This window comes from Pagrus major, chromosome 5 (assembly GCF_040436345.1).
Source record: "Pagrus major chromosome 5, Pma_NU_1.0".
NCBI classification, from domain to species: Eukaryota; Metazoa; Chordata; class Actinopteri; order Spariformes; family Sparidae; genus Pagrus; species Pagrus major.
Window position 1 is genome coordinate 16,433,183 of NC_133219.1, and position 60,948 is coordinate 16,494,130.

A 60,948-nucleotide genomic window follows, 5' to 3' on the forward strand; every position below is an offset into this window, starting at 1 on the left:
AACAGCGGAAAGAGGCCGACGAGCTGCTGAATGAGGGAAATCAATACAAAGGAGGCCAGTAGATTGCGATGGAGGGCTGAAGAAGAAAGGCAGGCGAGAAACAAAAGGGGCCAAACATTGTTTAGACCCGGTTTGTTTGAGGCCTTCTGTCCTGCTGTAGCTCAGAGTCACAATAGCTGCAGGGACACACTTGTGGACCTGAGGAGGAGGAGGGGGGCTCAAAGGAAACTTCTTCACTCCATGACACCCCCCCACCACCACACACACACACACACACACGCATATACCCTGAACACCCCTCACCCTCTTAAAACCCCCCGTCTTTCTCTGCTGTGACCCCGTTGAGCCACCCTTTGCCTTCATCAGGCCACTTTCCCAGCCCCTCCTGGCTGGTCAGCTTTAGGAGGCTTCACCAGTGGCTTCAATAACTTCTTCTGCAGGGGTCAGAGGTCAGCAGTGGGGCTGGACACCTGGGTCTTTAGAGGAGACCACGAAAGGGACCCCCAACCTCCCCCCTATGCTCTATGGCCAGGCGTAGCGGGGCTAACAGTGACCTGGTGGGGGGTCTTCCCACATGTGCTAACTCTGCAGTAACACAAAACAAGCCCGCTGACTTCACTGAGATGCTGAGGAGGCTAATTAAGAAGAGCTACATTAATATAACATAGACACTTGTACTCTCTTCAAGCTCTGGTCAATATAATTTAACCATGCTGTCATCGTGGGTTCATGGAGGGCAATGTCCACACTTTGGTCTAGAATAAAATATCTCAAAAGCTATAGGATGGATTGCTATGAAATTCATGTTCCCCACTGAATTAATCCTACTGACTTTGATTTTTCCTCTAGTGCCACCATAAAGTTGACATTGACAGGGAAATATTCTAAACATCTACCTGATGGATTGGCAGTGAATTTTGCTGTAATTTAATTGTGTTCAATGCCAGTTACCAAAACACTAAATTAAGATGATAAACCTGAGCTAATAAACGGATGCTGCGCTGACATTAGCATTTACCTCAAAGGACTGCTGCCTTACTTAGCTGCAGTATGGCTATAGACTTCTCGTCTTGTCATATTAAAAGTCCAGAGTTTAAGATTTAGTGGCATCTAGCGGTGAGGCTGCAGATACAACACGAACACAGCTCGTCTCACCAAGCGTATTGAAGAAACTACAGTGGCAGCTAAAATGTGAAACTCTCTCTTTAGAGCCAGTCAGTACATTTACATGATGTTAGAAAAAGTCAGACTATTGTGTTAGCCAGACCTTAGTCGGACCTGAACTGGCCTTGGGGTTCTGCGTATGCACCACAGACCCCACACCGGGCATTGACCCGGAAGTCATCCATGGCATAAATCCGTGGTAGGAAGCCGGGAAAAACAAAAGAAGACAACGACGAAGGTATTAATACAATATATATTATGTAATGTACAGCGGCGAGAAGTCATCCATGTTGTCACCGTTCGCTGTGCAGCCCGTTTGCCACTTTTTAACTTGTTTGGTATGTGACGTAACAGGTCAACTGGATGAAGTCCAGTAGCAACTAGCTAAAAGGGTGCATATCGCCACCTACCATGGTCAAGTCGGACATACTTCTGTCAATAAATCCATTCTCCCCTGGTGCTTGTATACTGGGACAATGACAGTAGTCCAATTGAATGGCCTAATCGAGCTATGACCGTAGCTCGACTTAAGTGTGGATGGAGACGTATTCAGTGTTGTCCGTTCTGGGCTAATGTATAAACTTGTCAGACTCTGTGGAAGAGGACTTGCTTCCTCTCCAGATAGCCTATTCTCACTCCCAACACATCAAATACAACAGCCTGGTCAATTAGCCATAGGCTTGATTTCAGCTGCTAGAGTTTGACCCTGTAGTTTCCCCTGCAGCGTCTCTTCTTGAAGCAAGAAAAGTCCAAGTCAGGGGGTGGTTGGATTGGTTTTTCCAAAGACTGCGTTTTGCGCTTTTGACCAAGAAACAAGAGTGTTATGAAATGTGAGTAAGTTAACAAACGTAAATGACATAACATGTTATGCAAGTGATGTATTAACGGAACTTCCATTACAAAAGATACCCTTACTTATTTCAACCTAAAATATTATATTTTCCTAAACCTAACCAAGTAGTTTTATGCTTAAATCTTACCAAGTGGTTTTTGTGCTGTAACCTAACCAAACGGTGACTTTTTGACAACATCAATAACAACGTAACATGTAATATGTGAACTGCTTGCCAACAAGCTTTATTTTGAAAGTCTAACAAGTCTGCATATTACATATTATTACTACCTTGACTGCGAAGCCTTTCACGTGCAAATCTTCTGCTAGATGAGTAGGTAGAGGTCATAGTTTGAAGCTTAAGGCCACTGACCAAGCTGCTTTATTTGATGAGTTGGGAGTGAGATCATGTTGCTGTAGATGTAGAAGACTCTTTCCAAAGTAACAAATACTGAATCAAATGACTGGCCTAAAGTCTCACCAACTTTGCAGCCCAGCTAAGCTTTTTATCTTCTCTTAGTTCACACTCATTCACTTCAGTCTCATGCATGTTTCCAGCAGAAGCAGACAGCTGTTTTCAACAACAAAGGAATTACCCCCACTGTAGACTACCTAGCCAGCATCAAATGGGAGACAAAGCAAGAGAAAGAAAGTGAGCTTTAAACACGGGCTGTGACCTGGTAGTGATGAGCTCACCCTGCTATCCTGTCTTTGAACGGCCACTCATTTGTATTCATCTGTTGAAGCGATTCACACAATCATGGCTGACCTGTCTTTGGTGTTACTGGTTTTCCTGGTTCCATATGGCACTGGGATCCCGAGACCAGTTCCTGACCACAGTTACTATCGTTACCTTGACAACCTGTTGCACCACCAACCTGCTACAGAGGCATGTGGTGTTAGTGGTGGTTGACATACAAGACAAGACAAGCGACTCTTGTCCTGTGTCTGAGTTGAAGTGTAGCCTTACTGCAGACATCAACGGCTCCCAAACGGAGATCCAAGCACCATAGGGGCCCCATGAATGTAGAGTAATTTCACCACCGTCTTTTCAATGTCTCCACTGTCAGCGAAAGGATTTTGGTGGGCTGATATCAAAGACCAATATGTATATATGATGTATCGGTCTAATCCCAACATCCAACAGTTTATCTCATATTGGCATATTTGCTTAAAGGTAACAAACAATTGAATTTAAAACAGAAAAATCCAGTGTTACAAACGTTCATAACACTTGGGTGTGAAAATTGGCCCGTCACTTTTTCAAAAAGTCTAGTTCAGCAAATTCAAACTAACATGTGACTCAGTCGAATCAATTTGAACGCAACTGATGTAGCAAAAGCCACATACAGAATCAAGCTATCTTTTCACCAGATACCTTTTACCAGTCTTTTTACAAGCTTCAGGCGAAGGTCCAGATGGTGACGAGGTTGTACAGTTGACGTTGCTCCTTTCAGCTAGCAGCTGAGTCCTCAGATTCATTGTGTTTGCAGTGTAACGCAGCTGGTGTTTTTAAGTGACAGTCTAATTGGTGTTGGTATTTTTCTACAGTGTAGATCCAAAAATACTTGCGCACTCTGCTTCTCATACGCTTTGGTGTCGTGACTATCTGATCAGCACGGCTTTGCTCGCCATCACCCTCCTCCATTTTGATCCATTAGCTTGGTTAAGTGTCTTAACTGGTCCAGTTGATTTTGAGAGCTCCCGTTCTGGATCACAAGGCAAACCACTTCAAAAACAAGTCGTTTAAGTTTAAATATCTTTTCATTTCTTCCCATGTTGGAATTGTTTATTTCTTTTCATTTTTATTTAAATTTTGAATTAAGGGACCTCCAGGGCAGCAAGGGCCAAACAAAAGATGCTATTCAGTTGTATTATGGGAAATGTAGGATCCATCATTTCGGCTTCACCCAAATAAAAGTCAGGATGTTTCAACTTTTGCTGCTAACAATTTTTTTAACCATTCTCTCACCCAAATTCCCTCAACTTTATAGAAGTGCAACACTATTTGCCAAAGTGCCCCAGTAATAGTGGCCTTTACTACTACACTGTGATCTCATAGTGTATTTATGTTACTTTTAAGGCATATTGTGCTTGTTCTTTTTTATTTGTTTTTAGGCTATCTCTTGTCCTATAATCGTCAATTTTTGTAAGGTTGAAATTTGGTGCAGTTGTCCTTTAATTGTATTTTTATTGCGTACCGTTGCATTATATTTAAATCAGACTGGTCAGTTCACTCATATTGCCCCTGTGGTATAGAATAATGACCTTTCTGTGCTTCATTTTATGATTATGCCCATTGGTCTTAAGGTATCCCTCATGATGTCCCTATAATATTTCTGTAGGGACTGAATAGTAGTTTATAGTGACCTTAATGTATTTTATCTCTTGGTGTATTACTGTAATGTCCCAGTAGGGACCTGTAGTTGTCTTTCATTATCACTACAGCTCCTTTTTTCATGAGGCTTCTTTCTTTTTTCCCCCTCCTGCATCACAGAAAAGACTGAAGCCGTCCTGGTTTCCCATGGCAGAGCCGTGTGTTACAGTGAATCCAGGCCCGTTGGGGATCCTTTTCTCATTCGTCTCTTTCCGATGAGCAAGCATTAATAACGCGTCCTTCTCCCCTTTCATAGCCATAATCTCCAGTGATCTCGGGCCTCCCGCACTAAATTATTCTTACAGGGCCATGAAAAGGCAGCAGCGGGGCCCTTTAAGAGGCAAATGAGCATCCAACGTGCAAAGATGTTCCCAGCAACGGAAATGTTAACTCACCGTACAGAGCAGAGCAGGGCAGAGGGACAGCACTGACATGTCTGATGAGAGGGGAAGGAAGGGTCCACCATCGCCCTGAAGGCAAAGCCTGCTGGGTAATTTCTCCTTTAACCCCTTGTCTAACTGTTTACATTTGGCTTTAAGCTGATAGTTTTGTACAGAACGGCTCACGAGGAGTGCAACAGTAAAGATTCACATGCTGGATTATCACCCTGGAATCCATGATGTAGGTCTTAGAAGCCAGTACAGATACCAGTCATTTCACGATTTTGTTTCTTACTGTTTCATGCCTAAAATGACAAATTCTTCCATGGTGAGCAGCTTTTTCTGGATTTGAACCATATGTGTTTCGACACCAGCTTCTAGATATATTATATCTACATTTTCACATAGCACAGCATCTCAGGATCATTTCCGTCCACCGCCGATGCAGTAAGTAGTAGTTAATGTAGCGCTGCTCCTTTTATTCAACTGTGACCACCTGCTTTCCCAAACCTTAAACATGCTGTATAGTTGCCATGCACAGATAGTGTAAAAAGAAGAGAAAAATAGGGTTGTTTTTCCCAATTTCAGCCAAATATGACAAATATTTATTACCTCTATAAGAAGGTCTGGGCGACAAACCTCTAAAAAACAGTCAGACAACATGTGAAAATTGACATTTCCACTGGAAATATGGTAAGTTTAAGGACAATGTAAGAGGTAAATGGGACAGAATAAGGAGGTCACATCACAACTTTCTTTGAAGCATACTGAGACCTTTAATTCATTTGAATTACATTGCTATAAGCTTTGGATTGCACTTCGCTGAACTTCATGTGAGATGTAACAACACTGGCCTGTGGTTGAATGTAACTAAGTACATTTACTCAAGTAACTCACAAATTTGAGGTACTTGTATTTACATGAGTCTTTTCCTTTTGTGCCATTCTCGACTTCTTCTCAGCTATCTCAGAAGGACAGACTGTACGTTTTACTTCACTTATCTGACAGCTTTAGGATGCAGGTTCAGGTCAGCTCTCAGTCCTCCCTCATGACACTGAACAGATGGTGAAACTTTCCTCTCAGCAGAGGGTGACAGTTTGTAGCCCTAGAAGTGTTTGAACTGTGGAGTCCCCCTCCACATTTTCTGGAAACATTCTCAATTTTTTTTCTTCGATTTATGCTGAAAACAAGTCAAAGAACAAAAGAGTGACTCTCTGTATAGAAATCCATTTTAATGTAAAAAAAGAAGAATAGCACAAGCAGGCTGAGCTAATATATAACGCCATGTTTCAGAGACACAGCGTTTCATCTTGACTGTCACAACCTGTAAACATCACCTGGTCTCATCTGCATCATCTGCTTCGACATCTTTGTAATCAGTATTGACTTCAGGAGGGAAATCAATAAAGTATATTGGCTTTGACCCTGGATTCACCTCATCCCTGTGCGCCTTCACCACATTTGTGTTTGTGTCTGATAGAAAAGTCCAGAGAAGCTGAACCTGTGATCAAGTATTTTAATATTATCCATGTTGGGTCATTTTGAATGATTCACGTTAAGGTCATTTAACAGCTTCTCCGGGGCGGGAAGTTTCAGATGAGTCAGTGCAGTTTCATCTCTGTGCGTCCAGTGCAGAGATGCACAGGTCCAGGGTGTGTTTAGCCTAGCTTAGCATAAAGACTGTGAGCAGGGGGAAACTGCTAGCCTAGCTTCATTAAAAGAGAAAGAAAAATAAACATTCCCACGTCTTCAAAGCTTTTCAGCTTCTTGTTTTCCTGTTCTGAACTGAAGTTTGATTGATGACGTTTTTTGTTATTTTCGTTGCTGTCTTTTTAAAAACTTGTTAGGCAATAAACGCTGATCTCTCCATTTTAGTTACAAAATAATATATTTTTGTTTTACTCGATTTTGTTCATTTATAATTCCTTTACATTTTTATTGAAACATTTGTCAAATACTTAGGTTATAGATATTTAAGAGGTGTAATCATGTAAATCATTGTAAAAAAAAATTAATGTAAGTGTAAGGAAATAAGGTATTCAAGGATAATAATCAATCTTTCTTAAAATATGTTTTATTCGTATTTATACTGTATGTGTTTATGCATTTAATTTAACTTAAAACATTATTCATAAAAAGTATGAGTTATTTTTTGAGGGGTTATTCGTTTTATTTAGTTGACACACAGTTTCACCTTAAAGTCCAGCACTTCTGGATCCTTCGATCATATCACATGATCTTAATAACCTCATGGATGAAGATCATGAAAACTAATTGTACAATTTCTTTTTTTCCCAGATCAGATTACATAATCAATGAATCAATGTTTTTATTCAAAATTTCAAATAAAAACATAAAGGTGCTCTATGTAGTTTGGGGGAAGTAATTTTAATCAGAAGAGAAAGATCTTTTTCATGACTGAATAAACTGAATAAACAAACTGACCTTAAAGGACAACACAATTTCATACTGTTTTACTTTGTTTATATGTGGCGGACCCTGCCACCTTTCTAGCTTCAAACAGTGTTCTGGGGACCTTATTTTCCTCTGAGAACAGCTTGTTTATTCAGTTAAGGAAAATATAAATATGATTTTGTATTATTACCTCATTAATAATGTAAATATTAAAAATCTGAATTTGAATTTCGTCTCAAAAACTACACAGTGCCCCTTTAATATTTCTATTTATTTTTTTCATTTTAATTAATAGCACCAAACGAAATACAGTTTTATTTTGTTTTTTATAGATTGAAATTACTTTAAGAAAAATACTTGAGGTCAAATATTAAGAAAATGTTTGATTTTATTTCCTCGTGAGAAGACACTTTTTTTTTTTTTTTTTAAGTAGATTTCGTTTGCCTGAGTTCGTGCGTCTTTTTGTTTATTGTTGTGATTGTTTTCCCACCATCACATCATCAGTGAGGGAAACCTCTGAGAGCTCCAACTGTCTCTTTACACCAGCAGCGAGGAGGGAAACGTCATCTGTGTGTGTGTGTGTGTGTGTGTGTGTGTGTGTGTGTGTGTGTGTGTGTGTGTGTGTGTGTGTGTGTGTGTGTTGGGGGGTTAACAGTGTTTTGATTGTAATTGGAAAATGAAGAAAAAGCAAAAGAGAGAGAGAGAGAGAGAGAGGAAAAATAAGACCGTTGTGTCTTTAAGAGGTTTGCTGGTCCTTCATTCGCAGCTGCTCTCTCTCTCTCTCTCTCTCTCTCTCTCTCTCTCTCTCTCTCTCAGTGCAGATCCATTACTTCTTCTTCTTCTTCTTCTCCTTCTTCTTCTTCTCCTCCTCCTCCTCCGGGCACAATGGGCATTTATCATCAACCCTCGCGGTGTGTGTGAACGTGTGTGTTTATTCAAATCTCAGTACCAAGAGCGGACCGGCCCCACTCCCGAGCTCTCTCTCGGTGACACGGACGCACCGGGGCTTATTGTTGGAGGAGCCCCAGAAAAAGCCCCCTCAAATCGGCCGGTGAGGGGAGGGAGGAGGAAGGTCGGAGGAGAACGGGAGCGACAGAGGAAACAGGAGCCGGCGGTGGTTGTGGATGTGGCGGCGGCGGCGGCGGCGGCGTGACCATCCTCGCACCCCCGTCCTCCCTGCGACCATCCGGGGGGAGCATCCAGCCTGCCTGGCCGCCTCCATCCCTCCATCCCTCCATCCATCCACCAGCCTCTCCTCGCCGCCGCTGGAGGAGCCCCCTTACACCGCTCCACATTTCTCTCCTGGAACTACACGCGGAGGAGCAGGTGCATCACGCAACCTGCAACACATTTCCCCTCATTTTCCTCTCTTGTTGCAGGTTTGCGCGAGGAAAAGGTGATAAACGGTAGTTGCATCTGTTTTCTTTTCTTTCTTTCTTTCTTTTTTTTTGGAGCTTTTCCTTTTTCTTTTTTCTTTTTTAGGGGGAAACTACAAGAGGGAGGGAGGGAGGGAGGAAGGAAGGATGGAGGAGAGAGATGCGTCTTAACAGGTGCAGATATGGCGGACAGGAGTTTTGGGCAAAAACTGCTCTCTTCTTCTTCTTCTTCCTCTTTCTTCTTCTTCTTTCTTCTCCCTCCACTCCACCTAAAGTTATTCTCTCTGTTCGTGTGATATTTATGAATGGAAGTTATTTTTTCCCCCCGGCTGCTGTTTTTTGGGGGGATTATTTCATATAAATTGGAGAGCTGCTGCTAATTAGCGGCTGTAATTGGATAACATGGCTGATGTGGCCTGTGATGTGATGTGCGGTGTGTTTGAGTGTGAACGCGCTGCTGGTGACTCCACTTTGGATTTTGAATCGTGATGGAGGAGAAGATTCTCTTCTTCTTTTTTTTGTCTTCCTCTGAATGTGACACTTTGCTGCTTCTCCCTCTCCTTCATGTCCGCTTTAAAGCTGATTTGATTTGTATTTTTGAGCTCTAGCTGCTGATTGTCCAAACGCAATTCTTGTGAAATTTCAATTCCAAACCCGAGAATTGTGCCTGGACATCTGTTGCTGGACGCTCCTGCACTTCTGATCCTCTTTTACCGGATAAAACCTGACTTTTGTTTTTTTTAAATCCTCTGCATGTTGCTCATCCGATCCATTATTTTCAGCACATGATCATCTTCTCCATGGCTCTTTGGGTGTTCAGCTCATGCATGTTTTGGGCTCTCTGTTGCCACCTTTAATTTGACTCCGATTTCCTTTTTTTTAATGAACTTTAAGCGCTTATTTTGGCTCCTTTAACTGATGAACTGAAGCAGAAAAAAGCCCCAAACACTCACTTTTTTTTTTCTTTCCAGATTTGGTTTCATTGCAGGCCTGCAGCAGAAGGAGGCCAAGCAAAAAATAAAGAGTGATGATTAAGTATTTTACAAGCTGGGACATTTTTTCTAAGTTGTTGGAGTGAAACTAATATTTCCCAGGCAGGCCCAGCTCCACAGCTTCTCTCTTTATTCGCACTTTTCCTGCTGAAAACCTCGCAGGGAAGGTTTATTGTCGCTCCACTGGTGAGCTTTTGTTGCCGCCTTTTGTTGGCGTTTTGGGGATTATAATTTGCATAATTCTTCAGGAATGTATCATTTTAATTTTGTTTAACAAACCGTGACCTTTTCCAAGCCCTTTATCCTTTTGATAAAGGATGCCATTACAAGCCAATAAAGACGGAATTCGTTTGTACTGATTCTGCTGTTGATGAATAATAAAGAATTAATGATCATTGAAGGCATCAGATTTTATTTGTATTGTTCCATGTTTTTATTTTCTTCTTCTTCTTCTCGTCATCTTTCCTGATTTATTTGATCTCATCTGCATCCAGGTTTCCAAAAACAAATTTATTTTATTTAAATTTTAAAAGTAGAGCTTGTAAAGATTTTTTTTTCCAAAGACGTTTTTTTTTCTTTTTTTTTTTTACTTCCAACAGGCCTCATGTTCAGTTTTTCTTTGGATGTAGTTTCAGTCATGTGACCTCTTTCATCCTGACATCATTCATCAGGTATCAAAAGATGGATAAAAACATCCTACCTTTAAAAACAGACGTTTTTAAGGGTAGGATGACAGAAAAATTGAGTTTCAGTCCCCAAACAATAACTGGACTGATTAAAAAAAGAAAAGAAAAAAACATTTTAACTTTACACTCTGGTTAATGTAAAAACATCTTGAGAAAGTTTAAAAACTTCAATAATGTGTCAGATTGAATTTCTCTTTTTCCAGACTTAAATGTATAAATTAGAGAAACTATTCTCCAAAGAGATTCAATGTGTTTCAGTGTCTGAGCTGTGACATGACAGGGATGTGAAAAGCTGTCAGCAGCAGGGTAAACCAAACCCTCAGTTTGACTTTGGCCTCCATGGGTTTTGGGACAGGGGTCTGTTTGATTTTCACACCACAGCATCACCCCGGCTCGGATGCGTCGGGTCTCCTCAGACTAATTTGCTGCTGTAATCCTCTCTCAGCGTGTTGCCCGAGGAGCTGGGCAGCTCTAGGACGAAGCTCGGCCTCAGAACAGTGGATTAAAAACTCGGGGAGGTGTGTGTGCCGAGTCCAAACACCACCACCCAAGTTGGAGGGAGAAAAACACACAGGTCGTCTGTTGACCGAGTGCCACTGAACGCCCCATCATGACTGGATCAGAGGGTTAAAACAGGGGAGACTGGTGTCTGAATGACTTGGGTTCATGAGTAGAGCTGGTATTGTTTGAAAAACTTAAACATTAGATAGATACTTTGTGTCAGGCTGCTTTGACACATATTAATATATTTTCTGCATTTCTGCAAGTTCTTAAATCTTAAATTTTGTCTAGACACAAGAAGCTAAGCAGGAACTTTGCTTCAGTATAATACAGTCTAAAACTGGCAAAGTTTTGACTGAAGTCCTTTTGATAACTGATCGACAATTAGTTCTGAAGACGTTGGTGTCAAAGTGTAACATCAGAAAGCATTTAAAGATTTCTGAAACAAAATATATTTGTAAAGTCTTAATTTAAGGACCAAATATTAAACTGTAAAAACACAAAAAAATAAAAAGAAGAAGCTTTTATCTCTTCTTAAAGGGCACTGTGTAGTTTTGGAGAAGACATTTTTTATAATTACAATATGAATGAGGTAATAATACAAACTGCACAAACAAGATGTTCTCAGAGGAAAATAAGGTCCCAGAACACTGTTTGAAGCTAGAATGGTGGCAGGGTCCGCCACATATAAACAAAGTAAAACAGTATGAAATTGTGTTGAACTTTAATTTTAAAAATGTTGTTGATTCAGTTTGTTTTGGCATTAAAGGAAATCAGTCAGTGAAGATCTTTCTTTCTGATTAAAATGTTTTCTCCAAAACGACATAGTGCCCCTTTAAAGTGGTATTTTGACTTAAAAACAAATTTATATCTTACTTGCCATCCTTTATTATTGCCACCAGCTTGACCAAAGAGAGTGTCTTTTTTGGGTGATTAATAATCATCCAGTCACTTAAAAAATGGCAACATAACTATAATTTTGTGCAGCAGAGATACATTAGTTTTTCCCTCTTAAATCTTGCACCTGCACAGATTTATCTTGTGACTCCTTGCGGGGGTCCTGACCCAAGGTTGGGAACCACTCTCTTATTGCATCAGTTTTAAAAAAGTGATATTTGTAAAGCTAAAACTCAGGTTTTACAAAGGAGAATTTGTGTGAATATTATGAACAGAATTGGGTGATTAAAGATTCAGCAAGGGAACAAATTTCATTATTCCAGCAGCTTGGAGCAGGATTCAAATATCGAACCACACCCTCTGTTTATTTCCCATCGATTAGTAGAAAAACAGTCTGAATTCCTTGTTATTTTACACCAAACGAAATCATAAAACCTCCGCTGCAGGAGTGTTGATGTAGCTGAAGCTCTGCTCCAGCGGGGAGGGGTTACTTCAGGCGCCTCGACGAGGGATTGATCAGTATCGACGGTGATATTGATGACAAAGATATCTTGAGGAAACAATTAGGAGAGCAGTGTAATGATTAGAGAGATCATTACAGCCATTTAACCTCGCTGGCATCTGCTGATGAGGTATAGACTGATCACTGGGCTTTTTTCAGTCAGTTAAAAGTCTTCAAACGTGTGAATCCTAGTTGTTTTGTGTACAATATAACCTCTCCCCCTGCTTGTTCTGTCTCCATGTTGTCAAATTTCCTCTGAATCTCAGGAAATCACCTCCTTTGAGGCAAGATTTCTTTTTTTAAGACTTTACAAAGCCTCTGCAGCATGACAAATGCTCAAAATGAATCTGTGTGTATATTCAGGGTTAAATCTGGCAACAAAGAAAATGTATCTTTGAACAATTTGGTTGCCCAAAAACATTTCCCGTTTCAAGGAGACATCTTTAGCCAAAAATCCCAGATTCACGTCTGTCAGAGGTCTATGTGTCAGTTGAACGGGGGGGTCAGTGATCACAGTGAAGATAAATGTGATTGCGGGCGTTGACGCAGCGTTAAAGCGCTTGAAAAAGCTTCCTCTTCCGGTTTCGGCCTCCATGTTGGACGCCGTCGAGCAGCTCTCTCGTCCTGCTGTGTTCTGCTCCGGGTCACTCACTTCCTCCTTCATGTCCTCCCCCGTTCCTCCTCCTCCTCTTCTTCCTCCCACCCAACACCAACACCACCACCTCCACAGTCACATGACCCAGGCTGTGTCATCACTGGGACACACACACACACACACACACACTCCAACCGCCGCAGAGTAAAAGGCAGGGAGGATGGAGGAGATGAAGGGAGGGGACCGGATGTGGGCGGAGGAGGAGGAGGAGAGGAGGAGGAGGTGTGGGAGCATCACGGGGGTGACGTCACATCACGACCTTCTTCCCAGCATCCCTCCCTCCCTCCTTCCCATCACACACGCACGCACTCACACACACACCAGCAGCAGCAGCAGCATCCCACAGGCGTCTGAGAAACATGCAAGAATGTTGAAGGTCCATCGCTGGAAATGACCTCCTGTGACTCCGCGGAGACATGTGACGTCTTTTTTAGTGGCGATTTGTATGTATGTGTGTGTGTGTGTGCACGCACGTGCATGTGTATGTTTGCATACAGCGTTCATGTGCATCATCCTCAGTCTACAGTGGTCGGTTGTTCACAGGTACAATTAGAGGCGAATCGCCATCGAGCACTAGCTAGGCTGAAATGAGTTAATGTTTGGGGGGCTGGGGGGTGTGCGGGGGACTGCAGATGTCCATATGATGTAGCACTCCCCCCTTCTCTTACTCCCCAACTCCCTCACCCACCTCCACACACACACACATATACAAACACTTGCATCATCATCACCGACCCATCACCTCCTGCAAAATGTCAGTGCCGCTCTGCTCACCAGCACAGTTTGTTCTGCTGCGTTTTGCAGAACAGGCGGCCATGTTGGAATGGCACACGCAACGTTTAACTTTCATAGGTGACTCAAACGTGTGCGAGCGGGAGTTTGCATGCTTTTTGGCCGCCGTTTGCGCCTGGGACGTCTGCACTCGTCTCTGATCGAGCTGCCATCCCGTAACCCCAGCCCCCCGTCCCCCCTTTTAATGGTACCAAACAGCAACCAGTCCTCCCCCCCTCCACACTGCACCACTGTTCAGCCCCAGCTGCAGGACGCACAGCTGCGGTTCAGCAGGGGCGCTCTGACATCACCGCCTCCATCCAGCCAATCGTCTGCTTTATTTATTTTAAGCAACACTTACTGCCCGGCCAGAGGAGGACATGTTGGGTGTTTTGCTGGAAGTCGCCATGTCTCTGCTGTTGTCCATAATTCCTGTAACAAGTAGCAGAGTCGCAGAAAAACATCAACAAGTTTCTTTTCAGTGTGGAGAGAAAAATCCTCAAAAAACTGACTGCAAACAGAAATCTCTCCGTGGTATTCTTTGTTATGGTTGTGCAGGAACAAACTGGAGATATTTGGTCTCACCTGCTTGCAAACTGAGGTCAGTTCACTGCACCTTCTCAATGAACCAGTGCTGGCTTTTGTCTCAGGGTTTATCATAAAGTTGACCTCTTCCAGTGTAGCACTTGTTGATCTTTTTCTCACACATTCAAAATCACAAGAGTACAGTAACAATTAAGGACTTCATCACTCTCAAAAACCCGTTCTTGATTCAATTTACCTAAAACACCAAAGATCCAGTATGAACACATCATGTATGGTCATGTGTTGGCCAAGCATTACAGCCCAATTCGGAATCATTGCTGAGATCTGACTTTTTGTTTGGCTGTTCACATTTTTACCAGCCCCTACAGCATGGTCAGGTGTTTATACGTCCGTCTGTGGACACATTTAAGCATCTCATGGCATCACAACCATGAACGGTGCAGTGAGGACACTTCACAGATGTGTGGTTGAGATGAAAATGAAAGCTGAGTTTGAAGATGGGAGTGTTCCGACCCATGACGGCTGGTGTGATCCCGTTTTTAAATGTGACCAATGTGAGATTCCAGCATGAACTGACCCTCATGCACGAAACAACATTTACATGCCATGAAGCAAACACGGAGCCAACTGAAGTCAGCGTTTATGCTTCCACTTATGAGTTGATGCGCAGTGGAGGCAGCAAATTCGTTCGCAGATGACGAAGACAAGAATGAGGAGAAAGAGAGACACATTTCAGACTATTCATCCAAAATTTCAACACAAGACTGTTGCGGCAAGACACTCGTGCAGGTGACATAAAGGTTGCATGAATTCTGATAAGACAGTTCAGACTGAGGTCACATTGCAAAAAATCAGATGATTTTAGCATCACATAGAAAGTGTCAAACCGGAATTGAAAAGATCAGATACTACAAGATTTGTGCTGCTCAAACTGTCATGAAAATAGGAAATGGAAAAATCCTGCCTGCAGTCTGAATGCAGCCTGACTTTCCTCCATTTGTTGTTTCATTTGGTAGCCAGGAATCATGAAAGGAGACAGTTTGAACATGTTTATGTACAGTATAAACACAAATGGGTTCACTATGAAGTGTGAAGTGGAGAAATATTCAACATCTTCAAGTGCTGTGTATCTGTCATTCAGTCCATTGAGTGCCATACTTATCTTTGGTATTTCTTCCACAAAGACATTTGACCCACCAACCAATTTTCTTTCATTTAAATACCTTTTATTTTAGAGTTTTTCATAAGAGAAAAGTTACATGAATACATAAATTGCAAAACGTGGTCATTTGTTTTTTAAGAATTTACAGCAAATTGGAAATGCTCCGTTTTTTGTGTTTAGACTGAAGGCAAAGCACATTTTAGGGTTTAACGGGTGTAAAAACAATTCAATTCAAAGGCTCAAGTGCTCAGCTTGCCAGGTGAGTTGAAATTCAACTGTATGAGTTGGAAACTTAAGTGAAACTTGGCAATTATCCTAAATTACTGTACTTAGGTACTGTTATGTACAGATACAGAAAAATGGAAAAATTAGAAAAATTGCTACTTAAATTTGTTCAAAAATAATTCATCTAACTTTGACTTTTAAAACATCTAATAATATCATAAAATAAGTCCTGAAAAAAAAAAATTGCCATTAACTCTATCTACTTTTGAGGTTGAGGTTTGTTCGGTGGGATCTGAGAGTCGTGCAGAGCAGCTGCAGAGTTGCGGCTCCTCGTCTCTTTCAGCATTATTACCATAATTTGTGGTGGGAAAGGAATCGCTCATCAATCAGAAGTGTTGGGAAAGTGACCATGCCAAAGACCCGGGGCCGCTGTTTGAGCAGCGGGCTCACAGGGGTCAGCCCGGGTGCTCTGTGTGTGTGTGTGTGTGTTTTGTCATTAATCACTCCAGGTTTGAAGAGAGCGAAAGGCGTCACAGCCTTTATCCTTCCCCGCTCTTCATCCTCCTTGCTCACGGCCGGTGGCCTCCGCACCCCATCTGACCACCGCACAGAGGCCAAGGTCAACCTGACCCCCCTACCCTCTCATCTCCCATCAGCCCTCTCCAGGAGTCACTCCTCACCCCCCCAACACCACTCAGCCTCTCTCCTCGCCTCACATTCCCCCCGCCGCGTCCCCTTTGTTCACCTGTTGTCCTGGAGACTCGATTGCCACTGAGACCACCCCTCTACTGTGTACTATTGCTGTGTGTGTGTGTGTGTGTGTGTGTGTGTGTGTGTGTGGCAGAGGTCAGAACAGAAGCTAAAATAACAGATAATCCCACATAACACTGATCAGGCCATGACACCATGGAGGCTACTCAACAACAACATAAACAACAGACGTAAAGTCACAAAACAGAACACTTCACACTCATAACACAATATACTGTCGCATAACGTAACACACACGTAATTTAAGGTAAGTTTATACAAAATAGCGGAGCTTTTTGGAGTAGCAATCAAACATGGTCAAAGATTAAAGTCTCTCTTGCCCTATCAGTAAATCAGGGTATCGCTGTTGTCTTCGTTAAATGTCTGCGTAGGTTTTAGTGACATCTAGCGGCGAAGTTGCAGATTGCAACCAACTGAATAACCCTTGCCTCATCCTCTCCTATGGTGGACGAGTAACATGAACATATAACACGGTGAACTCTGAGGAAGACGACCTGCACCCTGTGTAGATATAAAAGACTCATTCTAAGGTGACAAAAACACAACATATTCATATTTCCAGGTTAGAAGTTGTACAAACATAGAGAATCTGATGATTATCATTTCACCGCTGGATTACATACAAAGTCAATGATTAAATGTGATTAGGCCTACGAAATATGGCTCATTTCAGTCACACAGAAGCGGATTGTAACACGTTACTTGTAGTAATATATTGCTGAAATATTATTAGTGACATGTTATATTACTCCGTTACCACTAAAAGAAATATATTGGTGTAACACGTTGCTTTTGTAATGCATAACCCCCAACACTGGTTATCAAATATGTTGTTTCACCTTGAAGTATGGCCCGATGTCCCTCCAGATTTTCATTATGTCATCTTTTCAGTTCCTGATCAATCGCAAGGTGGTGAAATGATGTGAATTTGTCAGATTCCCAATGTTTTTTCGGACTTCTCACCTGGAACACAACAACATAACGTTACCCCAGCAGCATGACAATAGAGGCAAATGGCCTCCATTTGAATACGGTCTATTATCTCAAGTGTTTTGAAATCAACAAGATGTAAAATTAATGGTGTATTCCATTTATCTCAGAAGTTGTAAATCAGAGCTGGAATGATGTCATACCTGAGTTGACCATGTTCCAGTACAAGTCGGAAAAGCAGTTCAGGTTAGCCTTTGTTAGCAATACCAGTTGATAACATAGCATTACCTGTTTCTTTATGCATACGAACACCGAAGCAACATGTCCACAGATAGAAGTTGGACAGTACTGTGTGGATGACTGATTTCATGAGACACAAAAAAAGACAAAAGTGCTAAAAAACAGTAAAATCCTAACCTTTACAGCTGTTGATGCACGGAGCAGCCATCTTAGATTTTGAAGTCGAGGAAGTCAGATATCTGACGCCTTAAGTCAGACACACCTCATATGTCTTTTTTGGCGGCTTGCTAACACTCAATGCCAACATGCTAACCATAAGCAGGTATAATGTTAACAGTGTTCACCATTTAGTTTTACTAATTAGCACTAAACACAAAGTACCGCAGAGGCTGATGGGTGTGTCATTGGACAAATTAACACTTTGACCTGATGATGGCGTTATATATAAAAAGTCAGGGGATTACAAAAGTTATTACAAGTCATCCTGAGGAGAACATGACAATCTGTCTTGTGGCAGTAGTTCTCCACACAGCCTTGGTGTTTTAGCTGCTTCACTTTATTTCAGATACTTATAAAGTCATAAAATCAAAAAGTATGCAATCACCATAAAACAGCAGTCACTCCCACAACACCATCTCCGAAAATTTAAGTGTATGAACTAACCTGCAAATGCATTTTGAAAGAAATATCATACAGTAAAGACAAACATCAACATAATAATAAACATTTTATAGTTGAGTGAATCTGCAAAGTTACAAAAAGAAAGTAACTGCAAAATGATCAGTGGCAACTTTGTCATTTTTCCTACAATTATCATGACTCTATCTACCTCTTAAACCACCTGCATTATTTTTCTTGTTGTATGTTTACCAGACCAGACCCTGACATCCCCGGACTCTCCGCTTGAGGCTCCATGTGGAGGGTTCGGACAGCCCTCAGTACTCACAGACTTCATGGTAATGCATCCGCAAAGTCTGTAAGCGTGCAAGAACCCGGAAGTCCCAACATTTGTATTCAGGTTCCCTGACTGTCCAACAGTTGTCCTCAGCTCTTCCCCTCACTTGAGCTGACTTCCTGCTTACGCACCTGCCCTTTATTTCTCTAATCAGCTTTCACCACTTCCCTCCAAGATTGTCTAGTGCAGGGCTGCCATGTTGGCTATCCATAAGGTTTGATTCGGCCCACCAGATGTTTATAGCGAAAATATTTTTAAAAAGATTATATAAATTGCTGTTTATGCCCTTTTAAAAAAAAAAAAAAAAAAGTGAGGTAATAATGCTCTTTGAATATGTAGGATCCATACTTCCTCATAGAGGGTTGGTTTTGTCAGCAGGTTTACACAAAAACTACGGAACAGATTGTTTTTTATGCCTAAACAAAGTAAATAAACAAACTCTTATTTTCCTCTGAGAAAAATATTTCTTATTATTTCTGAGTTTGTATCATTAATACTGTAAATACTTAAATTCTGACTTCAAATTTCTTCTCCCAAAGCTACATAGCGGCCCTTAAGCATTGTGAGATTTTCGACATTTTCATTCATTTCTCAGGGAATAATGCATGGATCTTGATGGAAAACGAAAAACGGGCATATTTAGGTTGGTATCGTTGGTATTGCCATTGTGAGCATGTTAACATGCTGATGTTAGCATTTAGCTCAAAGCAACGCTCTGGCTAAGTACAGCACGACTTCGGAAACAGACTTAAATTATCATAAAACACACAAAAACCATCAACATACTGCCGGAGCACCTGTTGTAATGGCTCCTCAATTTTGCATGCTATGGATTACATTGTTATGCTTCGTTATGCTATGCTAAGCGCCTCTGCGCACGCTAATTTGTTTAAAATATGACACATCCTCCTTCTGGGGTGCATACACAACTCCTGACTGTTGAGCTTTCACTCTGGTCATCGCTCCACCTCAGTCCTGCCTGTTCACTCCGTCCTGCCGGGGGGACGGCCTGCTGCAGGAATGTGAGGCGAGAACCGGGCCCGTCCCAACCGTCCCAAATGACTGCACACACAAAAAAGGATTTAACTCTTTGTCACAATTGTCCCCTCACACTCCGGCCTGCAAGCAAACACAGCACAAGACTCCCTAAACCAACCACCCCCCTCCCCTCGCCCCCCTCAACCCTGACCCACCCCCTCATTGTATACACCCCCCCTCCACTCCTGCCCCTACCTTTCTCCTGACCCCGGCCGCGTGCATAAAAGACCCATCAGAAGTATCGCTGGCCACATTTACAAGTGAAAGAGGCCCAATAATGGAGCGGTTAGGGAGAAGAATGAGGAGACAGAGGGGCACTCACAGATGTGGAGGTGGGTGGAGAGGGGGGGGAGAAGGAGCAGCGTCCCATTGTTGCTCCCCCTCCACCCCCGATGGAGGGGAGGAAGAAGGGAGGGCTGGGAAGGGGTGAGGAGGTAAAGCAGGAGGTGAAAGTGGCTTTTTACACCCGATTTGTGATGGGGGAGGAGACGGGAGGAAAGAGGGAGGAGAAGAAGAAGAAGAAGAAGAAGAAGAAGAAGAAAATAAAGTGGACAAAGTAGACAGTTGGACCAACTTCTTGTTCTGCTATCGTCCTTCAACTTCCCCTCTCTCTCCACATTTTCAACTATCCTCACTCGCCCTCTCCTATAGCAGAAAAGAGGGGCCGGTCCAGCTGTTCAGCAGGGAGCGTGTGAAAATAGGCTCAGAGGTCAGAAGAGGTGTGTTCATATATATATATGTATGTGTGTGTGTGTGTGTGTGTGTGTGTGTGTGGTGGTCATCGTGGCATTATTATGCATGTGTGTGTCTCATTGTCCAGGAGCATGGAGATGACGATACAGCAGCTGGGGTGAAGAGGCCTCTAAGCTGACCTTCGAACCCCTCCTCTTCCTCGCACCGCCTGTGTGGTGGTGGGTGGGTTTGAGGGAGCGTTAATGAAGTCATCACGGTGGGATCACAGCAAGATGTGGCATATATAGGAGGCGACGGGGTGCCGTCAGAGGATGAGGAGACGCTTCCAAAAATGTTGGTCGGTCGGTCTCATCCAGCAGGTAACAAGTCAACAGTTTGACGTCAACAAAGAAACGGAGTTGGTGAAGAAAACTGAGTCAAAGCAGCTGGTGAAGTTTATCAGTGAGTTTTAAAAGGTGTTTAAAGTTGCAAATGGTCTGTTGTGATTAAGCGACAAACTCTGATGAAGTTTTCCGGAAGGGTGAATTTCTCAGGTCCCTGAGGGGGTGTTTCAATTACATGGTTGGTGTCTTACACCTCGAAACCACCAGGACACCCCTGAGCCAGTGTTTTTGCCTCTCATAGCCTTTAAACTACAAACCCTGTATTCTCAAGATTTAAGTTGAAAAAACTAACAGCGCTTCCTTTTCCAAGACCCCAGTCAGCAGAAACACTGACTTAGGATAAACAAAGTAATGTATATAACACTACATTACATTCGATTAACACTGGTGTCATGCAAATCAGTGCAACATAATGTGATGTAATAAAGTCACATGCTGCAATGTTTCATCACAATGGAATCATATAGCAGTGAGGTTAACTCTCAACGTTGTATCTCTGCAGTTTGTGAGACATGTGAGATATAATCTATAGGATCACTGTACATGGATTTTCAATTGTTTTTGTTACTCACAGCACAACTATCCTTGTTACCTGCATTAGATTTCTTTGACTGAATGAACTTTACGTTAATGAACCGTGCTGGAGTCACAGGGAGTGGGACAGAGTGGATGGTGGGCAATCAAAGTCCAGGACAATCACACCACATCTGCGGTCCGCATCCAGTCAGGGGTTAGGTTTAGGCAAGAAAAGCACTTTGGATAAGGTGAGGAAAAGATATTTTCAGTTCAAGAAACAGTCACAAAATGTAATCCATAGGATTTACTTTGGTTAAGATCATGATTTCATCTTTAATCTTTAGGATCCGTGTACATGGACTCGAATTCTCCATCTGAAAGTTCACAAACTGTGGTGATACTGGGTTGTAACTACTATATAATGGGCACGCGGTTGAGCTCAGCACTGACTTCATACAGGGTGCCCTTGCGCTTCTAGCTTAGCAGCTACAGTGAAAAATTCAGCTTTAAAAAGCAAATAACATCTTTTCAAATCAATTTGGGGGGTTCTGGAGGAATACGCTGGTCGAGCTGTATGGAGATTTTTTATACATAGGGCCTATTTATTTATTTTTTGGTTGTTTTTTTTTACTTTTTAAAACAAGCGCCCACCCAGGCTACTTCAGTTGTTCAGGAGAATGATGCAACACTGTTTAACTGTGAAGCTCCAGAAATGTTTCATGGACTATGAAACTTCGCCCGACTTTCATCAGCGCGGGATGAGTAGATAATGACTGAATTGTCATTTTTGGGTGAACCTATCCTTTAATGGAATGTAAAACAGAGCTAAGTAGCATGACATTACTCATGGTTATGGTAAACTGCTGTTATGCAACATGATTTAATTTGGTATGACATAACATAATGTAACATTTGTTAAGCAGGTTGTACTCATTATTCCCATACATACATACATACACATCAGCAGCAACATACACCAACTCAACTCTGTCTTCTGTATTCACGAGTTGGCCGGCCATCTCTGTCCCCACCATGACCCTTACGCGGCTCTATAGGTTTTCTTTTATTTCCATATGGTATTAAAATTACTTTCTAGGCTGAGCTAAAAAAAACAACAACACTCACACGGGTAAGTTCTGGCTCGGCAGATTGAATCACAGCAAGTGACCAAATCTGTCCCTGTTCCTCATCACTGAGATCTTCCTGCCTGAGAGCATCTTCCTGCAACATTTTTAGCTTTAGGCTGCCAAGAAGTTGAGGGTTTGGACACAAAGGGTTTAGAAGATCCTTAAAGATATACTATGAATCTTGAACAAAACAACATTTTTTCTGTCACCAGTCCAAGATGCAACTCTTTTTTTGGCCTCTGTAGGAAGCATTTCAAGCTTCTGTTCAGCTCTTCATTTATATCCAGAATACTAAAGACCTCTGACACCTGTTCATTTCCGATAGAGAATCTATTAATTTCCGGCTGAAGCTGATAGTGGAGCTACGTCTCTGTCAGAGAGATCACATCTCCTCTGCTTCCTGTTCAGAGCTCAGAGTAGGTGACAAACAGCAGCTGCACTCATTCTCCATCAGTGACAGGTGGAGTTAAACACGTATCAATACTTCACCACTTTTCAGGCATTTTTCCTCATTGTTATCAATAACCGTATCCCACATTATCATCATGAACATAAACAACATACATGGCTATTGTTAGTACACACCCCTCTGCCATTCTTGTGCGACTAGCTCGCTAATAGCATTGGCAATATATCCGCCTGGCCTTGTGGAAGAAACTGGCCATGGGCAATGAGTGCGCATGCAAAGTGTAGGCAGGTAGAGAAAAAGGTAGCCTAGCGAGTCTTTTCATTCGGGCCAAATTAAACAATTTGATGGGCTTATTGAAGGCCTGCAACATTCACAGATACTGGATTACTTTTATTTGTAAGAGCATTTAATTTATTGATTGCTGTTGGGATGTTTAGCATTTTCTATTAATAGAAGAAGAAATGCCTCTTGAATAACTTACCAACCCTAGCTTTGACATCGTTGACAGGAGGCTTATACATCACCACAACATCCACACCAAATCCTGTCTTTCCCCCTTGTTTCTAGAGGTGTTCAATACAAACAAATGAATGAACAATGAATCTTTAAATGAAAATGCTGCAACACTGTTTTGCTGTAAAGCTCCAGAAATTTTTTGTGGACTATGAAACGTCACCCTTCTTTCCACCGGCTCGGGGGCAAGGAGATAAAGACTGGATTTACATTTTTGCTTAAAAGTATCCTTTAGGTTAGGGGCCAAAGAACTGTAGGACATCACAGTTTTATGCAATCCCACAATCTATGGTCAAGGCAAGTAATCTGTTGCAATTCCTAAAAACCAACTACCAAAAAGTAGTCGTCAATGTAAACAAAGCAGGTTTCAAAATATTTTGAAAAGGATTTACAAGTTAAAGCTACAAGTTTTAGCTGATGAAAAATGGAGAGACTGTTTTATAGAAAAGCATTTACAGAATCATGATTATGTATAGGATTAATTTAAAATGGTATGGTTTAAAAATGATGAACAAAATGCAGAAAAAGAGCAAACTATTGTGTTTTACAGTGCAAACAGACACATGTTTGAGTATTTGTATAGGACATTTCTCTTGACAAGTCTGAAAGAGAACAGAACAACAGTTTTGTTGCGTATTTTCTTTATTACACGGTCTTACCAGAAGTAGCATTTGGCTTTGGAGTAAGCTTCACTTACCAACATGCAGGCACTTCAGAGGCTGAAACTGACAATTTAGTGGTCACATAACAATGGAAGATGCCAGAATCTTCAAGGAAGACACAAACAACCCTAAGAATAATGGCAACTTTTGATAGTGATTGTTGTGGCTCTAAATGGAGATCATGTCAGTTTCTGATTTCCACTGATAATACACTCACTGACTGGCCTCTGAAGGTAGTGAGACCTACACGCCAAAAACAACTGATATTTGCATGGAGTCTGGTGGAAGTTTACAGGCTACCCTCTGTGCATACCAGAGGGAGGCAATCTAAAAACTGATAATAGTGACAATGCTGACTGAACGGTAAAGAATATCCTGCATGTTACAGATTTCTGATTATTATATGTCAATACTCAGTCTGCTGCTGTGTTAATCTGTCTTTGTTCCAATAAGAAAACCTCCATGTACTCCACATGTAAATTCAATAAGCTTGATTTTCATCGGATTTTAAATGTTTGACTTGCTGCCGCAGGACTTCATACAGCCTTCATTCAATACAACAAATAATTAATGGTTTACAATAAGTAATACATTGTAAACAATTCATTCTCGTGGCAATTATTCATTTTGGCAGATGCATACTGTCTTCTCACCATACACATTTTCCTTCACAAAGAGTGAGAAAAACTATTTCTCAAGAACACATCAGATCCATTTTATCCACTATAAAAAGGTAAAGTGCACTTTCAGTGTGTTTAAACAAACAGGCAAACATCTTACATCGAAGAAACAAAATCAAATATACATCTTTACAGAACTCACTCAAAGTTCAGATGGACTGAGCTGCAGGTGAACTCTGCTTCACCTCTTCCACTTGAGGTCAAAGGAAGTCTTTACTGCCACCTGATGGCAGAACTGATGAAGTATTTCAAAGCTATGACATCAACCCTGCTGGACAGCATCAAAGCAATAGTATTCAAGTATTTAAGTAAAATCCATCTTTTCGTTTTGTACCACTTTTTAAAAAAATAGACATGGCACTCTTCAGACAGGTCATTCATATCACTTGAATCTCAATACAGAATTGTGGAAGAAAACTACTTTAAGACAATGTACATTTACATTACATACTGTATTGTTGTCTGGCACAGCACATGTTGGATGATTTAGAAGAATTAAGTAAGAAAATGCATTTATCAAGGGAGCTGATATTTCATTTAAAATTTTGTTCTCATTTGTTTAAGGACAATCATGGCAGACTTCATTTTAATTTCTGTATATTTTCAAATTATATTGGTTAGGTTGGGTTTGAAACCAATGATGGCGCAAGCTAAAACATACGCACTAAATTTCTTGCTTAAAGCTCTGCTGCCTGTTGCACCAGCCATGTGTAAGTCCTGTCTTAAGTTAGAGTGTAAAGTCCACACTAAACCATACGTGGAAACTTGATAGTTTGATACTAAAACTGTTTAGTTTGGTTGCACCACAGAGACGTAAGGTATCCTAACTTCTACCTACAATACCGAAGTTTTCACTTCCTGTGGCCAATCAGTTAAAAGAGTAATGGCTATAAATAAATAATTCTGTTAACCATCGTTAATCAACAAACAACAAAAGGTACGTGAAATAGGACACAGCATTATGATAAGGTGATATCAGATCTATAGCCTCCAACCATAATCTACCGCTAGTTTAAAATAACAACAGTGACATCGAGTCAGCTACATCATATGGTAATATAGAATAATATATTAGGATGTAACTTATGTTGGAGCTATTTTACTTGGTGCAACCCTTAAAAATGTTAGCAGAGTGTATACTCCATCCTAATCTAGAAATTACATTCCAACTAGGCTGAGTTCGAATTTTCGCATAGCTGGTGCAACCCAGCGCTGGTACATTTCTCAACCTTACTTGCACTTGTGAAGTGAAATCCTTGGTTTTTTGTTTGTTTTACATGTTCACACCAGTTGGGTGAGTTCATGAGTTCACTTTTCAACCTTTAAACCCCTAAACAAAAATGTTTCTTGGCTCCTGAAAAGTTAAATAAAAGTTAGATAGAAGATGCAAGGCTAAATTTCAACTGTCTCTTTAGCTGCTGCAATGAGGAACTCTTTACATCTTTGTGCTGACATTAAATATGTTTTCCCTACAAAAAAAAACTCATTGAGATGTTTTAAATTCAACAAATCCTCCATAAGAACTTTGATCCCTTTTTGTATAACTCCCAAAGTGGAAGTCAGTGAGCTCCTTCCTCCTCCTGTGGGCCAACTAGGGAGCTATAAAAGTGAAAGGAGGGTGGTGTTGAGAAATAAATACTGGATAAATAGACTGAATCGATCGCCTCCACTGATGGCAACCAACTGCAGCTGAAATCTAAAACCGTACAGTACCAACTTCAGAGTTTATAAATTAAAAGGCAGAGTTGGGTTTGAGGTAGAGCGTAGCAAGACTCCGGGCATGGCGCTGAAAACTCAGCTCTGACAGCACAAAGCTGCTTTGGATTAGGGGAGTTGTGAGTTCAAGTCCTCTCAGAGAGGAGGCGTCTTCGACTCTGAATCCTTGCCTGCTCCAGAGATGCTGCTCTGACCTGTGATGGAGAAACTGATGGAAACAGACTCTGTTTCACTGACTCACCTTCAGAAGGAGTTTTCCATTTCAGTCCTTAAATATCAACCAGCAGCTGCCTTCTCACCTCACAGGAAGAGGTTGATTTTGGCGGGGACGGCCTTACAGCCAGTGGAGGAAAAGTAATGTCCCTTGACAGGAGTGTAGATCATGTCCGCCCCTACTGCCTCCACCACGTCACTGCGACCACAGCTGCCCCGCTGGCAGAGTTGTGAGTGGACACAGCGCTCCACGTGGCGACGGCTAAGAGGCAGGAAGGGAACGAAGCGGGTGATGTAGTTGTGCTGGATCACACTGGAGCGGAAGAAGCCGCCTGGAGAGAGAAAGTCCCTTCAGTTTCCTTCATTTGACAATAAGTAACAGTGCAAAGCAACAAAACCAACGCGCTTGTTTGATCAACTGAACAGACACATCTGTACCATAACTCTGGAGTCTCAGAGTATAGGCGCAGCACTCTGAGCTGTGGGCCCCACCGGTTCCTTTACCTAGCTGCAGAAAAAAAGCTGCTTTTGGGAACCAATTGTTTCAGCTCAACTTATGGTGAGACGAAGGTGTGGCCCACATAGTACTAAAAATCTTTAGCCCTGTGTGAACGCGAGCGACATGTGAACCCACTAGCGATAGCCTTAGAGCGCTGGCCTATACTCACAGAATCTGCAGTTGCAGTACATAGTGAAGGTTCCCGCCTACTCATTTTGAAACAGCAATGACCAATGGGGAAACTCCAACAGGGATGGACGATCCCAGCAAATATCTGTGGCTAATATGTAGTGTGCACTAATCTCTGAAAACTGTACAATTAAATTACAAAAGACACTTACTAGAGTTGCTGTTGTAGGCCGCTTCTGCGATGGCTTCCTGCAAGTCGGCCCACTTGATCTCGTCTCTGTCCCCTCCAGACTGCCGGTTCTCCAGTGCCATTTTGTTAATCACCTCCTCTCCTGTGGTGCTGCAGGAAAAACATACAAAACACATTTAGAGTGTAATTCCCTCTGTGTCTTGTGGAGGATATAATGATTGTCACTGTACACTGAGCAACATGCCCCCACCGATGCTGCCCCTATATCTCTCTGAACACCTTGTTTGTGTGTGTGTGGTTACCCGATGAAGACGTAGATGGCCTTGCGGTAGTTGGTGCCAAACACAACGTGGGAGGGACCCAGGAAGGGCTGCAATACATCAATAAGACCTGGAGGCATCTTCTCCATCTCATCAAAAAAGAAGACAGAGCGAGCGCACTCCGTCAGGTTCCCCTGCACCCAGCCCTTTAACTCCTCCTGCGAACCAACAGAGGGAAATTTAGTCCTGACAAAATCGCCAAAGGCTGCAAATAAATCCGACATTTCTAGTCTGCCCACTATAATTTTGTTTCTGCAAGTTAAAAAAATTAAACATTCAGTAAAACTGGACAAATCCTACTTTTTAGCATCCCATTTTATCTACCATCATATTTAATCTGTTATTCTTCTCTTATTTTAGATAAAGCATTTTGTCCCCAACCTGTAATTACTCATGATTACTACTAAAGTGATAACATTAAAATTAACATCACCTTACACAATAATCCATAACGTACCCTGTACTCCTTGACCCGGTCAGGATAAGGGAAGTGCAGCGTGGGAACAAATTGATGGACGTACGGGCTGCTCATCGCTGAGCCGTACAGATGATTTCCCAGCATGGAGCTGACCAGCGTCTTTCCTGTCCCAGAGGAGCCATGGAAGGACAGCACCAGGGGCCGCTCGGGGTTGTTATTCTGAAGGAACCTTGCCACCTCCTCTGAAACGATGTCCTGGGCCAGATGTTGTCCGTAGACATTTTTGTAGAGGTCCCACTCCAGGTCTGTTTGTCAAGAAATAAAGACACATGGGATGTTAATTAAGGGTCAACTGATATGACTTTTTCAGGGCCGATACCTATACTGATATTATTAGAAATCAAGGAGACTGAAAAGTGATATTTGGGACCGATGTTCATTTGCAGTAAAAATAAAAGTCTTTCAAAATTTCGAACAACCAGTGATGAAATAAACAAAGTACAATTTACTCAAGTACTGTTCTTAAGTACAATTTTGAGGTACTTCACTTGATAGGCTATTAATTGTGACATGTTACCAAACAGATGTTGTAGGCAGGGCATTTTCTGAGAGGATGTTGCATAAGAGCCAAAGTAACACATTTTTAAATTAGTTTATTCTATCAGCAATCTGACAGAAAAATCACTAATACTGATAATCAAAACTGCTGGGCCGATAATCGACCAGGGCTGATAATTGCTCTACCCCTAATGTTAATGTTACCACCCATCCACAACACCTACCAGGCAGTCAGCCTAATATATCACACAACATGTGCCCCTCCAATCAAATCAGCCCAGCATCTCAAAAAAACCTAACCCTAACCCTTCTGACCATTACCAAAAACGTTTATTTTATGCTTTTACATATAAGACCCAATATATCATTGTCAGTTGTTTTTTATCTGTCAAACCTTAAGAATGAAGAACAACTGTCTAATACCTTAGAGTAAACTGTAAATCTGGAAAAGTAGGTCAGTAACAGTAAGCTGAAACTAATTTTACACTGCATATTAAGAAAGGTCCTCACAGTTTAGAGCTTTCAACTTACAAAACAATGTTTTGTTCCAACTTCTTGTTTTGCCTTGGCTAACCGCAGAGACCACTTCTGTGTTTTGCTAGCTAGCATAGCAGCCAACTAGCAGAGCAGTTATTACAGTAACAACAGTATTATTTCTAAATATCACTTCTTAAGTACTGTGTAGACTTTAACGTCAGTAAACCAGCCCTGCACACGTACAAAACACATCAGTTATGTCAAAGTTACTGCTTAATCAAACTAGCTAGATATACGTATCTTATTCGCCTAGCTAGCTGGCTAACAACAAGTACACCAGTCAGTTAACGTTAGCTAGCTACGACAGACATTTATTATCTTACCTCTGATATTCGGCTTAAAATCGCAGTCACAGCTGTCTTTAAAGGTGCAGACAAGTCTCTGAATAACACCGCAGACCGGATTAGAAAGGTACAAAAACAGCACAGACAGGATTACCAACATTTTGGCTGCCTGCTGGCAGACAGAAAGAGCGAAAGAACCTTCTCCTGACCACAACCGGTCAGTTTGTAGTTTTTCTAGCTATAGGGATGCGTCCAGGAACATGTAACGAAGAGACTGAAAGGACTACATTTCCCATATGGAAATCTGAAATGGGGCGTAATGCTGTACACGTTGGAGTATCACAGTCCAAAAAGCACAGCTGTAGGCACCGCAGCTGGAAAATACTGTAGCTTCAAATATTGTTTTTTTTAATCGATGCAGCCCTGTATTTAAATTTGAAGAGATTTAATTACACTGGACTGTGTGGCAGGATGGAATAAAGATGTTGTAGAAGCATTGGAAAGAGCTGTTTTATTGGAAATTAATTGAACAGAAGGTTCAAGGTTCAAAGGTTTAATTGTCACATGCAATTATACAAATACAGCAGCAGTGAAATGAAATGACTGTGCAAAAAAAGTGTGCAACCAGAAAATAAAATTTAAATAAGAAAATAAAACTGAAAAAGAGAATAAAATAACAGACTTACATTTAAATAGAAAAAAATATATATACATGTTATAAACAAGAAATAGATATAAATAAGAGACAAAGACAAAAGTATTTACAGAAAAAGAAGAAGAAGACCATGTGCAGGGTGGTAGCAGGGTGTGTATGCATGTGTGTAAATGGTGTGTGCTGAGTGTGTGTTATGTTGGTTTATGAGATTTTTTGTCCGAATGGCCTGAGGGAAGGAGCTGCTCCTCGGACGCTCAGTCCTGGCCATGACACTGCATAGGTGCTTGCCAGAAGGCAGCTTCACAAACAGTTCATGGTTGGGGTGGTGAATGTCCGTCATGATCCTGGTCACTCTGGAGAAAAGTCACTTAAAACATTTTTATTTGTAAGGAATTGCATATAAATTAAGTCCAGTAGAGTAGTACATCATAGAAAATGTCATTTTTACCACAAAGGGTGGTGTCAATGTGGAAATTAAGGAGCCATGGTGCACGTGGGCTATTATACCTAAGTTAACTCATTCCATTACTTTGTTATACGTGTCTGTTGCTATTCTGCGAGGATGCCCAGAGCCCCATCTTGTCTTGTCAGAGCTTACCTTGTCTTTAAGGAAATGGTTGAGTCTTAGCTGAGACAAACAAGGGGAAAACACAGATGTGTGCAGATGTGTTCAGTCCACTTAACACCTATTCAGCTTATGCACAGCTCATGGCTTCTTGCCAGTTGGTGAGTGTGTTTTAACTTTGAGTAACAAACCAAAGTTTTTCTTCTATAAAAACTGTCACATGTTTGGCATCTGTCTGTTTCCATAAATTGCAGTATATATATATATTCAATCTTTATTTAATATTCACAGAGTGCTAGTCCACAGGAACACGCTAAAGTAATCCTCACTGATATTTCTGTGAAAGATATACGTTGATTTCTTTGGCATTAAAATATCTAAAAAACGACTAGACCTTTGTTCTGTTGTTTAGTTGTGTACTTACATTAACCCAATGTTTCCAACAACATTCAATCCCAGATGAATCCGTAATTTTAATCAAGGTAACGGTGGGTTTCATTTGATCTCTAGCTCAGGCCTGGATGCTCGCAGAGCCTCATTTATGCCACTTCACAACATACTTCCAATGTCCAAATAATGTCTCTCTTTAATACTATGCATGGTAAAATAAACACATCTTTCACAAGCTGCATACAAATATAGACTTTAGCCTTCAACACTCTCATTTATCGTGTTACAACACTCCAGATAAGCTTGGTTTGACACATTATTGTCCATTATGTAAGGTATTAGTGAAAGAAGCCCAAGCGGAGATTGTTTTGTGCTATGGCTGTTCCATTGGTCTGTAGTGTGTGTGTGTGTGTGTGTGTGTGGTTAAATGTTTAATTGAAGCACTTTGAGAAGTTGGTAGTACACCAGCGCTATATAAACACAATCCATTGCCATCTCAGACCTCTTTAAATAAGTGTTGGACAGCTGTATGGGTCAGGCATCAGGCGTGTTTCTGACAGATATACAGTATGAACAGTTTTATCCAATAAACTGGCTTGACAGTGAGGTAAACATGTTTATTTTGTTTTCACATTTCAGATAAATATTAGGCATTAATACTGTGTAAGGTAATAGAAATGCTCTGTACCTGTGGGCTGCACTCGTGTGGTTGGGGTCAGCTCGCTTTCAGTTCACTCACGACTTGACATAGTGATAATCACATATACAGTATGAGAAAAAGGACGTTTTAACAGAAAGTGAAGTGACCCCAGCACTGATTACAGCACCTGTAATCTCATTAAATATTCACTTCAAATGATAAAATCCTAATGATTAACACATGGTGATAAACATAATACAAAATATGGAAATGTGGATAGAATGTTATTTTGTTATTGGTTGTACAATATGACATACACTTCATACAGTTCTAGATTTAGGGAAGGTCCAGCCTTCAGGCAGATATAAACACATTTCTATACAACAGACTGAGGCACAGCCTCGTCTCAGGAACAATTTTCATGAAAACAGGTCTCAGGCTTCTTGTAAAATTAAAGTGTTTGTTTTTCTCCTGCAGAACAAAACTACTGTACCACAACAGAACCTGGCACAGTACTGCATATATACACTGGTATTTTCACATTTTGGTTCACTGTGGGACAGATGAAGTCCTCTGGTAAGAAACTTAAACATATTAAATGAAAGATGCTGGCAGGATAAAGTTGATTTCCACTGAAACATTTAAGTTGTTCACGTCCTCAGTTAAGAATATAGATAGTGGTAAACAAGACTGTGATGAGGATGGTAAACTAGGGCTTCACCAATTATTTAAATTAAATGATCTGCCGATTATTTTTTGCGATTTAGCAAAAAATTGCTTCTTTTGTACAAACACTCCAAAACCCAAAGACTCTTCATTAACTGACATAAAGTTAAAAAAAAAGTAGCAAATCCTGACATTTAAGAAGCTGGTACCAGCGAATGTTTGACATTTTGCTTGAACAATGACTAAAATATTTAATCGATTATCAAAATAGCCAGCAAGTAATTTTCCTTCAAACTGACTAATGGTCTAGCTGTAAATTCTGCAGCCTCTTGGTTTGTGTTTGTTGTCCTCCAGGGTGCAGTACCGCCTCATACTTACAGTGCCTCCACCATCCTGCTGCAACTCTGACTTCAACATAAACTCTGCTTTGCATTTGAACATTAAAAGAACAGAAATATTAGAAATGAACCATTTAGCATGAGAACAAATTAGAAGCTAACATTCATCCTGCTGATTTGCTTTTGAACAAGAATCTGAATCCCAACAAGCTCCAGAGAACCAGGTGAAAAGTTAGTTTCACCCTCAGCTCTCACAGTCTGTTACATGTGGGCAGGATTTGACCACAAAGGCGGCGTACTGTTTGAGACTAGATGCTTATAAAGTGTTTGTGGCTGGAGTCTTCCTGTTTCAAACATCATGCTCTCCCTTTTAATGCCTTGCTCAAGTTCAACTGGAAGGTCATCAGAACTGCTAGGAGGAGCTGCTCAGTGACCAACGGACTGTCACATGTAGAGTTAAAAACCGACAGGGTGCTCATCCTGGATATACAAAGTTTTTAAAAACAATCTGTGGTCAGCGTGGTCTGACAGGCGGCTCCAGCTTGTTGGACAAGGCGGTCAGCACCTGGTCAAACTTGGCGTATCGCAGAGCCTGGCTTTCCTTGGCTCCCCTGCTCCCCCACAACAGCCTCATCTGGAAGTCAGTCAGGAAGAGCTCCAGGACCTCCGCCTGCTCCTGGAAACCTGCAACAGCCATCCTTTTTAGTGTAGCAACAATAATTTAGTTCCTGCTGATTTTTTTTTTTAGTTTTTCTTTAATGTCTTGAATAAAACTACTACTTTAAGTTGTAATAATCTTCTGACAATCAACAACATTACCTTGGAGTTTGCTCTCAGCGTTGGAGCGGTAGATGCCCCCCAGCTGTGCGATGGTCCTCGCCGCCCCCAGGTGGAACATGACCACGTCCACCCCGACTTCCACCGTCTCCCACGGCTCTGTCCCCTCACCCACCGCCATGCTTTTCTCCAGCAGAGACAGGAGGGGTAGGACGTGGGGGAAGGTGGTATTGGACAGCGGACAGCTTTCTGTCGGACAGACATACAGACAGAGTCAGTGTTGTTTGTGAGGAAAGTGACCATCCTGTTTTTTAGTGCTTGAAACGTGTGGTAGGGCCTCTACCTCTGCCGTCGTTCAGACTCTTCATAAACGGCCTCAGAGTTTTCTCATAAAGGATGGCGCCCTCTGTGTGCCGCTGCCGTAACGCCGTCCAGGTCTGCTCCAGACGGGACACCTGAGAGGCAGAAAAACATCCACATGAAAACCTGGCAGTGATTGTTTCAGATGTAAAGGTGGGGCCAGGGTGGTATACTGACTGTCCTTCCCTAGAGTCCGAAGATGATAGGTAATTTTCTTTCGCGTGTTAGCTTGTCAGGTCAGGCTACCAACTTTTACATAGAGAGCACAGGGCACATATTACCTTATGGGTGAGCAATCTGTACAGTTTTATACCACCAATAAAAGACAATAATGATAAAACTGTGGTGGTGCAGTTTTATTAATGTATGATGACAGTGCTCATTTTTATATGTACAGAGGGTAATGACAGGGGTTATTCTGATGTACTAAGGCAGTGATGATAGTCAACATCATCACCTTCATTTGCCCATCATGAATTTAACAATAACCATAAATCAGCTTAAATCAAATATCCAGTCTGGGTGATGCATGTTTACCTGCGGCAGCTCCAAGGCTCTCATGACAGCAGCGAAGCCGAACATGTTGCCCATGGTGCTCTTGAGCTCGGCAGCGATTTGGATGATTTTGTGCAGCAGACCGGCCCTCTCCTCGGTCGTCCCGGTGCAGCCCAACACATCCACAGCCAACATGGTCGCCATGGTTTGGAACCTGCAGTTGGGAGGAAGAGAGGGTTGGCTCAATTTCATCATTCAAAGATGTACTTTGTCAGGTTTAAGTCAACATGCTAACGTTTGACGTGTAACATTTAGCATATTAGCTGGCTAAAACTTTCACTGTGGCTTTCCATAAGTGAGCAAGCTCTGTTCAGTACCAAACAGCCGGCTGGATGTGGTTGTCGATTTGTGTTGAGTGTTGAGGATTTGTAAATCGTAACTCACCTCTCCAGCAGGTCCAGTCTCAACTGTTGGCCATGTGGCAACGTAAGCAGCTCCATCCCAGAACTAACTCCCATCATCCTTTGCACCTCTGGGGTCACCTCCAGAATTCTGGCCACCTGGGAGACACAGAAACATGATTACTGGTCCACTCCTGGCTTCTTTAGTTAGCGACAATTGTATGAGAAAAAAAAGTGTTCCTTTGCATACTTTTGCATTGTAAATTGTTATTTTAGCAACAGTTGACTTTTAAACAGTACCATGCAGTCCGCCTTGGTGATGTGTTTGGCCGCTGTCCTGGGGTCGACCTCAGCCAGCAGCTCCTTCACCCTCCGCAGGATGCCCACCTCCAAAGGCTTATTCTCCTTAGGCATCAGCGGCGACTGGTACCTGCTCGGTTTGAAAGATGAGACAGTCTCTACAACCGGTGAGAAGTACACGTTCCCCTCCTCTACCCTCAGTGGATCGATGCCCATTGACCCTTCCTCCGCCCGCAGCCTCTCCACGTAGCTCTGAGGGCCGGGGTACAGCTCCGTGTAACAGTTTCCACCTGCATCAGAGGATGGGGAGTCATGGTTCAGATGAGGTTGGGGTCTGTCGTTAAACTGTCTGTGGAGGGTGCTACTGGGAGAGGGCATGGGTCCGGAGGTATCTGAACGCCTGGGGAGGGACGGGGATGGAGCCACGCTGGGTGCCCTACTAATGTTGGGACTTCTAGACTGTGGAGCTGAAGACAGAAGGAGAGAAGGAAAAGGAGAACATTTATTAACTCTTTGTACACTTATGTCAACACCAATTACTCTTTGGTCCCATCAAATGTTGAAGGTATTAGTCCATTGGTTCCTACAGCAGCTCTAGATTTAATCAACATTACTCAAACAGGAGGAAATGTTGGACCAGGAGCGCATTTGTTTGGGTCTATTTTCAGCGGCGGATTAATCCACACTTTGTGTTGGCAGGACGGTGTTTGTCTGACAGAGTCAGAATCAACTACAGTGTGTGTGTTCATGGCGCATAAAGAACACGTCACCCAGTGTGAGGGTGTGGCTCATTGATGTATTTCTTTGAGGCATGATACATGTAGTTGTGTTTGGTCTTTTAGTTCAGTGGATTCGGATATTTGAAGTACTGACTCATTATATTTAAACCACTGAAGCAAAACACCCAGGAGACACATGCCGTAACAGATGTGTTATTTGACCGTTTAACATTTTGTAACTTGTTGCAGCTACACTTTAGTCAAGCCAACACGCTGTTACTCTGAAATGAAAAACATCATCTAGCATTTAAGTTACTCCCACAAGTCTTATCATTTGATAAATTAAAGTCTAGAAAAGAAAAACTGTAGGTTTTAAAGATTGTTCAACCCCTTTTCTTTCATACAGGTCATTGACCCTTTTCTTGACAAAATTGTTCACCTCAGCTTCTGCGTGAAACATATTTGCTTTAATGTGTAATTCATTTGTCTCGTAAACGAACACATCGATTGCTTTAAAGTCAATGAACGCGGTCATATAGTTCATGCACATCTGGCATGAGCACATTGTTTGGTTACGCAATGTGATGACCTTCAACTTACATTATGCTGACTTACTCAGGACTCATAATACACTATCAATCTTAAAATGTCTTACTTTAACTGATCAAAGCAGATTTTATTTTTTTCCCCCTCTGGTATTTGTCACAACACTTAATTTTAATTTTACATGTACACTTTAATGTTTATTGTTGCTGATCCTGTTTTTCTTTTATTAAAATAATGAATACATTTTCAGCTAAATGAAGGCTCGTTGGAGGTGCTGAAGCTCGGATTCAGTAATAAAAATAAACAGTAAAGTAACCACACAGTTTGATTGATGTCATATTTATTTATTGAAGAAAGCTTTCTGTCAGAGACCTTCATCAAGCATCTTTTACGCTGAGTCAAAACTGTAACAGTCATAGACATTAGTGAAACTACAACTGTTACGTGTTTACAGAAATGACAGCAGGCAGGAAATGTGATTGAATAAGGTATAAAACAAAAGAAATCTCTTGTCAGGTTTGTTTGCCTTTGCTCATGTTAACCTGTGACCACAGATCAGACTTACCTCTACTAAATATGAAGTTCAAAGTCAGAGTTTGCCACGTGAGACTCCCTCCCAATCAGCTCTCCCTTGTGTAACCAACCTGCTGCTGCTGCTGCTGCTGCTGCTGCAGCTGCATTACACACACGCCCTGAACTTTAGACCTGCTACTAGAGGTACAACACCCTCCGAGCTGCTCTGACCGTCAGAGCTGGACGCCGGTCAGTCAGTCAGCTGTCTGCTGTGAGGGAGGCTGGACACACCAACAACAACAAGCTCACGGTGACACAAAATCCGTTGACTCGGACGCTCTCGGTAAGTTTGTAAATCAAAAATCTTTGTTTTAGAGGCTGAAATACACTGGTGGCATGTTAACACCAAGCTTTTAAACTTTTACTGATCTTTCAGTGCAGTTGTTTTTCATGTTGGCTGTCGTGAGTATTACTGGAATGTATAAGTGCATCAATGGTCTGTTCAGCTGAGTACTTGCAGATGGATGCTATGGTCTCAGGGTTAGTCTCACCGAGCCATATACAACTTCCAGATGTCTCTACTGACAAGCTCAACAACAACTGGACTGGACTTTATGTTTCATGACCCACGGCAACATGAAACATAATGAAACCCCCAAAAAATCACTCTGCGTAATTAAAGCAAGAACACTGACTAATTATTTTGGAAAAACATTTGCCTATCAGCTAACAAAACAGCCTCATAATTCCTGTTTACAGAAATGTACGAACAGCGGAAGAGTTTGACTCTTTTTGTCCTCACACAGAGAGAACATGCACTTGTATTCAGTACAGGCAGTCTTGGCCATTAAAGTAGTACATGTTGTCTTTGGTAAACAAAATTAGAAAAAGTAGTCTTTTTCTCAAACAAAACATTATATAATGACATGTTGGAACGCCTTTGCGCAGCTAAAGTGGAACATTTCACTGACAGTCAATGGTCAAAGGACATTTAGATGGGACCATATCTAAATGTCCTTTGACCATTGACCGTGAAAATACAAAATGCAGCTGCTATGAAACACTCTTTACAGGTTGACACCATTACTGAGCGCCACATGTAGTCGAGCACAAAGCTGTGAAACCTGAGAGTGGGAACATCCACCAGCAAACAGCCTCTGTAAACCTCCTGGGATTTAGCGGCTGGAAATCCCACACTGTGTAGTTGTGTAATAGGAAGCTCTTATTGAACTGTATTATGCAATTACCGGTATGCAAGTCTTGGAGCAGTGTGCTGACAGAATAATGAAAATCCTCTATGGAAAGAATTGCACTGGTGTGCATCGGGTTTGTTTTGGCTGGGCTTTGCTTTGTTGGAGGAAGCCAGAGGGGAAAAGTGCATTCTGCCTTACCCCCTTACGCTGCCACTTTGTAACACTGGCAGTCTGCTTAAATGGGTCTGGCTCAATATGAATTAATGATTTGTCCACGTAAGGCATGTACACGTGTGTATCCTTTGAAGACTGATGATCTTGGTACTTGTTCGATGATTTTCAGGTGTGAGAGACCTTTTTCATTTGCCAGTGGGAGCCTTTATAGACTTAGAATATTGTTTGAGTGTCTTTTACTCTATTTTGACTTTTTCTTTCACCTCTCAAAGGTATTTAGTGTCTGGTGCTTTTTGAGCTTGGTAAATAAATCTAGAAATGTTGTTTTGATCTATTGAAAGACAGACAATTCTCTGGACCAGTTCCTTTACATCCGCCCATCTAAGCCATTTGTTAAGTGGATGCATACTGCATAATTGTAAAGCCTTGACAGATCTAACATCCCTACATCTCTTGTCAGAATCTCTTTCAGAAATGCACCGACCGACCTTGGTGGCACTTGTGGTGCTGCTCTGCTCATTAACCTTGGTAGATGGAGGGAAAGTCTTGGTGTACCCTGTGGACGGAAGCCACTGGATCAACATGAAAGTCCTCATCGAGGAGCTTCACTCCAGAGGCCATGAAATCACGGTGATGCGGCCATCAGACAGCTGGTACATCAAGGAAGAGTCCCCATATTACAAGTCCATCACTATATTTCCTTCTGGTTTTGATGAAGAACAGTTTGGGTCATTTGTAATCAGAATGATGAACATGCGGCGGGACGGTGCCTCACTTTGGAGCCGTATATCTCTGGAGTATGAACTGGTGGAGCAGTTCTATCAGATGAATAAGCTGTCGCTTAAGATGTTGGGGGAGTTGTTTGAGAATACCACAATGATGCAGAGATTCCGTGATGCAAAATATGATTTGGTTCTGACGGATCCTGCGCTTGGTTCGGGGGTGCTTCTGGCTCACCGTTTGGGTCTTCCACTTGTCTTTAATGTTAGGTGGACCATTCAGGGTGAGGGGCATCAAGCAATTGCACCTGCCCCATTTTCCTATGTCCCAATACCAGGGACAGAGCTGACTGACAAGATGACATTTCTCCAGCGGCTCAAGAACCTTCTTTACTTTTTCTTCACTCGTTTTCAAATTTGGTATGTCACAGACCCAAACTACATACCATTTGTCCAGCGTTACTTCGGGAACGATGTGCATTACATGGAGCTGTTTCAGTCTGCAGACATCTGGCTGATGAGGAACGATTTTACCTTTGAGTTCCCACGACCCACCATGCCAAACATCATCTACATGTCAGGATTCCAATGCAAACCCTCCAAGCCGCTGTCTAAGGAACTAGAGGATTTTGTCCAGAGCTCTGGTGAACATGGCGTCATCGTTATGACATTAGGAACCCTGGTGGCAAAACTTCCTGAGGACATCACCGAGGAGATTGCTGCTGCTTTTGCCCAACTTCCTCAGAAGGTGATCTGGAGGCACAAAGGCAAAAGACCATCCACCCTCGGCAACAACACCTTACTCCTCGAATGGCTGCCTCAAAACGACCTCCTGGGACACCCCAAGACCAGAGCTTTTGTCGCTCATGGCGGCACCAATGGAATGCAGGAGGCAATCTACCACGGCGTCCCCCTGGTCGGCCTGCCACTCATGTTCGACCAGCAGGACAACTTCTTCAGGATGAAAGCAAGAGGTGTGGCTAAAGTCCTGGACATTGCAACTGTGAACAAAGACAACTTCCTGGAGGCGCTGAAGGCGGTTCTCTATGAGCCGACGTACAGGGAGAAGATGAAAACACTGTCCAGCCTGCACAGAGATCAGCCCATGAAGCCACTGGACCGCGCCATGTTCTGGATCGAGTTTGTCATGAGGCACAAAGGTGCGAAGCATCTAAGGACAGAGTCTTACAAGATGTCCATGATCCAGTACCATTCGATTGATGTGGTGGCATTTCTGTTTGCAGTTATTTCGCTAGTATTTATCGTTTTCATTTCTGCAGTCAAGTTTCTGTGGCGGAGAGTGTTTTGTCGAAGCAAAGTCAAAAAGGAATAATGAGTATGGCAAGATAGTCATGTCACATTTTCGGGATCCTGATTTCTCGTGAACAAAACAACAACATTTGTAAACTGTTCTGTATTTAGAGTCTTACACTGGTATCCTAACATGCCTGAGTGTGTTAGCTGAATGCACCCACGAACCTCATACATCACAGTTCTGTTTGTATTTTTGTTAGTTTGCAGGACATTTAAAAAATCTGTAAATAATTTAAGATTACATTTGTAACAATTTATTAATCCATATCCAGGAATAATTTTAAAGGATTTCTTGCAAGTTTTTTTTAAATATTTTACATCTTACTCTCATAAACTACTGCATTTACTTGACTGAAATGAAGTAAAATATATTGTCTTAAAAGTGGCACATTTATCTTGTGATTGTCTATCAATAGGCCTTATTTTGAAGCTTTGTTTTACACATATGAAGAGTAGGTCTTGTGTACTGCACAACCATGCAACACATTCACTGCTTCACAAAAATGTGATTATATATGTGTACCTTTGATTACATTTAAGGATTCAATAAATGTATCATCATTTGCCACCAGTCTGCAATTTTTTGTATTCTAGCTGCTCCATGGACAACACATGTACACAGCATTTAATTACCTATACCAACATCTTTTACTTACTTTGTATTTTTAAGTGGTAATTGAAACAAATATGTTGTTAAACAAATTTAAAAAATATGCTTATTTTTCCATCTTTGTCTAGTTCTGTATCAAACATCTTATAATTCCTTGTATTTTCTGCTATACTGAAGGAAACAACGGACCATACAGCTGTGTGTGTTTACTGCACAGACATTAAGGCACAAGGACAAGAACATTTTGTGCAAACGCTTAATAAGAATTATTGTCTCTGTTAAACAAAGGATAAATACATTATTACTGCTGTGTGCCTTGAAGTAGATCGTATCATTGAGGAGAACTACCAAAGCTCAGCAGCTTATCGGTGTCTTCTTACTTATATCGGTGGATTAGTTTTGGGTTATTGGAATCAGATAGCACTCGTAGGGAATGCCATTGTGTTTGAAGTTTCTGTTTACTTCTCACATTCGCTTACTGTTTTACATCACATAGGACATTTTACCATGCCATCATGTTGAGACATTATATGCTATGATTTTTTTTTCTATAGGATAATTGTTATTCGAGAGCCGACACTGTGAAGAGACTAGACACATAGGGAGAGACAGGTGTGACATGCAACAAAGATGCTGAATGGACCATAGACGTTGTGGTTATGTGGTATGCTCATTAACCATCAGGCTATCTGGTTTCAGGAGGATAGTTTATATATATTTCCATTAAAGAAATCTTTCCAACCAGGCAGAACATAGAAGCTTCCTCAGCAGCATGGAATCGAATGAGTCTGAAGAGTTTAGGTAAATATGGACATTATGCATAACAAACATCTATGGTACCATCTTCCTGCATTCTCCTGCAAACCTTTCATAGAGGAGTATAAATTAATCTAACATAACAGAAAATGTAACAGTAACAGGTACCCTCAATGGAAATGTAATTATTGTAAATAACAACTATCAACAACTGATGCAAAAAATTTGAAAATCAGCTATAAAACTATAATTAAGAACTTTAAACTATAACAAACTTTTGATGAAGAAGTGTGTGTGGTGTGAGCACAAATTAAATGGTTTATCTTTTGACATTTCTTTACCGGAGTATCTTGTTAATACACATATATATCTGTAATGAACTAAAACCATCAGCCTTGAATCTGTCAGGCTCTATTTGACGCAGAGAGAATCTATAAAATAAAAACATTTTAAAATGTTTTTTACTCAAACTCCACTAGTTGTGCTTCAGCAGTGTGTGCCTCCTTGGCCACAAAGTAAAACTACCAAAAACTCACTAATGAACTGACAGTGGGCCTGTTAGGCCTGAGGGAATAAATCTAATTTAAATGATTTACCCAAATAATCAACCGCCTATTCCCTATTAATGATTTAACTGTTTTACTGGCTCACATTTAGAACAGAGCATCAAAACAAAGAGCAGAGAGAGTTTAGTTTAGTATTTAAGTTTAGTTTAGTATAGTATTAAACTCACTGTTGTTGTACGTCACAGAGAGAGAGGATTCTCCAGCAGTCAGCAAAGGCCGGTCGTCCTGCTCTCTGTTTCCATCTGCCCCCCTGTGGTGGAGAGAGGAAGGACTGTATGGAGACAGACAGAGAGAGACAGATGGCAGATCATCACAACACAGGAAACAGTATCTCATTTTGAATCTGTAACTCATGCTCATGTTTACTCTCTCAGATTAAAAGAAAATGATGTAAACAGAGAGTTCTGTCCCTGTGTCATGGTGCTTTTTCATTGTTTAAGTGATTTATGAGGCAAAGACTCAAAACTTTGTTTTGCATGGTTGCAAATATAATATTTTGGGGTTTTGGATGTTGGTCAGACAAAATAAGCACTTTGAAGATGTCTGTGAAATTGAAGATTGATTGATTGATTGATTGATTGATTGATTGATTGATTGATTGATTGATTGATTGACATTTTTCACTGTTTTCTGACATTTAATAGACTCATCAGTTAATCAAATGATCAAAATAAAAAATACTTGAGAGATTAGTGACATGACCATTAATTGCAGCCTTAGATCTTTTCAGTAACCAGAATTACTGCATCACGTAACCCACAAAATTCTAGTCAGTTCATCCCTGAGTCATAGTGGATACTTAGAGCAAATCTGAAGAAATTCCTTCAAGGCGTTTCTGAGATATCACATTCACAAGGATGAGGCACCACAAGGTCACAATGACCTTGACCTTTGACCTCCAAAATCTAATCAGATCATCCTCGAGTCCAAGTGAACATTTTCACCAAATTTGAAGAAATTCCCTCGAGGCGTTCTTGAGATATCGAGTTCACAAGAACAAAATGGACAGACAACCTGAAAACATAATGCCTCAGGCCACGGCTTTCAGCGGTGTGGAGGTATAAATATAGGGTGTTCTGGTAGTCTGGGAAAAAATACAATAATGGCAGCATAATCTCAGAGACTCTGCCTGAAAAAAGTCCTCTGTGGTCTTGTAAGTACTGAGTGAAACCTCACCTTCTCGGACAGACCCTCTCCTCGCCGCTCACGCTTCCGTTCATCAGCCCTTTGTGGCAGGACGGGGGACTGACGGCGGTGCAGAAGGAAGTCTCCAGGTGGCTGAGAGGCAGCGTCCTGTTCACCGGCCGGTGAATCTGAGCTCCACTCCACCGGGTCAGAGCCGCCCTGCCACCCACATAGAAGTGAACGAGAGCGGGTAAAGAGTCAAAGGCCTCGTCCTCCAGGCTGTACTGGACCCGAGTGTACGTCTCACTGGACTGAACCACCGTCTTCCTGATGACAAAGTGAAGTGTTTTCTGCTCCCAGTGGCTGGTGAGGACAAAGTCGCCCAGACTGGACTGAGAGTCTCTGATGAGGAAGTCGCCGTGGTTCACCACCAGGCTCTCCGACACCTGAGGAAACATTATAAATATGACGCAAGATAAATATCGGCCTGATATTGGGAAATTTATACTACCGGCTGTTTATTGGTATTGGTGAAATTCTAACTGATAAATAGAGCCAGTAATATGACACCAAGTTCTTCACATAGAGAAGAAGAAGAAGAAGAAGAAGAAGAAGAAGAAGAAGAAGAAGAAGAAGAAGAAGAAGAAAAGGGAAACAACAACAACCCATGCAGATTGGGGTTTTTTTTCCAGAGGAAGACAACATGACTGCAATTTGCAACACATGTTCCACAAACATTCACAGAGGAGAGAAAAGGTCAAGAGATTTGATAGAACAAATCTAATTAGAGCTTTGTAATATTAAATCATCCATCTTTGCTCACAACATCTCAGCCTTTCTGATTCAAATAAACCGCAGGACATGAACTTCTCTTTAAAAAACAAAAATTATCAGCAATCTCACTGGTATCGGGGAAAGAAAATCCATATCGTGCACCCCTAATTATAATCTCTTTTGTTTATTGGAATTATATGTGACATTTTAACAAATACATATGCAGTGATGTGGCTTCATCACAAAGAGTTTCCAGTTGGCTAAATTATTTTTTTGTAGGGTAAAGGCATGTTAGTTCCTATTAAATGAGTCCAGTCCTGAAATAAATGTATCTGCATTTATCTGTTTCTATTTCTGACTTATACAATGAAGAAGTGATTCAACGTTGATCTCTCCAGTTTGTGTCAGGTTTGCATATAGCGCTTATGTAAGTCTGTTAAGACTGCTTGTCTTAGAGCAGATATGAGTTGTTCATATCTGCTCTTTCATGACACACAAGAAATGCACTGTTTCCACATATAGAAGAGGTCCGATGTTAGTGTAAACCCTTCACCCTGAGTGTGAGCCATCAGAGACTGTTGGGTCAATCCAGGAGGAAAAGGTTAATAATGAGGATATTTCATATTCAGTTCACCCCTCTGATACATGAGATTGTCATGCAGAAACGCTTGTCCGTCAGGTATTGTAAAATGATTAAAGGCTAATTAGATTATTGCTGCTACACTTGCATTCACCTGCTGTAATGCATCAGTTTATCTAATGTTGGGTCAGAGCTCCCCCTTGTGGATGATCTACTGCCTGACTCAGATTCCTGGGATCCAATACCCCTTTTCCACTGGTCAAAAATCCCACTTAAACCCTGCTAAGATCAGGTTTTTGTATGCATTGGGAATGTGTAAACTCTGCATATACACCCAGGTCAATTGACTCTGCAGTAGACGCAGGTTTTTATCACCTCTGCTCAGCTTTGATCTAATCGTAAGACCGGGGGGAACACGCTAGATTACACTGTGTGAAGTGATCTTTCGGTGGTGGCGCGTAAATAAGGAAGGAATTCGGGATGCGGTCTGTTAAGGACGTTTTATTACTGGACACAGTGTTGGAGGTGGAGCCCCATTCATTCCATGTAAAATTGGTGGAATTACCCTTTAAGGTAGGCCTCCAGGTAATGAACGCCAGTCAGTGCAATCCTAAGTGACAAGCACACATATTGTCTGTGTGTGTGTGTGTGTGTGTGTGTGTGTGTGTGTGTGTGTGTGTGTGTGTGTGTGTGTGTGTGTGTGTGTGTGTGTGTGTGTCTGTGTTTGAGACAGACCTCCCAGGGGATGCGTCCGTGGTACCAGGCGTGGCTCTTCAGGTTGGTGCCGCTCAGCTTCAGCTCCTCCTCCAACTGCTTCCTCAGCTTCTCCGAAGCCGGCTCCAACCAGAACTTGTCTTTGGAGAACTTAAAGGGCATCACAGGCGCACAATCAGACACACAAACACACAGAGAGAACAACAACATGAGTCCAGAGCCTCATGTTCAGCGTCCGACTTTGGTTTTAACTCACGACAGAACCAAACCAGACTCCTCTCTTTCCTTCAAAAACCTGCTTGAAATGTTCATCCTTTGAGAGAAAAAGCATTGTGGGTAAATCTGGTCAAGCTGCAGCCTCCTCAGCTCTGTTTTTGTGTGAGTATGTGTGTGTGTGTGTGTGTCTGTGTGTTAAGCGAGGACAGAGGGGGGAAGAGGAGGGAGGACGGACAGCTCTGGCATTCCCACACTGGCATCCACACTGGGGGCACCGGGGGCCCAAGACCCAAACCCATGCTGGAGTCTTACACTCGTCGCCATGGCAACATCATTGTGCGACTGGGGTCATCACTCAGTGGTGCTTTGTTGGACATGTCTTTATACAAACACACACACACAAAAACGAAGATACTGTATATCAAGAGCGTACACCAACGACGGGCTGGGAATGCTTTTGTTTTGGGACACACACGTACACACACAGACACACACACTAGTTACTGTTATTACTCTGTTATATAGGTGACATGCTGTTTTTCTTCTCTGACACCTCCCACCCCTCACTTTTTGACAGAATGGTTTGTCCCACTGGACTGTGAATCAAGGGCTGGGCACCAGGCCAGGGCCACTTCAAAACAAAATAGGAAACAGTGTGTGTGTGTGTGTGTGTGTGTGTGTGTGTGTGTGTGTGTGTGTGTGTGTGTGTGTGTGTTTTTGAGGGGTAAAAGACCTGGAAGCCCCTAATGAATAGCTTTAATTTCATTAGCATTATCATTCATTGCCAGCTTGTACCATTCAGACGAGTGTGTTTGTCAAGTATCCAATTATAAGCCAATGAAGTGGAAATTCTCTCGTCCTCCGTGTCTCTTTCTACCTTTTCCAGGCAGCGCTGCCGGCCCGAATCGAGGCCGCCGCGGTTACCAGCGGCAACGGCTATGGCGACTTCAAAGTATTTCACCGCAGAGGGCCGCATACCCCGAGTCCTTTCTGTCACCCGCCCTGATTGAATTAGAGGCTGCGTGTGTGGAGGATCACAGCAGCAGACAGAAAAGAGCTTTAACTTAACCTTTACTGAGAGCGGTGCCACTGTTGGGAACAGAAAGAGTCTTGTCTGACGGGAGGAAGAGAGAAAGGCTCCACCACAGCAAAAGGAAGTCACAGATAAACAAGATAAGTGTGTTACCGAAGATGAAAATAGATTTGAAGTCATGTAAAGAGGAAGCTCACCTTCACGTATTCTCCACCGTTGTCTGTCAAGTTCTGCAGACTGAAAAAAGAAAAAAACACACGAGAAGTTTACATCACAAATACTCCATGCATGAATCGTCTCAATTATTATGTTTTATACACTGGAGAGCGTTCAAACACCACTGTTCTGAAGTCTCGTCCTGTACCTCCCATACAGTAAAGCACTTAATGTATCTATGGAGCCATTTTTGGGCTACAGCAGCCATACAAGACAGAGTCTACAACCATGATAGTGGCTCTGTGAAGCTGTTCTTGGGCACATCAATGCTAAATGCTAACTTCAGCATGCTAACACGATGATGCTGAACACAACAAACACAAAGTACAGCTCAGGCTGATGGGATTTTCGTTACTTTGCAGGTATTTGGTTATAAATCAAAGTACTGGACAAAGTGAAATTTTGACTGAGGTCAGCAAAGTTGATATTCATCCTCTGGAGACCACGATTATCTGAACCAGAGCTGATGCCAATCCATCAAGAATATGTTGAGGTGTTTGTTGAGATGTTTGAGTCTGGGGAAAAGCTGTGGACCGACAGACTGAGTCTTTGTTTCATTAACAATCCACAAAGTCCGCATTAACTAACATTTAGAATCTCGATGCGTTTATCTCATCAAATTTTTGTTTTAGATGCTTTTATTTATTTATTCTTGTGGGTTTAGCAGTGCTTCGGCTTCTTTAAAGGTGAAACGTAGGTTGTTTCTAAGAAGTAAACACTTGTGGTCACACTTCTGTTTATTTCTGATTTGTGACTTATACTTGTGGTATCAGTTCCTGCCTATGTATCTTGTTCAGGACACTCTTGAATGTTTCATTTTCACTCTGGCTTTCCTGCTTAAAAAATGGTAAATGTAATTTTAAAATATAGTTTCTTATAAAGTTTCCTCCACAGGGTAAAATGACTTATTGTGATGAAAACACTTTTACTAGCGAGAACACTTATAGTCTCACAGATACATCAGTATCAGCATAGATGCTGTTCAATAAAAACTTTTATTGTTTCAGTGCACTGATGTCATTTTGGACAGTTTAAGTGTAAGTTTATTGTTAAACTGTAAAATATCCTGCCTCAGTTACATACGTATCTTTGACACAAGTGTTTGATAAGCACATTTGAGGGATCATTGCAAAAAATGTGCATTTATGTATACAGTATATTCTGTGTATATAAGCATCCAAAAATCAAGAACTGGTCAGACTCTAGAGGAAGAGTCATTAGGATGTATCTTCTGGGCTCCATTAATATCTGTATCAAACTATATTATAGCCCATCTTGACAGTTTTTCATACTCGATGCTACAGACACATTTTGGTAGGTAACAAAGAAGTATTTAGGTTGAATACCCAGGCCTTAGTATTTTAATAGCAGTACAAATAGTAGTTGTAGTACTGGTAGCAGTAGTAGTAGTAGTAGTAATAGTACGGTTTTCTGTCTCCTGCCTGTCCTGTTACACAACTCCCTGACAGCAGCCGTGTGTTAATCCGTCACCACCCAGCAACAGCTTGCAACACAACAAACTTCTTCAGGGAGGATGGGGAGTACTTGTACTGCTGTGCAAAACTGTTTTTCAGGACTGAAGCAAAGGAAACGTCTTTTCTCCCCAATGTCCATCCAGCAATCAAACCAGCTGGCTTCTCGCCAAGTCTGATGGTTCTGGGAGTTATAAAACTCAGCTCTGCTCTTTCAGCTGACATAAAAAAAAAAGGGAAAAACACTCAAACGGCAGTTGCGTTGTTTCTTTCTGACAGCAGTGATGTGAGAGTGTGAAACTGCACATTGGCAATGGCTTTTTTTTCTAGTCACTCTGCTCTTCCTCAACATGCTGCATACTTCCACGAGTCACGTCAAGGGAGGTGACCTTTTGTTCCCAAACACAAACTCTGAGAACGGACAGCAAACACACACACGCACAAACACACACACACACACAAGCAGATGCGAACACACAAGTAAAACACACTGCATGAGAAACTCCCTGACTGTTGTTCACAAACCGTATGTAGTCGGTGTTTTGTCCTGAACTGCTGCTTGTGTGTGTATGGAGCCCGTCAGACTAAACCCTGGGCGACTCTCTGTGAGGTTTGAGAGGACGTGCATGTATTTATTTCCGACATTTTGTTTTCTCAAAACAAGTTGTGTTTTCTTGTGATTAGGAAATAATTATTTCATCAGCAAAAAGAAAACAGATCATTAAATAATCAGAGCTCTAAAGAAAACAAGTCTGATTTATTGAGATCAAGAAATAACTTCTCACTATCACGAGAAAACGTCTGCAAACATTTCATCATCTGGCCCTCATTACAAGTCGAGCGCTGGTTGAGCACAGAGTATCAGCTAATGTAAGAACACAACTCAATACAATCTTCAGAGACTTTATAAAGCAGAGATGTTACATGTGATATCTTCAATTTATATGAAAGCACATAGTGTAAATCCTGGTGAATCAGAGAGGGAATGTGAGTGAATTGTTGCCTATCTGGAGAGTCGTGTTTTCTGAAATGTGTTTTCTGAAATGTGGTTGCGTTTGGTAAAACATGTTTTTATCGTCTACCTTCTGCCCACCGTTAGCAGTGCACATAACAGAATTTTAAGCATGACTGGATGTGTTTGATGCAGTCACCAGTCACTTCTGAAAAGCCATTTTAATGACAAACTGGAATTGGTTTCACAAGAAACAAAAAGTAAAATATCAAGTTATCTCTCTTTCTAGCTAGCGGTTTTTACCTGCACTCGGGGGACAGCCTCTGAGTGCGGCCCGACCTTTACTCGATTTTTGGGCCCAATATTGGAAGTAAAAAATTCCGATATTGATAAATTGGCCGATATACACACATTTTTGGCAATGATCACTTAAAAGTGATTATCAAACACTTGTGACAAGGACATGTAGTGGGAGCAGGATATTTTATAGATAACAATAAACTTTGTTGTCTAAAATAACACCAGCGCACTGAAACAGTAAACTTCACTGTAAATTTAATTAATTATCCCAAGCATCTTTTTCCACATTATTCTCTTTGATAAAAAAAGTGAGCGCAGATAAGAGTGATATAGATGTCAGTCGTCCCACCAGATAAGCGCATATACAGATTCGCTCCTAACAGTTCAGTGAATGACAGCTGTGGATATCTCTGAGGTAATGTCACTGAACCACAGCCACAGTGAAGAAGCATTGTCCACAAAAACCAGACTGCTCTGAGATCCCAGCGAGGGGGAAACTCCCTCCGCCTGGGGGCCGTGCTCCCCAAACCAGCATCAAATTTTACAACACTTCCTGCACCTTCAGCCAGCAGCTCCTAAACCACTGCATGAGACACACTCATTACATCCACACACACACACACACACACACACACTAGCTGTGGTTCAAAGCTCTCATAACCAAAAACAAATGTGACACCATCTACATGACTCCACACAGAGCAGAGACTGTTGAAGTTTACCACAGAGAAACAAACACAAAGTGGAAAAAGCAACACAGTCGGTCAGCCTGTCTGACTTTTTCAATGAAGGTCAAGGTTAGCCTCAATAACCACTTCTGCTATGACTGATTCAGAAACTAGGAAACACAAATGCCTCTCTCATCATTACAGAAACCGGTTCAGTTCAGGAAATCACCAGCTTCTGATGACGACTGAACTATTGGATAAGCTGACATTTTGGCCATTCAGTCTGTAATGCATAAAACATAATTAAATCAGGTAGCTGCTAAATGAATTCATGACGGAGACGAAAACAACTCCCACTAAAGGTAGCCTAGCTAGCTTAGCGGAAAGGTGGCTAACTTGGCAGATCGCAGTAGCTGTTAATTAAGCTACATTTAAGTCACATAGGCTTTTTAAATGTATCAAAAATATATTTTTTAATTTGCAGTAACTAGGCTAAAGCTATGCTTTAGCTATGGATTTTCTCCTAGTTATCTGTAATTTAAAAATAATTATTTGTGTAAGCGAACATTTTGGCTATTCAGTCTGTAATTCCACATAATCAGATGTCAAGGCTGCGGCTAAATTAATTTGTGATGGAGAAGAACACAACTCATGCTATAGATAGCCTAGCTAGCTTAGTGTAAAGGCAGCCTTCTATCAGATAGCTGATAGTAGCTGTCGTTTCATTTTTGTGACTCTAATGAAGTTCATTTGATGTGGTGATTTAGCTACATTTAAGTCACATAAGTGTCTTAATTTAAATGTATTAAATTATGATTGTTATTACGTTTAAATATTAAAGGTGCAATATGTTATCATGCCCCTGCCCATGTAGAGTTCGCTAATACGACCGCTAGCTGCACAGCTAACTGAGCTTACAGGCTAACAGCAGCTACAGTTGATAGATGATATGCTGCCCCCCACTTGTTTGGAGTATGAATTCTTACATATAGCACCTTTAATAGTGCTTGGAAAGATAAACTTAGCCAGAAACACTTAAAAGATTATTCTTATTCTTATTATTATCAATGTAAAAAAGGTTTATTAAAGGATTATTATAATTTTCTTAAACAATCTAGGCTTTTTAAGATGGACCAGAAAGCTAAAAGAACACATTTTGCAGTTCATCCAGAGGCAGCGTGCAGAATCTGCATTTCTTATTGTGGTTTTGTGTCAATTCTCAGTTCTCAGTCAAAATAATGAGCCTAAAATGACAAAAATGAAACATTACAACCTTTCTATCGGTTTCACAGTTTGCTGCCCGGCCTGAAAGATTTTTAAACCCCCTTTTTTTCCAACTTCACTTCTTCTGTACTTCTGTTCTGACCTGGAGCTTCTGTAGTTTTGCAGGGCAGAACATTAGGTCAAAGGTCAAAGTCAGGTGTAAATCAGGACGGACTGAGGCAGGTAGGACAGACAGGAGAAAGTGAAACAGGCTGCCAAAACAAGTCTTATCACTGTTCTGACTGAAACCAGGGCAGGATCAAATTCCTGCTCTTATGTAACACACAGTCCGGTCCAGTTACTGATCAGCCTGCACTGCTGCACACGGACACACACAGACTGTAGACAAGCCTGATAACCACTGACTTCAAATTCAACTATTGTTGTAAATGTTTTGTTTTACTGCATCAAACTCAGCTGAAACACGTGTCTGTCTCCGCTCTAAATGCACCAAACATGCAGGAAAAAACGATTAGTTTCAACTTCAAGTTCAACTATTAAGACAGTCTGTTCATTTCCGACTAGTAGATGAGTGTTGGAGCAGTTAAACAGCCGACAGATGACGGTGACATACCGCACATTCCTGCTCTGACAGTGAGATGCTGCTCAGGCAAACTTCAACATAAACACAGTTACTGACTTTATATCAGTGAGGTTTAATGGAGTTCATATTAGTTTTCCTCTCACCTCCTCTCTCCCTCCCCGGGCCGGACTGACCGACAGTTAGCGTCCCCAACTTCACACATCTTCTCCCGCACAGTCCGACACGCACTGCCGCTGAGCTCCGACCAGCTGACTGACTGAACCTCAGCGGGCAGGCGGGGAGCCACTGCGCATGTGCACCGGCACTGTATTATATTATCATGAGTTGTTTTTTTACCAATATGACGACTTAAGTTAATAAAACATAACTCAGAAATAGTTATTTTTACCATAACTGAATAAACAAGCTGTTCTCAGAGGAGAATAAGGTCCCCAGAACACTGTGTGAAGCTAGAGAGGTGGCAGGGTCCGCCACATATAAACAAAGTAAAACAGTATGGTATTGTGTTTTTCTTTAAGGTCAGTTTGTTTATTCAGTTTATTCAGTCCTGAAAACAAACCGTTTGTTTATTCAGTTTATTCAGTCCTTGTTTATTTAGTTTGTTTAGGCATAAAAACAAAATCAGTCAATTAAGATCTTTCTCTTCTGATTAAAATTCCCTCCCCAAATACGACATAGTGCAGCTTTAAACTACAATTAAACATTGCATTTTTACGTCAATTGAAACATACTATTATATCTTAAGTATTAAGAGAGTATGCATTAGGGTAAGCTATATTTTCTATTTTTAAAAGTTGTTTTTCATTGTATTTTCTTTTTTCCTTTCCTTATTTTGTTTACCCATTATTGTTTATCATCTGTATTGGTTCATGGCAGTAGTGCAATAAATGCTTAGACCTTTTTAGTGTATAATCACAACAGTAATAATATTAATAATGATAATAATAATAATAATAATAATAATAATATAATACAAGTTAGTCATGCATTTAAAAATATACTTAAATTACCCATATAAAAGTACAGTTTAGAATCCTGAATGTTTTTGTATTATATACTGATGTGTTGAATGTTACAGCTGGTAAAGCTGCAGCTAATTTTAATGACTTTATATACTAGTAGCTGGGTAGCTTGTGAATTTACCAACAGAGAAGAAGAAGTCTTATCATTTTATATTGAAAATTCTCCAAACTAGCTGGTTTGCAGTGGAGACAGGTTGAAATAATCTCACTGCTGTGGCAGATTCTTAAACTCATAAGACTTAAAACCAGACAAGTGACGTTCATTCTTTGAATAGATGTCTGTAGTGCTAGTTGAAGAACCGAACCACAGTCTATTTCTGGGAGCGTCACTACATCTACTGAAAGTCTAATAATTAAACTCTCTCACCTGTCAGTGCTCTCATTTTCATGCGAGCCATTTACAGTCTTTGAGGTTTCCTGTTTGCTTGTGACGCTTCGCTGCCTCTGTGTTTGGTCGTCCACCAGGTGAGTGTGAGCTGCTTCAGCTATCGGGTCCATCGGCACGTACACATCCTGTGATGAAGACCCTTTGGGGCCGTTGGTTGCCATGTTTGAAGGCTCTCTCAAAGGTTTATCAGTTTCTAAAGCACCTGTGCTCCATGATGGTGCCTCTTGGCTCTTAATGCGGTCGGCTGAAGGATCATTGAGGCAGCTCTGTGGCGCAGAGGTCAAAGGTGAAGCCCGGCTGATCAGCGGAGTGGCGGGCAGCGGCCGGGCCAGCGCAGAAACAGGGTATTGCCGGTCCAGACTGGTCAAACTGTGGCTGGACAGGGCAGTGAGCAGAGGGGAGTCGCGGACATGTTCCCCCGCCTTCCACTGGCTCTGCCCTCCACTCACCCCCTCCTCCTTCTTCTCCTTCAGGTCCTTGCAGCTCTTCTTCTGCCTCTGGCTGCGGGGCACAGTGCCCACATGTGTGTACATTTCGCTCGAGCTGGCATAAGTGGGGCTGTGGAGGCAGCTCTCCATGTCATCCACAGATTGGCCTCCCACTGATGATGCGGCACAACAGTGGATCCCATCCTGTTCTGGGGCCACCTTGATGTGGTGCTTATCTGATGGGCGGCGGATGGAGAGATTGGTGAGGCTCCCGAGCCATTTGAAACCTGGAGAGAAGAGATAGTTCATGAGGGTTGGCAGAAATATTCCTTTGTCAACTTTATTAGATATCAGAGTCTCAGGATGTAAATGAAGGCATAGTGACTTTATGAATTCAACAATAAGAAGGAGAAAACAGATACCTGCTTTTACACAATATACAAATCAAACAAATTGCTTAACGTTTTAGAAAGTGAGACAACTGTGGACATATATTCTGAAACTCTGTGGTTCGGAGTGAAATATCTCCACAGCTGTTGGATAAATTGCCTTGAATTTGGTTCAGACGTTCATGTTACCCAAATGATCAATTCTAAACATGTCTACAGACTTTAGAGGCAGCGCGATTGCAAATGATGTCAACGCCTTTGATGATGCAAGGTGAAGACGTGACCATCTTATTGACGTGCAGAGAAAAAAAGGAAGGCCGTACTGGAGGGGAGTAATAGACAGAGCTGGAGGTATGTTTTAAAGGAACAGTTCACCCAAAAGAGAAACTTCAGTCATTATCTACTCATCCCCATGTTGTTAGAAAGTCTGTTGTCGTCCACAAAACATTTCTGGAGCTTCACAGCATGATAACGTTGTGGCATTCTCCTAAACAACTCAGGTAGATGGGGACTTGTTTTAAAACCCTTAAAAAACAACAGAAAAAAGATAATAAAATGGCTCCATGTGCCTCGTCCAACGTAATCCAAGTCTCTGTCAGCCCGAACTTCCCTCGGTCATGATTGCCAACACTGCTAATTTAAAATCCCTGCTTTTTCATTTTGTGTTGTGTTTCTGTCCCCATCTACTTCAGTTGCTTAGGAGAATGCTGTGAGGCTGTTTTGCTGTGACGCTCCAGAAATGTTTTGCGGACTATGAAACGTTGAGTAGATAATGACTTAATTTTCATTTTTAGGTGAACTCATCCTTCATCAGCCAGTGGCCGAGCATTCACACACACTGTCGGTTGTTTCTCTGTTTATCTATACTTCTGCTTCAAAGCCTGAATTTCCCCTCCCCTGAATTCATGTTAGCCTCAGCTGTACTCGTTATCTTATGTAAACTCCCGTCAGTCTCCAAATTCTCCTACATTTTTCACGTGTCTTCTGAGTTTGGCATCTTTTTAAATTTTGTATCTATGACCACGGATGGTCCAAATGGTTTATAAAGAAATCACGCTAAGATCTTTCAACAGCTTTGAGTCTAAATGACAAATGTCTAATCGACTGTGACGTGTGTGTGTACATCCGGCTGAACTCTGGACTTGATGAGATGATGAGACAGTCTGTTCTGACAGGCTGAATGATGAAGTACAGGAAATGACTTTGTATTCTTTCACAACATGGGGTTTCTTTCACACAACTGTTTTACTTCATTCAGTAAAACAGAGAAACACAAAGAATGATTGACAACCTTGTTATCTAAGCTGTTTAAAGAAGGCAAACATTATAAGTGTAGATCGCTCCGTTATTGCATTCACCTGCTTATTTCTGAATACGGTCTCGGTCAGGTTTTACATTATTCCCTCTGTGAGATACATTTTAAAGATAATTAAAGAATAATGTGAGACGTTTGAGTCACCAGCAGCTGCAAACATTTAATTTTCACTTCGTCTTGTGAAAAACAAAACATGTTTTCTTTTCCGTAGAGTCATCTCAGGAATGTTGTTGTACCCTCATCTGCTGAAACTCTCATCGTTTCTATTCTGAACTGCAGCCCCTCGAGCTCTGAGCAGTGTTTGATTATGTTTCTGCCCCTGGGACCTATTAGACTCTGAAAACACTGATGGATATTTATTTCCTCAGCTAAATATAGACTAATGATTTTGTGCAAGAGACAGAAAGGGGACCGTGGAGGTGCAGATGCAAAGAGGCTACTTTTTTTATTTTCACAGAAGACATGTAATGGACTTCATGCAGCCAGGCTTGCTTGCTTCTAATCTTTGTGCTACGCTAGGCCAAACACATCCTGGATTAGTCTTTTTACTGGTCTGATATCCATATGTTTCTTTAATCGATTCACATATCCAAAAATAGTACAGAATAGTGTCGAGCGTGCATCATTTTTGGGTGGATAAAGGTTGAACTGACCTCCGCCCAAAGATTCACATCAGCAGTTAGTCTAGTCAGAGTAAAAACATCAATGTGGCTCTAAAATGACAAAGTTTTAATGGTTCTATTATTTATCACACAACTAAACTGACTTGACTTGAACACACAGTGATTTGTTTACAGTTTCAGTCCTGTTTTCAGGCCTAATTCAACTGAATGAACCTTCAGATGCATCACGGCTGAAATTCAGCTTTAAATAGTGAACGACTATCGAGTCCAGCAGCCGAAGAAGAGAGGCACAGTGAGCTGTTGTCCTTTTTAGACATTCGCTGTCTTTTCTTAGCTAAACTCTGCACTCGGCCGGCCCGCTGTCCATTCACACAGCACAAAGACGAGTCTATGCTTCATTTACAATGGACCAAAAAACTGTTTGTAAGTGGAACAGTGAACAAAGAGCCAACACACACACACAAACACACACACACACACACACATACACACACACACACACACACAGTTAAACAAGTGTCAATAGATCACATTCTTTTATAGGATTGTACAAATAAATTTGCGTCAGCCTCTTTACCCTGACTCATCGTTTTCTAAGAATCCATTTTCGAGCGAAGGAAAGAAAAGTAGTTGTACAATTGCTCAAGTACTCTATTCCTCTTAATTGAGTATTTCCATTTTCTGTTACTTTACAGTTGTACTCAGCTGCACTTCAGAGGGAATATTGTACTTTTTAGATTGGAACCATTCATAAACATATGATAAGCTTCCAAAACAAAAATACATTGTCAAAGATTAAAGGGGCATTATGTTGTTTTGGTGAAAGAAATTCAAACTCACAATTTTAATATTTACAATACCAATGAGATAATAAAACATAATATTAGTTTTTCGATAACTGAATAAACAAGTTGTTCTCAGAGAAAAATATGGTCCCCAGAACACTGTTTGAAGCTAGAAAGGTGGCAGGGTCCGCCACATATAAACAAAGTAAAACAGTATGAAATTGTGGTGTCCTCAGTTTGTTTATTCAGTTTATTCAGCCATGCCCAAAACTACATAATGCACCTTTAAACCAATGCTTCCAAACCTTTCTGTGGCCCACGTTTTAGATGTCACTAAGTTGTTGGCGGCAGTGGTGGAAGAAGTACTTAGATCCTTGACTTAAGCAAAAAATACCAGAAAACAACTCCACAACAAAAGTTCTCCGTTTATAATTTCATTGAAGTAAAAGTAAAGACTTATTATCGGTTACTTACACTTACAGTATTCAAATTAAAAGTACTCCTTTTGCAGAAAATAAGCCCTTGTGATAAATATATTGTAATAAATTACAACTACTTGTTTAACTACTTTATACACAGTGAGTAGTTTACCATCCTGGCTGTGTCACAAGATAAATGTGAGAATGATTAATGGGTGACAAAAAAAGAAAAAACACTTTCTGACACATAACATTGGATTCATTGTTCCGATTTTTCCATAATATTTGCTTTTTTTGTGAAATATAGAAGTGTTGAACCTCTTTGGGCCTCAAACATGAATCTATGTGTCTCTTTGGTGGATCATAGACATCTGAAATATAACAACAAGCCACAACACAACTGTCTTCATACAAGGTACCACTGGTTTAGTTATTAAAAATGTACTGAGTTTTATAAGCTGATATCTTTCTAAAGTAATTAAAACTGTCAAACACATGTAGTGAAGTAAACAGTGCAATACCTCCCTCCCTGAAATGTAGTGGAGCAGAAGTATAAAGTAGCATAAACTGGAAATATTCGTCCACTCTGTTGTTTTGGACTCAGATATTATATAATATTTTGCGATGATGTCAGGTTTCTCTAATGATAATGTGCCCAAATACCCTCATATTGCACAACAACGCCACAAATTAAAATATAACTTACTCAGTTTTCGTTTGTTCATATTTCAGACGTTGACTTCCTGATACACACATAAAACTGCCATAAAAACCGTATCTTCCACTTGTTGCTGCTGTGTGCCAATGAGCCGCATGCTCAACAGAGTGACTCTGCTTCCTGTCTTCTGAAAGTCAGCGGAAGCGTTGGGGCGTATTTCAAGGCAGTTTCATGTGGAATTGATGCAATCAGGTGACAAGTCATTTTCTGACTTCACACTGGAAAACTTGTCAGTCAGGAGCCACTGAGGATGTTTTTCAACAACAGTTTGGGTTTTTTTTTTTTTTTGCTGATAATCAGACTTTGTTGATTTCCAGAACACCAAAAATTGACACTCACCTGACATTAACACACATGGGCAGCAGAGGCACCCTCAGAAGTTTTTATAGGGGGGCCAGAAGGGGCCATGGTGAATCTAGATTTACTGTAAATGATTAGGACCTCATGTAAAATAGCAGATTAAAAAAACAATCAGAAAATCTTGATCAGGGACAAAAAAGTGCAACTCAAAGGCAATACAAATATATATGTACAGAACTTAAACAAAGTGAAACTCAAAAGTGCATTTTAAAATGTTTAAATGTCCCATTCAGAGGAGATATTCTCCTTGTCCTCCACTACATCCTCCACTCTGCAGATTCAGATTCTACGTTTAACTTGGAGTCAGCTCATAAAGTCATCATCATATGTTAGTAAATGTCAGTTGAGATGTCAATTTCTCTGGATGACGCAATACTTTCACAAACACTAAAATGATTTGTTATCATTTATAAAGATAAATGGATTGTGGAAATGTCCCCAGTTTGAAGAGCATCGTTATCCTTAAACTGATCTGAGAGCTGGAAAATCTCCAAAACTGAAAGGAGGTTTTATCCTCAGCAACAGCACGACACGACACAAAAACACTGCCTGTCTTTACTTTTACTTCGGTGAAATGTAAAATGTAGGACTTTTACTTGAATTGTATTTTTCCCCTCCAGGATGAAAGTATTAAATCTAACTACATTTGCATTTTCTCAGTTAATAACTGCTATTAATTAGACATATTTAATCTAAAAACATGAATCATTCATATCTGTTGGGCGCATTCAGAAACATCGAACTTTGCATGTACAGTTTTTTCGAAAGTCTCTTAGTGAAAATGATCTTTCAGAGCAAATCGGTCCAAGAAGAAGAAATGAGAATGCGACATACATCACTTCCTCAAAGTACATTTTTTGTCCTTCACCGGAGAAAAATGATTTCTATGAATCCGTCCCACCTCTTCCTTTATACTTTCTTTACTATAGTGATAATTTGAATTATTCAACAGCACAAAGCAAAATCTGTTTTTCTAGAGTGCCCAAAGAAAATATAAAGAAATTATAATATGATTAAAAAAAAAGAAAAAAAGAGGAAAGGCAAGTCAATAAAAGACACACAATTTCCTAAACAGAAACAACACAACAGAACAATTTCACTTCCTGTTTCAGTTCTTAAAATCACTGGGTGGAGTTCAACTTCAACTCCTGTTTCTCCTAAATGTTAACACACACACACACACACACACACACACACATACTGTATATATACTTCTTTGGCTAGAGAATTTATTTTAAACACAGTTGTACGGGTAAAGCCAGGGTCGATATATACCTTGTCACATTTAGTTCTGGCTGTGTTTGGTATTCTTGCTGTGGCCCCCATGTGACAACATGGGGGCCACAGCTCTCCACAGCTCTCATCCCCCACTTTGGGAACAACCGTCCTAAATGACTGAAGTTTTGAAGCTGTAAAACGTAAAGGAAAGAACTGATTTCTTTTAATTCACTACATGTGATGGACAATGAGCATGTTGTAATGAAACTGTTCACGAGTAGTTCGTCATAAAATAACTGAATTTGCACAAATCTAAAGCAGCGTGAAGGTTACTCTGAATTTCAAAATAAGAAAAAAATGATTTAAAAATGGAGTAAAAGTTGTGTTGCTGAGAAGTGTCGGTGAACTCCTCTGCTTTGCTGTTGCCGCTGCTCTGCTGACATGTCTCCCTCTCCGCTGACTTGCTGTCACATTGAAGAATAAATCACGCTGAATGTGGGCTCTCCTTTAACAGGCAGAAACAGAAAAATAAAACATGTAACCACTGCAGGAGGGCATCTGTCACTCCCCGGGCTCTGTGGGTGGAGGCACAGAGCTGTCAACATCTTGCAACATTTCCTGCCAACGTTTCCTGATGAACATGATTCCCAAAAGCAACTGAACAGATTTGTGTACTCAACAAAAGCACACAGTCATGTCAGCTTTATTTTGCATGAAGTCTCACTGAGATATGTCATACTCTGGAAAAAAAGTAGACAAACTGCATCCAGCAATGTTAAAAAGGGTGAGGCGAAAACCAAACACTGCAGTAAAACTCAAATTTCATTAGTTGCATAGTTCAAAATGAGTTCCAATATACAGTTATATACATATATAGTAAAGTACAAGTACATCATAATTCAGCTTGAGTAAATGTACTTAGTTACTTGCCACCACTGCCAGCTGCAGGTGTCAAACTGTGTTTCAGCCCAGCTGCCAGTCGTCACTGACTTTCTGTCCGTCACATATAACAGTTGTTATGTCGTCTGAACAATGACGGCTCAGAGTCACGCCAGATGAATGAAGACTGTATGTACCGAGTGAGTCACGTTACTGTACTCTACAGAGACGCTGAGTCTGAAACTTAAAGGGTCAGTTCACCCAAATCGCCAAAAAAAACTGGATCAATATAAACAAATGTGGGTAACTGCAGGTGTGATCATATTAATAGACAGACCTTTCATGTTTGAGCTTTAAGATCATGTGATTAATGAAATGTCTCTACTCGACAACCTGCTCTCTGCTTTTCAAAGTAAAAGTCCAGTAATTCAAATCTCCCTTTGAGGATCAGCTTCTTTCCTGCAGCAATCGTAACTTTGCTTCTGCAACTTCCTGCCACTCTGACATCAAACAGCACCATCACAGCAGCATCATTTAAATGTCGGCAACATCTGATATGTCTGTTTGTTTGTAAATGATGCATATGTA

At 41.2% G+C, this 60,948-nt stretch overlaps 2 protein-coding genes and 1 pseudogene across 4 annotated transcripts; 1 reads left to right on the forward strand and 2 right to left on the reverse strand.

Annotated features, from left to right (window-relative positions):
- Positions 1-23,680: 23,680 nt before the first annotated feature.
- tor2a (torsin family 2, member A) lies at positions 23,681-29,462 on the reverse strand. The gene is made up of 5 exons (XM_073466993.1): positions 29,302-29,462; positions 27,923-28,188; positions 27,448-27,623; positions 27,168-27,295; positions 23,681-26,659 (listed from the first exon to the last, which is right to left on the reverse strand). The coding sequence occupies exons 1-5, from the start codon at positions 29,420-29,422 to the stop codon at positions 26,415-26,417; spliced, it is 936 nt and encodes a 311-aa protein (XP_073323094.1). The 5' UTR covers positions 29,423-29,462; the 3' UTR covers positions 23,681-26,414.
- A 2,013-nt stretch (positions 29,463-31,475) lies between these two features.
- On the reverse strand, positions 31,476-58,039 carry sh2d3cb (SH2 domain containing 3Cb). 3 transcript variants are annotated; one of them, XM_073466544.1, is made up of 12 exons: positions 57,892-58,039; positions 53,206-53,941; positions 46,599-46,638; positions 45,174-45,302; positions 43,136-43,530; positions 42,127-42,230; positions 34,850-35,316; positions 34,593-34,708; positions 34,191-34,362; positions 33,637-33,748; positions 33,336-33,542; positions 31,476-33,200 (listed from the first exon to the last, which is right to left on the reverse strand). In XM_073466544.1, the coding sequence occupies exons 1-12, from the start codon at positions 57,908-57,910 to the stop codon at positions 33,031-33,033; spliced, it is 2,667 nt and encodes an 888-aa protein (XP_073322645.1). In that variant the 5' UTR covers positions 57,911-58,039; the 3' UTR covers positions 31,476-33,030. The 3 variants fall into 3 exon arrangements, with proteins under 3 accessions (XP_073322645.1, XP_073322644.1, XP_073322647.1); XM_073466543.1 differs by lacking the exon at positions 57,892-58,039 and having other exon boundaries at positions 53,206-53,963; XM_073466546.1 differs by lacking the exons at positions 53,206-53,941; positions 57,892-58,039 and adding an exon at positions 51,960-52,068.
- LOC140996228 (UDP-glucuronosyltransferase 2A2 pseudogene) lies at positions 36,845-40,139 on the forward strand (annotated as a pseudogene).
- Positions 58,040-60,948: the final 2,909 nt, after the last annotated feature.

Coding starts and splice junctions, on each gene's coding strand:
- sh2d3cb (XM_073466543.1), bottom strand. CDS start 53,963: ATGAACTATCTCTTCTCTCCAGGTTTCAAATGGCTCGGGAGCCTCACC. Junction 42,231..43,135: donor GAGAGGGTCTGTCCGAGAAG/GTGAGGTTTCAC, acceptor GTCTCCATACAG/TCCTTCCTCTCTCCACCACA. Junction 35,317..42,126: donor CTCTGTGACGTACAACAACA/GTGAGTTTAATA, acceptor TTCTGTCTTCAG/CTCCACAGTCTAGAAGTCCC.
- tor2a (XM_073466993.1), bottom strand. CDS start 29,422: ATGTTGGTAATCCTGTCTGTGCTGTTTTTGTACCTTTCTAATCCGGTC. Junction 28,189..29,301: donor TTTTAAGCCGAATATCAGAG/GTAAGATAATAA, acceptor CTTGACAAACAG/ACCTGGAGTGGGACCTCTAC. Junction 26,660..27,167: donor GGCCTACAACAGCAACTCTA/GTAAGTGTCTTT, acceptor TTCTCTCTCCAG/GCGGCTTCTTCCGCTCCAGT.